Below are 72,089 nucleotides of genomic sequence, written 5' to 3'. Positions count from 1 at the left end.
ATTTATGCACACACTGTCACAATGCATGTGCATACTTCCACCCACTCAGTCATCTAGGGAGTCAGAGGGCACATGAATCAGGATTTATATAAACACAGGCTATTCAGCATGGCTTTTTCTTTCCAAGTAGGCTAAATCTGAGAAGCCACAGAAGGGTAATATAAGATACAAGGTACTTCTTTCTTTGAATTGCCTTACCGTGAGTACAGGCAGTGGGTCTCTTTTGACATTTAATGGTTAGTTTGATGTATATTAAGCAACAAATGGAAGAAATATTCATTCTTACACTTAAAAAATCCACACTTGACCTTTTCCTACATCAACAAGCAGGTTAGGAATTCAAGTCAATATCTATAAATTAGGGAAGATTTTCTTTGTTTACTTTGAAACAAGCAGCTCTGCTCTTCACTGGTTTTGTTGTCCTGCAAAGTATGGTGTCTGTGTGTTCCTGCTCCGGTACTCCTTAAATTGATTGACTATACGCCAAAGGAAAGAAAAGTTAAGATAAAGTAATGAAGACTTCACAGATTATGAAATACCCAAAGGAAATCCAACCTTAACATTTTATTCACACCTTCAATGATTATTTATTTAACAAACTCTGTGCCAAGTATTATGCTAAGTTCTGGTCATACAAGAGTGAATAAAACACACAGAGTCTTTGCTAAAGACAAAAAGGATGAGAGAGGGAGAAAGGAAACATGGTGAAGAATGAGACTAACATCCTTGGACAGAAAAGATGGAAAAGATAGAATCAGAGAGAAACTTGTCTAGTTCCATGAGAAACAAAGGGTCAAGTAGTAAAGGGTGTGTATTGAGTGAAATACAAGTCTGTATTTAGAGAAAGAGGCCTGACATGCTATGGTATTTAGGGTGGGGAAACGTTAATGGCCTTGTACTGTTTTGCTCATCAACACAGACTGTAAGCCAGCTCTGGGCTCTGAAGAGTTAGCTTCACTGATAGTCCATGTAGTATGTGAAACTCTACTTTTCATACATGAAAAAGGAAAACCACAAAGCAGAGGGTTACAATATTACAACCAAACACACCTGCTGATACTTGAAAATTAATAGATGGCTCTCTTCTATTTGATGACATGAGCTTACATGGAGAGTGACTTAAAAAAAGAAGGGAAATGTGGTCCTTGCCATCAAAGCTCTTTTCCATGTCCCCCAGTGTATAAGATACAAATTCAGTGGAATCTCATTTGCTTTAAAATCTGAAATCAGCCCACATTCACAACAACAACAAAAATGTGGAACAGAAACATGAGCACTCTCCTAGATGCAGATGATATCGCCACAAACTGGAGTGCTCTTATTAAACAAATGGCTCAGCTAATTATTGCTACAAAGAAGGCGTACATATTAATTTTCCTAAAAACAAATTTGCCATTTTCAGTAAATGTTCTCAAATTCTTGTTGGTGAATAGTGTGAATGATCCCATAGAGCAAGTACCACAGGCTATATTCTGCAGCTACTTTATCTGTAGAAGACACACAAGTAAATTACATTTCTCAAAGCTTGGTGGTTTGTGGGTGTGTGTGCATGCATGCATGCATGTATTGCTGTTGTTTGTTTGTTTATTTCCAGGTTAAAATTTTCTGAAATGTCATGCTTTATGATATGGCATTTTTCTGGCTTGTCTCAGTGTTAAAGTCCCAAAATAACTATCTGAAAAGAATCTTGGCCCAGTCCACAAGCAGCCCTACCTCCAATAGTAATAGCTATACTTTACTGAGTGCTTCATCAACTACGGTACTTTTGAAATCTTATAAAAAAAATAACAGTCTTATCTCATTTAATCCTAACATCAGTCCTGTGAGGCAGAAGCAACACTCATCCCTAGCTCCAGGCTGGAGCACATGCCATTAGTGGTCACACCAATCTGAATTTGAGGATCAGTTCCATCCCAGTTCAGCTGACTGCTACAGCTGCAGAGGTATGATGCATCCAGGTGTTTGTCAGGCAGCAGAACCTCAGTCATTGCAGCTCAGTCCCCCCAAGAAACTCCACTGAGAGAGGAGTAACTACATGGGTCCTTATGGAGGGTAACCTGAAGGGAGGGTAGTCTATCAATTCCTTGGCTGTCTCCAAACAGTTTTGACTGTGAAACCCTACTGCAAAACGTGTTGGAGCCCACATCCTTCCCCTGACCTACTTTGCTGCTCAAAGTGTGGTTTGAGTTCAAGCAGCATCAGGATCACCCTGGAACTCATCAGAAATGCAGAATCCAGCCCCTGCCCTGGAACTGCTGAATCAGCCACTGCACTTTAAAAAAGCCCCAGAATGATGCGTGTACACATTAAAATTTGAGAACATTATCTCTATTTTCTGTATATAATGATATAAAAATGTATTAAAATATATAATGGACTTAATTAATATTTAATAAATATTTAATACATGCACATAAAGCATGCAAAACAATATTTAAAAGTATGAGAAAATATGAGATATCTTAAAATAAATTTTCTTTTCTTTTATTATATATAAATTTATCTCTCATTTGAAACATCTTATAAATATTGGAGTGAAAACAATGTGATTGAATATGCTCATTAATTTTGAAATGATGGTTTAGCATTTTAGAATACTGTTGCTGGTGAGTTAAGTTTAAACTAATGCTGGGCTCCAATGGATGTCATAGCTGAAAACAATACCCCACAAAGACTCTTAAACCTAAGTGGCTGCAGTATTATATTACCTATGCTCAGAAAATGATGTTACTAACTTTTCAGTCTCATTCTGCAGTTATGCAAACGTTTTCTTAAAATTTGGCTATTAAATTTCCACTCCCTGACATCAATAGCGGCTCACTAAAATGTTTTTACAAATGGGTACAAGTTATTGAAGTATTTTCAGGCAAGTTTAAGATGTTCTGTTGCATTTTTTTTTTTTTTACAACTGGGCAAATAGGTGACATGCATAGTTCTCAGCAACAAAATCACAAGATGGTGAAAACATTTTCAAGTATCTGTTCAAAACACTCTCTCTAAGGAATATTTCTTTGAAAAGCACTTACTTTCTCATTCATTATGAAAAGGCATGTTTCCTTGACAAATAAATGAAGTGATGTTCTTTATATTCGATATTAATAAAACAATTTATTATTTTATGATTAAAAATTAGTATAAATACTAGTTCTAATGGATCATGCTGCAGTTTTATAGGGAACACACACCCCACATTAGAGACCATACTGTGTAGCAGTTTTTCCATTCCATTTTGAGTATGAAAATCTCTTTCTAAAGTAGAAATTTTTTGCAGGCTTCCACCATGAGAGTGGCTGTACTTTTGGCATCCATTTGTTGAATTTACAGTCTACTATTAATTCAGTAACACTTTTAAAAAACTTTCTTATAGAAAATTTCATATATATACACAAAAGTAGAGAATTGGTATAATCAACTCCATGTACTCATCACTCAACTTCAACAATGATCAATATTCAATAACACTTCTAAATGAGTTTGTGTTTTACTGCCATCCTCACACATGAAGACATATTATTCGTTCATTCTACTGACAATCCTTGGTGTTCACATGGATATGGTGACTTCTTACAGAAATGCCTCTATTTTCTACCCCACGTACAAGCTGACAGAGGAGCAAAGTTTTGGGAATTGCTCCACTTCAGAGTCTAAAATCTTTTTGTGATTTAAGCCAGACCAATAGGTGATAACATACTTGAATCACTGCACATTGGTCCCCAGGGAATTATTTTTGGTGAATTACTCTGTTTGTGATGTCAGTGACCTACATTAAGAGGCGTTTTCAAAAAGTAGTCCTACACAACAGTGACAATGTTTACTATGGGCATGTTTTTGTGGGTGTCATTCATTATAGTATATTTACCCCGAAGGCTACAGTGGAGACATTTCTCTGCAGTCTCAGGATCAAAAATAGTTGGGCTTTGATTGAGTGGTGGAGTGAGGCAAGATGTCCTTATGATTATTGATGTTGTTGTGTTTTGTATTTGTTTTCTGGAATACATTGATCACCTTAGTAATTTAATCCCATTTCTGAGTTGTTGAAACCATTCCAAAACAATGTCTTGCTCTGTGGGGTACTTTTTCTTTCCCTCTTTCCTCTCTCATCTCTGTGGAGGTGCACAGGGTGGCCAGGGTTTAAAGATGAAGAAAGAGAACATTTCTGGGTCTGTTTTTCTCCAGCCCTCACTTCAAACTCCAGAATTCAGAAACCTTTCCAACACTGGGCTTAGATATGGTTTGTCAGTGTGTTAATATATGGATTCAAGTACAGTAGGGTGATTTAACATCTCTCAACCACACCTGGACATATTCAATACTTCAACCCTAATAGAACTCCAGGCCTGTCATTTTAATACATCAGCCTGGAACACAACTTCTTGGGCAGATACTTCTAGAAATAGATATAAATTTGAATTAAAATGGCTCCATGCCCCCAATTTTTACTTTCACAGGTAAGGGAGATTTTTATAGTGTCCATTACCTCATTCCCATAATAAAAGCCTAGGGGAGCTAATTCCCAGTGCTGTTTTCCACATCCTGGGGTGTCCCAATACAAAGAGTATTGGCAAAATTATTATGAATACGATGTGAATGAAGTTCAATTTTTAAAAGCATATGCCATACATTTTTAGGCAAAGATAATGAGATAAAGTAAAATAAAAGAAGCAATAGTTTTCAATTCTGAAATATCTAGGGATTAATGCTTTAAAACAGGGTTACCAAAAGAGCAGCTCCTTGTATAGGCTCTGCTTCCTTCCTTCCACCTTTGCCTTCCTGGGCTTACAGCTGGGTACAGTGATGTTCCCAGCACTGGGTTTTACTCTGACCCCTATATTGATACTCATGGCTCCTCTCCTCTAGTGTTGCTGCACCTCATTCTCCTAGCCTGAGTCCTCACCTTGTACACCATTTCTAGTAGGATTGTCCCCAATTCATTTCACTATAGCAGTCACTTACTACTCCAGTACCATCTTAGGAGTGTGGCGCAGACTTGCCCTTACCAGTTGGTTCCACCACCTTCCCTGTGAAATGGTGACCAGCCTTCTAATGGCCATGGCCAACGCTGCCTGAACCTCTCTAGAAGATATGTTTACTGTTGGGACCAGCTTCTGAACTCTGCTCACCCTGCTGGAGTATAAATAAATTACTTGTTTCACCCAAGAACCCTGACTTCTGACTAACAAACTGGAAATATAATAACAGCAAGCACATATAACTTCTACTATATGCCAGCATTATTCTTAGTGCTTTGCAGGTATTAACTCATGTGAGCCTCCTAACAACCCAGAGGTCAGTACTGCTGTTGTCATCATTCTGGTTTTAAAGATGAAGAAACTGAGGCACAGATAGGCTAAATAGATTGCCCAAGTTACAAGCTGATTACATAGTAGAACTAAGACTTTTTGAACCACTTAACTGAGGTCTGATTGACATAAAAAGCAGTAGTCACTTAATATATTACAGCTTGATTGTTTGGAAATAAGTTTGCACCGTAAAACCATCACTGCTATCAGTGCCCTCCATTTAGCCATCACCTGTGAAACTTTCCTCCTGTCCCCTTTGTTTTGCTTTGTTTGGTTTTTCCCTTTGTGGCAAGAACACTTCACATAAGACCTATCTTCTTAGCAAAATTTTAAGTATACAATACAGTATTGTTAATCATAGGCCCTATGTTGTAAACTATGCCTCCAGAACCTATTTATTTTGCAAGTGAAACTTTGAAGCCTTTTGGCAAACACTGCCCATTGCCTCCATCCCCCACTTCCCAACGTCCCATCAAAGCTCCTGGCAAGATTTAAACCCAGGTAGTCAGATGCCAGAGTCTTTGAACTTAACCTGTTCTGTGGTCCTCCCAGCATAGGGACACATCCTGCCATAGGGGAGCAGGACTTTGAAGAAAAACACTTTATATAACAAAACTGTCCTGTTTGTCCTGGGTGGAAAGTACACTGAGGACAAAATGAGATTAATGAGAACAGTGTGCTCAGGGGCCAGAACAGGCTCATTAGCACTTGGAACACCCTGTCGCCACCATGAGGAAGAAGCCCAGCACACACATGCACTGTGAAAATTACATAGCCACAAAGTACTGAACAAGTTTTATCAAAAAACAGACACCTAAAAAATACATTCTACCTAAAACACTAGCACATAATTTACAGGGATACCAACATATTTAACGACTATATTAAATACACCAGAGTGGGTACCTGGGGTGGGAGAGGGGAATGAGAGTGGGATCATGGAAGAAGGAAAAACAGAGACAAGGAGGAAGAGAGGGGCCTTGCTCAGAATGATGATGAGAATTTACCAAGAACCGAGGTGTGTGATCAACTCAATTCTCAGCCACCTGAGGTCCAAGTTAAACAAATCAACAGTTATCTTGCAATAGAGTCCTTTGCTCTTGAGGGTGCTCATAATTTTTCCAGTTGGGTGCATTGAATTTCTGATACAGCTCAAGGGTAAGAAGGTCTAAAATCTAGGAGGTGGCTGTGTAAGAATGGACCTTGATGTAGCTTTTGCTTTACCATGAAATGGCTAGGCTATTCTTTGCCTCTTTTATTTTTTGCAGTTATCCATGAAAATGAACTCATACCCCAGGCTACCAGTGTGTGATAGATAAGTTTTAACAATTTTATGGAGATATAATTGATACACACAAAAAATGACCCATTTAGAGTGTACAGTTCATTGGGTTTTAGTGTGTTCATAGAGCTCTGCAACCATCACCACAATCGATTTTAGAACATTTTCATTGTTCTAAAAGAAACGTGTACCCATTAACAGTCACTCCCCATTTCTTCTGAATCCCTCCTATCCCCCAGATCTAGACAATCACTAATCTGCTTTCTTCCTGTAAAAATTTGTCTCTTATGGACAGTTTATATAAATAGCATCATATAATATGTGGTCTTTTGTGACTGGCTTCTTTCCCTTAGCATATTTTTGAGGTTCATTCATGCTGCAGCATTTTTCTTTTTTATTACCAATAGTATATCTTCTAATTGCTGAATAGTATGTACAGTTACAAAACAGTATATATTCCACTGTAGGGATATACCACATTTCATCTATTTTTTAGTTAATGAGCATTTGGTTTTTTCCCCCATTTCTGAGCCATTATAAATAATGCTGCAATAAACTTTTCTGTACAAGTTTTTTGTGACATTATGTTTTCATTTCTCCTAGGTATATATATACCTAGGAGTAGAACTGCTGAGTTACTTGGTAATTGCATGTTTAACTTTTTGAGGAACTGCCAGACTGTTTTCCACAGTGGCTGCAACATTTTACATACCTAGCAGCAATGTAGAAAGGTTCTAATTTCCCCACATCCTTATTAACACTTGCTATTACCTGACTTTTTGATTATAGTCATCCTAGTGGGTGTGATGTATTATCTCATCTCGGTTTTGATTTGCATTTCCCTAATGATTGGTGATGTGGAGTGTCTTTTTAAGTGCCTATTAGCCGTCTGTATTTCTTTGAAAAAATGTCTATACAGGTCCTCTGCCCATTTTTTAATCAGGTTATTTGTTTTTTTTGGTGTTGAGAAATATGAGTTCTTTATATATTTTGGATGTTAACCCCTTGTTGGATAAATCATTTATGAATATATTCTCCATAGTGTATGTTACCTTTTTGTTCTGTTGATGGTGTCCTTTGCTGCACAGAAGCTTTTTAGTTTGATAAAGTCCCACTTGTTCATTTTTCACTTTGTTTCCCTTGACCAGGGAGATGTGTCTAGAAAAAAATTGCTCACGCTTATGTTCAAGAGATGTTTGCTTATGTTTTCTTCTAAGAATTTAATGATTTCACATCTTTAATCTATTTGGAGTTTAACTCTGTGTATGGTGTTAGGCAGTAATGCAGTGTCATTCTCTTGTATGTAGCTCTCCAGTTTTCCCAACACTGTTTATTGAAGAGATTGTCTTTTCTCCATTGTATATTCATGGCTCCTTTATCATATATTAATGACCAAAGTTGTGTGGGTCTATTTCTGAGCTCTCTATTCTGTTCCATTGATTTATGGGTCTGTTTTTGTGCCAGTACCATACTGTTTTGGTTACTATAGCTCCGTAGTATAGCTTGAAGTCAGGGGGCATAATACCCCCAGCTTTGTCCTTCTTTCTCAAGATTGCTTTAGCTATCCGGGTTCATTCTTGCTTTTGTTATCATCTAAGAAACCATTGCATAGTACAAAATCACAGATTTTTACCTATGTTTTCTCCTATGAGTTTTATAGTTTTAGGTCAATGATCCATTTTGAGATGATTTTTGTATATTGTGTAAGGCAGGCATGAAACTTCATTGTTTTCCGTGTGATTATCTAGTTGTTCCAGTACCATTTGTGGAAAAGACCATTCTTTTCCCATTAAATAATCCTAGCACCATTGTTGCAAATCAATTGACCATAAATGTAAGGATTTATTTCTGGGTTCTTAGTTCTATTCCATTGATCTATACATCTGTTGTCATGTCATTACCACACTGTCTTGGTTACTGCAGCTTTGTCATAAGTTTTGAAATTGAGAAGTATGAATCATAGAACTTTGTCCCTTTTTTTTCAAGATTTTTAAGCTATTTTTTGCAAAGAAGCCAGATAGGAGTTTGCTAGGGATTGTGTTGATTTGGGGAGTATTGCCATGTTAACAATATTCTTCCAATTCCAGAACACAGGATATCTTTCCATTTATTCAGGTCTTTAATTTTTTTTCAGTGAAGTTTTGTAGTTTTCAGGGTACGAGTCTTGGACTTTTTGTTAAATGTGTTTCTAAGTATTTTATTCTTCTTGGTGCTATTAAAAATGGAATTGTCTTTTTAATTTCCTTTTTGAAATGTTTGTTGCTGGTGTATAGAAATATAATTATTTCTGTGTGTTAATCTTATAGCCTGAAACTTTATTGAACTTGTTTATTAGCTTAATAATTTTGGGGTGGTTCCTTAAATTTTTTAATTAATCTGTGTCATTATGAATAGAGATACTCTTAATTGTTCCTTTTTGATGTAGATGTCTTTTATTTCTTGTTCTTGCCAAATTGCACTGGTTAAAACTTCCATTACTTTGATGAATTGAAGTGTATCTCTTGCTTATTCTCAACTCGAGGGAAAGTATTCAGTCTTTCCCCATTATGTATTATGTTAACTGTAGGTTTTCACAGATGTCTTTTATCAGATTGAGGAAGTTCATTTGTATTCCTAGTTTGTTGAGTGTTTTTATCATGAAAGGGTGTTCAATTTTTTCATCTATTATAATGATAAGTTTTTTCCTTTATTCTATTAATAGTTTATTACACTGATTGATTTTCATATATTGAAAATCAATATTCAATTCCTGGAATAAATCCCACTTGGTCATGATGTATAATTCCTTTTATAGAATCTGTAGATTCTATAAAACTGTCTGACTCAGTTAGCTAGTATTTTGCTAAGGATGTTTGCATATATATTTATAAGATTTATTAAATTGTATTTTCTTTTCTCATGACATCTTTATGTGACTTCGGTATCAGGATAATATACTGGCCTCATAGAATTAATAGTAAAGTATTCCCTTCTCCTCTATTTTTGGAAGAATTTGTAATGGACTGATGTTAATCCTTTTATAAAAGTTTGGAGGAATTAGTGAAGCCATCTGGTCTTTTCTTTGTGGTAAGTTTTTTGATTACTAATTCAATCTCTTTACCTATTATAGACCTATAGAATTTTTCTATTTCTTCTTGAGTCAGTTTCAGCTGTATGCCTTTCTAGGAATATGTTAATTTCATCTAAATCATTGACATAAAGTTGTTTATATTTTCCTCTATAATTTTTTTTATTTCTGTAAGATGATCTTTGATTACTGATTTTTAAAAATTGACTATTCTCTCTTTTTTTTCTTGGTTGGTCTATCTTAAGTTTCAAAGAACCAACTTCTGGTTTCACTGACTTTCTTTATTGTTTTCCTATTCTCTATTTCATTTATTTCCACTCTATAGTCTTTGTTATTTCCTCATTTCTGCTTGTTTAAGATTTAGTTTACTCCTTTTTTTGTAGTTTCTTAAGGCAAAAGGTTAAATTCTTTGAGATCTTTCTTCTTCTTTAATATAGGTGTTTACAACTATACATTTCCCTTAAGCAGTGCTTTCACTGCATGTCCTAAGTTTAAGTATGTTGTTTCATTTTCACTCATTTCAAAGTATTTTCTAATTTTCCTGTGATTTTTCCTTTTATGTATTGGTTATGTAGGTGAGTGTTTAATTTACATATATTTGTGAATTTCTCAAATTTCCTTCTGTTGTTGATTTCTAATTTCATTTTACTGTGGTCAGAGACCATTTTTTATATAATTTCAAACCTTTAAATTTCATTGTGAGTTTATGATATGGTATAATGTATCTTGGAGAATGTTCCTTGTGCACTAGAGAAGAATATATATTCTACTGGTTTGGGGTGGAGTTTTCTATAGATGCCCTTGAGGTTTAGGTGATCTATAATGTTCAAATTTTGTATTTCCTCATGGATCATCTGTCTAATTGTTCTATCTATTATTGAAAGTCAGATATTAAAGCCTCCAATGACTTTTGTTGAATTGTTCATTTCTTCCTTCTAGTCTGTCAGTCTCTTGCACCATGTATTTTGGAATTCTTCTGGTAGATGCATACATAGGATAGATTCTTGAAGGTTGCTTAGCTCCCATCTATGCCAAAGTGAAAAGAGAATGTATCCAGACCTCAGGAAGAGATGTAATCAGGTCTCTTCATGATAGTCTCATGGATAAGATGGGAAAAATAGTGATTCTTGGATGATATAGTTAGATGGGCTAGTAATAAGATGAATGACTATACTCTAAAAGTGTTAATTAGTGGATTTATGTCAATCTGAAAGACTCTGTCCTTTAACACATCCTCTTCAAATTTTTAATCAATATCTAAGGGAAAGAAATAAAAGGTGTGTATATTAAATCTGTGGATGATAAGAGTTGGCAGTGACAGCAAATATAGTGGCTACCAGAATTAGGATAAGAAATCATCTTAATAAATTGTGACCTTGGGCTGGCTCTAAAAAGATGCAATTTAGCAGGACAGACGTGTTCACAGAACATTAAATGCCATATATTGAATATAGTAAAAGCTTCCTGTCCCTACCTTCTCCAGTGAATTGTGCTAGTACAAGATAGGGTACAAGGTTGAGCAGTAGCAATAAGATAACCATGTAGAAAGTGAGCTCCTGTGCCTAACCCAGGGCCTGACACATGGTAAGCACTCAATAACTATTTGAGGAAGGGAAAAAGAAAGGAAAGAAAGGAGGAAGAGAAGGAGAAAGGGAAGAAAGCTTTGTGTGACTGCAAAGAAAGCTAATGTAACTTTAGGTTGAGTTAGCAGGAGTTGACTATCTCAAGAAAATCTCACAGCAATGAAGTTCATGGGGTGGGAATAGTTGGAATCGGGGGCTTCCTTGCAGTTCCAACCTTGTCCACCTTCCTTTTATGTGCTAGGATATAAAGCTGTCACTAGCTCCCTCGCTAATGGGAAAGCAGCTAGCTGATGGTTGAAATTTACTCTGTGGTGTTCCAAACACACCTAAAATGACAAATTTTAAGAGGGAAATTAACAAATTAGAATTTGCTCTGAGGTCAGTGCTCAGAAACAAAAAATCATTCTAGATTCTTCCTTCATGACCCACATTTAGCCCTGTGTATTCTAGCCTTCCCTCTCATTACAGTTGAAACCTGGGTGATTGCAATTGTCTCCTTCTTGCTTTTCCTGCTTCTGTTCTAGCCCCAACTCCAATCTACTCTCCTCACTATAGCCAGAGACCCTTTAAAAAGGCAATTCTGATCTACAGTAAGTTTGCTGTTTAAAATTCTTTAATGAAAGCATACACTGTTAGCCTTTCCTCCTCCTCTCCCAGACCTCTGTCACCCCACCCCCACCCGTCCCATGATAAGATGCAGTCCTCTGCCTCTCGCACTGTCCAGGGACTCTTCTCTGATAGAATAACATTTCCTGGGCTTCCTTCACTGAATTACTCATCTCTGCTGCCTGGGCATGATAAAACTCCTCATTAAAAGCCCTGGGTGGGAGTGACCTACGTGCCCCGGCCCCCACAGCTAGCTGGAGAGAAAGAAAGCCAAGGGGAGGAAGGGGGCAGCGGCAGGGGTGAGGGGTCTCCCTAGAGGGCCTGTGAGAGGGAGTCCGGGAGACCAGGGACTCAGGAGGGTGGTGGGGCCTCTTCACTGTGGGGGGACCACAGACACTTGGTGCTGATCTGCTGCGTCGCCCTTCTCGAAAGCTCTGGACAGACACAGAAGGACGGATCCTGCCATGCTTCCAGCCTTAGAACCTCCCAGTGCTGAGCAGTCAAAGAAGATCCAGTCATGGGACTGAAGGCAGGCTGTTGGGACTCTGCTTGGCTGGTAAAGTAGGACAAGTTCGCCCTCCTGTACCTAGAGGACCGGGGCCATGTGGGGCAGAGAACCAGAGTGGGGGGAGGAGACCTAATTTCTGGTCCCAGCTGTGGCATTAGCTGGCTGCGTGACTCCACCTACATCACTTGGCATCTCCGTGTCCGAGTCTTCACTTGTACAAGGGAGACAGCATATATGGTGCTGAGGTTCGGGCATGGGCTCTGGAGCCAGCTGCCCAGGTGCACATCACAACCCTGCCTCTTCTGAGGTAGCCTTATGCCTGTCGTTGGAAATACTCATCTTCCAGAGTTTGATCTGTTGAATAGTGATCTTCCAGGCCTGTCATTGTTCCAGTGCCCAAGTCACTGAGACCTGGCTTTTCATTCCGGAGGGAATACGACATTCTGGACATGAGAAGAGGTGGTTTCCGGGTTGCCCAAGCCACCCGTTCAGACTAGGTGCAGACCCTGGGTCCACATCACTGTGTGAGCTCACGCAAATGTGCGTGTGGTCCCCCTTCATTGTTGAGGCACCCTTGGAAACGTTGCCATGGAGACACAAACACTCCTGGGCTCCCGAGGCCACCTGCTCACGACTCTGCATTATGGCAGGGTAAGGGCTGGGAGGGAGGAAAAAGAATTTTCCCTCTGTCCTTCCAGATTCTTGGCTGAGACCCCCTGTAATGAAGGACAGATTAGCAGGAGGAAAACCAGCTGCTGTTTCATACCATGTATGCCTCCTGTACACGTGGGAGGGGCCAGAAAAACTGAGTAACTCCCCCAAATAGCCCAAGCCACCACCTTATACACCATGTTCAGCTAAAGACAAAAGACGTCAGGGGGAGTGGCAGGGAGCATGGGTTATGGGGTTTCAGGCAGAGCACAGTAAACAAGGGTGAGGCTCTTGTGCAAACGTGAGGTGTCACCTTCTCCATCGGGGGGAGTTTCTGGATTTGGCCATCCTGTTCCTGGTGCACAGAGGGAGACCCCCTTACAAATGGAGATTCCCCTTACAAACATAAACGGCTCTTAGAAAAGGGTAATTTCTACAGAATTTCCAGACCTTCTGCTATGTCTGATGCTTCTGAAAAATAATCAGCCTAAAATGATCCTTATGCTAAAGAGGCTTATCTTGGGGTGGCAAATTCTGCTCCCCTTCAGTGCCCACCCTCGGGGAGCCAGAGGCAGCATAGTCCAGGGCCAGGGCAGAGGGCAGCGAGTCCCAGGGCCCCTCCTCCCCCGGCCTCAGGGAACCCAGCCAAGCAGTTGGACACGTGGCGCTTCCCCTGGCCTCTACCCCCAGATGAGGCTGCTTCAGCTTCTCTGTCTGCCTTACATCTGGGGAGTGACCTAGCGTTCTGCCCAGAGCCCAGACCCTGGGAAGATGGGGCTGAGGCCCTGCTTTCAGGCCTTGTCAACAGAGCAGTGAGACCTGGCCCCACAGATGGCTGCCACACAGCACTGACCTCCCAGCTGGGGCTGCCACCAGTGCTGTCCTATCCATTGTTCCCTCCACTCTTTCATTCATTCATTCATTCATTCATCCATTCATTCCAAAACACTTAACTGACATTTTACCCTCTGCTGCTAGATGCTGTGGGTGCTTGGCAGTGAGAAAAACAGGCACGGGCCTGGGCCTTGTGCAGCTTACAACTAGGCGGGGAGCGTTTATGAAGAACCACATGGATATGAGGTGACAGATTGTGATAAACAGAAGAAAATAAAAAGCAGGATGTTGGGAACACCTATAAAATGGAGCAGGAGCCCAGGAGAGAACTCTGAGGAGGCACTGTTTAGGCCTGACCCTGAAGAAGAGAAGGTGCTAGACTGCTGGGTGCAGGAGGGTGAGGTGTGTCCCTTTGCCTGGGCCACGGCACTTCCCAGCCCTTTGTACCTGGTGCGGTCAGGCTCTCTGAGCTCTGGATGCTTGGTGGCTTTCGCTTGTCAAACAAGCTCTGACTGCTGCCCCTGAGGCTTCTTGATACCTAGCCCTTGGACCACGTGCTGCGGAGCCCCCTAGAAAACTTGGTAAAATGTAGATGCCTGGGCCACACAATGCCCCCAGAGACTTGGAGTGAGCAGGCTGCGGTGGGGCCAGAGAACTCGCATTGTTAACAGGGTTCCTGGGTGGTTCAGCCACAGGTGGTCTGCTGTTCCATGGACGATTCTTGGCAAACATTGACAACAGAAAGTCTAAACGCCTTGCACGCTTGGCATGTGTATTGTTATAGTCATTGGTCACCTGCCTCTAGGCTGCTCACTCCCACCACAATTCCATCCTTCACATCACTGGAGTAATCATTTTATAACACAAACCTGAGCCTCCCACCTTTTTGCTCAAAACCCCTTTTTTATTGCCCATTACTTTCAAAGCACACACACAGTCTTTAGAGTCTTTAGTAGGGAATAAATGGTTCTTTGAGCTTTTGCTTCTGCCTCAACTTCAGCCCCTGCTACTTCCCATTTACCCTCTTCACCCTGTACCTTGAATAGGGCCTGGTGCAGGGTAGTCACTGAACAAATATTTATTTATTACTATGAAAATGAAGAACTTAAATATGTCATATTTCACTGAAGGACCTGGGAGATTTCAAGTCATGAAAATTATATTTATGAGAGATAGAGCTGTATTCCAATACTGGAAGGTCTGTGTCATGTGAAACACAGCCCTAGGACCCACCAGTGGAAGTCATAAGAAGTTAGATTTCGACTGCATCTAAGGAAGTGTGCACCGTCTTTGCAAAGATGCAATCATCTGTATTATAAAATGATAAATTCCCTGTCACCTGTAGTATTTCACCATTGATAATATGACCACTTGGCAGGCATTTGGTGAACGTGCTGCTTTAGAAGAAATAATCTACCATTCTTGAAATACGATTCTGTGGGGAAATAAAGGCCCAGGGGAGGAGAGGAAATGAACTCTCCCTTGGAGTGAGGTAGAGTATTGGGGTTTATCTTACCATACACCATACCTATAGACATCACAGAATACCTATTTTCCATAATACACAATAGACCAAACAGTATTCTTTGATGACATTGCAAGTAATTTAGCTTCTTACAATGTCTATGGGTCGTCATTATAAATATTAACTCTCATTATAATATGGGTGGAAATGCTAGTTTAAAAAATCCCTGTTGTAATGTTGGATAAGAAGTATTCTAGAAAAAATAACAATTAAAAAGTGCATCATGCAGGGAGATAGTAACTCTCCAGCTCAATTTAGTATGCTGTGAAAAAAAATTCATTAGGGGAAAGAACCATGACATCTAAAGAATAACACTACAGATCAGAAAGCTCATTTAGCTGAGCTATAGCTAATAACAAAAGCTAACAACTGCTACATAATTAAACAGTAATTTTCACAATTGATTGTCAATAACTATTCTTCTTTTCTTATTATATCTTCACATAAAAGGAATGAGGAGAATGTGGGTCTGAAGAATAGGATTATTTTTGAACCTGTCAGGAATTTCTTTCCTTGTTCTGTTTAAAAGGGACACTTAGATTTTAGTCATTTGGGTAATTGTAAATCAGACTTTGAAAGGCTTGGAAAGCTAACAAAACCAACAGCTCAGATTTCAACGCAATTTTCAGCAGCTTTTATTTATGCAATAAGGCAAAGGCTATCAGGGAGGCACACCTTCTCAGTAGTCCCTAGGGTTACTTCCTTGGGAGGAATAATAAGGACATGACCCACTCTAAACAAATTTCTCCCTGGCAAGAGCTACTTTGTAGTGTTTGCTTCTTCCCCTTCCACTGTCTGAAGCCTATACCCTACTCTGCTTAGAGCCTTACCCTTCCTTTCTTTGCCCCATGGTGTCATTCCCACCCCATCTCTATCTCTTCTGTTTCTCTCACACTACCTAAGATGAATAAGTTCTGGGGATCTAAGGAGCAGCATGGTGATGAGAGTTAACAATAGTGTGTTGTATACTTGAAAGTTGTGAAGAGGGTAGAGCTGTAATGTTCTCACAATAAAAACAACAAAATGGTAATTATGTGAAGTGAAGGATGTGCTAACTAACCTTACTGTATTAAGTCTTTCACAATGTATATGTGTATCAAATCATCACACTGTACACCTTAAAACTACACAGTATTTCTGTCAATTATATCTCACTAAAGCTGGACAACAAAAGAAAAGAAGATCCTGGCCCCAGCCAGTGAGGTGTACTGAAAACAGCACTAGACTGAGAAGTAGGAGAGGACCTTTCTGAGGCCTGATTCTGTCACTGGAGGCCTTCAGGAATTTGCAAAATGTCTCCATTCGTCAGTTTTATTTTCCATAAAAAGGGGATTGGATCATATTACCTTAGAGTCAGTTCCAAATTTGACCTAAAATGTCATGCACATCACCATGCTTTCTGTACGTCACTGCAGTCATCTATTTTTCAAAATTCCTCTAAGAAACTTTTAAGCAGGCCCTGCATCTATTAAATACTGCAATCCTTTGCCAACTATGTCACAAGAACATATGTTGGGACATTCTTTTTAATAATTGTTAACCTCTGAGCACATTGAATAATTCAATATAAATAATGCAGTAATAGTCATGAGAAGAGAAAAAATCTACTCTGGAATCTACTTTTATGTGAAGTAAATCTCCTAATACACTATGGGGAGTAACTGATTAATAGTTTGAGGGAAAAAATTTATTTCTCACCTACTCTGTGCCAGGCACATTGTTAGGCACTTGTGAATATTATTTCTGGTGATCCTCACAACAGCGTGTAAAGGAAGACATTTTTTCCATACACAAACTGAAGAAACTGAACCTCAGCAAGGTTACATAACTACCTGAAGGTAACACACCTGTTTAGTGGCAGGACTGGGATTTGAATCCAGCAGATTAAAATGTTGTGCTTACAACACTGTGAATATACTTAAGGCCACTGAAGTGTATACTTTAAGATGGTTAATGTTATGTGAATCTTACCTCAAAAGGCAAAAGAAATTAACGGAAAAAAATGTACAGATCTTTGTCTACTTAAATCGGGGTAACATTCTGATAAACTCATATAAATTGAAAATAACCTAAATAAAAAATGCATTTAATACCTCTGACCTACCCAACATCACAGCTTAGCCTGGTCTCTACTTTAAATATGCTCAGAACACTTACATTAGCCTACAGTTGGGCAAAATCATCTGACACAAAGCCTATTCTAGAATAAAGTGCTGAATATCTCATGTAATTTATTGACTACTGCACTGAAAGCGAAGGACAGAGTGGTTGTATGGCGACAGGACGGTTTTAAGTCCATCATGATAACGTGGCTGACTGGGAGCAATGCTCTGCTGCTGCTGCCGCTGCTCAGCATCACGAGAGAGTATGTACTGCTTATCACTGGCCTGGAAAAGGATCCAAATTCAAAAATCGAAGTACAGTTTCTACTGAATGCATATGGCTTTCGCAGCATCATGAAGTTGAAAAATCATTAAGTCAAACCGTTGTTAAGTCAGGACCATATGTATATTTATAGTTTGTGCCTTAATCACAGTACGGTAAACTGGAAAGTCCCTAGGACTCAGCTCTCTGGCTAGGCAATTCTGCAACCTTGAACAAGTCATTTCACCCCTCTAGAAGTCAGTTTTCCTGTATACAAAATAAAGGAGAGGTGAACTAAATGGATGATTTCTAGGGGCCTTTTCAGCTCTTTCAGTCTTCTCTACTTTTAGTCTATGGCAGAACATTAACTGGTCTTTAATGCCCTCTTGTGGGTAAAAACTGAACTGTTACTATTACTGCATTTGTGCAATATTTCAGAATGATTGGTTCATTAAAGTAACAACAATAAACCCAAATCAAACAAGCCATTCGACAGATAGAGAAGCTGGATGAATGACTATTTTGCTTCTACCAATTTTTTTATCATGGTGACACAAGCTTAGACTCATAACCTTTCTAAACAAAAATAACTACATGGTCTCAAATGTGGTCTGGAAAAAAGGATAGATCAAGCAGGCATTGCTCTCTTCCACCCACCTAAGTTTTTTTATTTTATTAGAACATGATTCTTTCAATAATATATTGGTATTTTTTAAAACACCTTAAACAAAATTAAAAAGGAAGAGATATGTGAGAGGATTGCAGAAAACCAGTAATATGGATATGATCAAACGTTAATACCCATGATATTAAAAAAGAGTTTCTAGAAATCAATAAGAAACAAAAACGAAAGTTCCCCACCCAAATGGGCAAAGGATCAGAATGGGTTATTCACTCAAGAAAAAAAATAAAAATGGTCAATAAATATATGAACAGTTATTCATTCTCAAAGAATGAAAGAAATGGAAATCAAAACATGAGATCATTTTTCATCTATTGCATTGGGCAGATGTGGTTAAAAAGGAAGATAATATTCCATGAGTGATTGAGTGCTTAGAAAAATAGACCTCCTCTTACTCCATTACATAATATTGATGTAATTTGGGACAATTTTCTAGAGAACAATTTGCCAATATATATTAAAAGCCATTAAAATATTCATAATCTTTGATCCAGAAATTTTACTTATAGGAAATAACAAAGATATGAATTAATATTAATATTAGGGCCATTTATTGCTGTTTGATTTTATAAAGAGGAGACGGTTGGAAAAAACCTAAATGTCTAGCAATAGTGTTGGATTACATAGATTATGGTAAATCCTTCAGTAAAATATTATACAAGCATTAACTATAGTCCCTAGAAGAATATATACTGATTTAGAGAAAAGTTCAGTATATATTAAGTGAAAAAGACTATAATCAGAGTGTGTGGTATACCGTCAATTTTCTTTATTATATAAATATATTAAAATATACATTAACAAGTGAAAATCTGGTTATCCCATGGCAGTAGGATTACAGATTATTTTTCTTTTCTTATTTTTTCTGTTTCTTTTCTTCTGTAGCTTAGCTGTTTGTTTTATCATGGATGTGTGTAACTTTTGTAATCAGAAAAAAAAAATAAAGACAAAGGTTTAAAGTGTCTACTGGTAACATTATTTTCCTGTTGGGAATAAATGGAAAAAGAGACAATTCAAACGTTATACCAAGACTTGTTGATCTATCACCAGACTTTATACTGAAAAGGCAGCCAGGAACAAGAAGAGAGAAAAGAGAAGAGATAAGCCTGTCTCTTGCATCCTCACAAATGCACCAGAGGAAGGCATGATTTGTATTTTTACTCTAATCACCACAGCTAATGTTGAATTAAGAATTATTTCTTTCATTAAGGCAGTGTTTCTTGATACCTTCTTATCAATCAGTTAAGTAGAAGAAGCACAGCTTGGCATGCCTGGTTAAGATTCAGGAGTGCTATAGTGAGACTCATTATGCATTTACCTTTAGTTCATAGAGCATGAAAGAACTGACAGATTACTCAAAAATACACATACTTTTACTCACAAAATCCATCATTTAAAAAGGCACTTAAATATGGCTGAATCAAAATTTTCTCTGTTGTCTTGGAGAAGACAAAGCAGTTCACAAAGACACACAGATCACCACAGTAGTTCCTAAAGGTGACAGTATCTTCACATCTTGAGCTGTGAAGATATTTATTCTCATTGGGAAAGCACTAAACAGACCCTCCCAACCTCAAAAAACTCTGACACAAACATCGCCCCTCTACCAACAAAATAAAAGGCAGATCCCTGCTCACCAGTGTTTGCAAACATGTCAATAAGGGGACATTTAATAACCTTTCATTCTTGAACTATGCCTAGCTTCTATCATTACCTCTTCCTTCTCTTAAAGAGAAAGGAGGAGAGTGGTAGCTTTATTGGTAATGGTAATTTGAGGAAATTAAAAAGATAAAATGGATATGTTAGTTAGCTTGAGTGTGGTGATTTTTTCAGTGTATACATATATCAAACTGGCAAGCTGAGCACCTTAAATATATAGAATTTTTATTTGTCAATTGTACTTTGATAAAGCTGGGAAAAAAAGACGAGTTTCCAAAAAATCATGCACATAATCAACATTTTATCAAAAGGTGTATCACAATTTACATGCCCTAAAATCAAGTGTAAGAAAAACACTCCACTGTAATGAATCTATATTTCCATAGCAAAGATAGAAAAACATGAAATGCTTATCTTGATCACTGAGGTAAAAAAAAATTGTTGTACCTAGAACTACTTAGGCAATTGAAATTAAAGTAGAGAGGCCCTCCCCAACTCGCTTCCTGAAATTACTCAAATCAATGCCTCGATTTTCTATTGTGTTTTAAAAATTCAGTTATAGAACTGAAGAGAAACCATCTATTCCACACCTTCCACTTCCTGGAAGGGTCATAGCCAAACTGTTTCCAAACAGAGAATGTATACTAGTTCTTAAAATATAAAGAGGAGATTTCCTACTGGAGTGGGAATCAAACAGAAACAGCAAAAGAAAAAAGCTAGCTTTTTCTTTCTAAAATACCAGATTTGTATGAGCATGTCCTTTTTAAGAGGCTTATAAATCTATGACTTTCTATAGCTTGAAAGTTGCATTATTATAGCCTCACTAACAGGATTTCAGGTGCTGTATTTGAAGCATGATCTGATAATTTGTTTAATGATTATCCTTAGGGATGGAAACAGTAAATGAGGTAAAAAAAAATAAAAATAAAAGGTTTTTTTTCCCCTGTGATTTTACTGCCCAAAGATCCCATAGGCAAAGTAGACGGAAGGGAGAAGTGGGCTAAATCTGTGAAGGATGGAACCAGTGTAATGAAATATGTGCTATGGAGAGACCTGTGTCTGTAATTTAAAAGCCACCCTATGTATATTCAAACCATGTGATGCTAATGCAAGTATCTTTCAAGTGTAATATGTGAGAAGCAAGAGAATAGAATATTTAACAAAACTATTTTTTATTTTCTGCTTTGTTATTTTCATGTTCTCCTAAGATAGAGACAGTATGCCGGTCAAGAAAATAAAGGGAATATGTGTATTCTGTTTATATTTTGTGATGGCTTAACATTTGTTTTAAATTATAATGAAGAAATAGAGTGGAGAGTCAAGATTTAATTTGTAGTCCCAATACTCTTCATGCATTAAAAAGTGGCATAAAGTAAAAGGAACCTACCCACCTTAATCTTATGTTTCCCAGTCAGTAGAACAACATCTGTGTCACCACTAGGTAGTGGCTTCCTGAAATGCCATATGAAAAATGATCCAGAGGCCACATGCAGGGCAGACTGAAAGAGTGACTTGATTGATAAGTACTGTTTGTCATGCCCACCAGTTGCTCAAAAGAGAAAGAGAGAGAAGCACAACATTGTACACTGGTTATTCAAAGTGCACTTTTTATTTACTTTAACACAGATGAATTTTTACAGTTGAGATAAAATATAGGATACACAATTTTGAGTTTTTAGCAGCACCTGCAACGAGAGGATTGTGGAATACCTCACGGTAAATTAGACATGGCTGAGGCAGGCACAAATTAACCTGAAATTCATCAAACCATTGAAGACACACAGACTCTGAGGCCCCCTGAATGTTAGTCCAATACATGAAAATAAACCAAATAAATACTCTGTATGATGGTTTAATGGATCATTGGAAACCAGTATAGTTCCAATTAGAAGTATCCCACTCAAAAAAATCTAGTGTTCATTAAAAAAATAATGAACCTAATGAAAATATTGCACTAAAAATTCTAGGGTACACAATTTCTAAGCCCATATTCTTGGTTCTAAGCACAGTTCTTGGTACTCACACATTTCAGCCTTTGGTGTTTTTTAATCTTACTCAAACTAATGTCAGCACCCCGCTGAGTGTTACTCACCAAAGTGCCACTGTTTTTGTCACTTAATGTGAAGTGGTTTCATTAAGATATTGTGTAGTGATTTTGCAAAAAAAAAAATTGGTATGGCTAAGAGGAAAGGGGCTTCAGTTGACCTGCCAATAAAATTAATATTTGTTTTGGATGGACAGGAGGCCTATGAACGTGATACACACATAATTTTTTTACTTAAATGACCACATGCCATTCTGATGTACTTCTGTGAGTAGACAGAGGTATTTATGAAGGCCCGAGATCTACAAATAGAAACTATTATATGCAGAGTGCAAGTAGAAAGAGAAAGCCCCAGATCTCATGCACTTAAAAACAATTAGCATTTAACAGCCTCGACATACGGATTTTTACCTTAACATGATTATAGCAAAATTATCATAGAACTTGGAAACCATGTGGCTGGCTATAAGCATAGGCAAAATAGGGACCAATGCCTAAGAGCTATGGGGTTCCCGTTCTGGCTTTGACTTCTGACATCAAAGTTAGTTGGACAATGGGGTCAGAACTATATTTAAATTGGAAATACTGAGTATGACTGCATTAAAATATCACCTTCCACTTGTCTATGTGGCCAAAAAGTCCCAGACCTCTTAAAGCACATAAGGTCTCACATGTAAGACTGATTCCATATGTGGCTACAATGGCGAGTTCTAGGATATATTCCTGTGAAAGCACCCACTTCCTCCCTGGCCTAGGTCTCTTTGGGTTCGTTTCTAACTGTCCCTCATGACCTTGGGTCACTATTTTGATCTTAGATGTTTTAAAAGTATGTATTAAAAGCAATGCAGAACAAACATCAACCAACAGAAACTAGACTGCATATTCATAATATAATACATAGCTGGCAGTCACAGTAATCAAAATTTGACAAACCATTTTTAATATTTTAATACAATATCTTTAGGGTGCTTTTATCAGGACACATAATGACTCCTCAGAGCTCAAGAATTTTTCCTACCATGGCACAAAAGCAAAAGAAAGAGCCATATAATTGCTATTATATGCTGATAACAGAATAGTTTAAGAATTTTTAAAAAGTCCCTCTCCATAGTCTCAGCTGTTGCCTTAAGATACATCTCTTAACTCTAGCAGAGCACTGAAATACAGTTCGTAGCTTACAAATTCATAGAACTTAGAGTTGGAAGGGAGCTTCAACCAAATATCTAGGCAGTACAGAAATTCTTTTTATGGCATTTTAGCAGATGGTCATCCAGCATCTTCTTGAATACTTTCACTAAAGGGGAGTTCACTATTAAGGCAGTCTATTCCACTGTTTGACAGCTCTAATTATGAGAAATCCATTCTAACACTGGGTTAGAGTCTGCTCTCTTGTTATCTTCAATATCCTAGTTTTCCCAGCTGAACATACAGTTACAATATACAAGAAATCAGTTCCTTCTCCTACAGTAAATATGGGAGTAAAGGAACCTTGTGAGAAAAGCCTGTTATCCCCTAATGTTTTCAGAAGCCTTCTCTGAGAGCACAGCATGGTGGATCAAAGGACCATCCAAGTTGGGAGCAGAGAGCGCTGCATCCAAAGCCATATACTAAGCAGCATTTCTGAATTGGTAAGAGGTTGTCAGACAAGCAACATCCCTATGCAGCAAAAGTAGACTTCTGAAGTAAAAGCAGACCACTCACTTATTTGCAAGGATGGTTGGCATATACTTAAGCATAATCAATTCACAAGGTACTTCAAACACAAGGAGAAAAAAATCAATTCCCAGTGTCATCAGTGCATCTCTTATTGAGATGGTATTTTCTGAAAAGCTCAGATAGGAACAAACCACATATAAGGACTTAAACAAGGCAGGGTACATCATTATATTTTTCATTCCTAATTATCACAACCTCTTCCTAATTCAAGCTTAGGACATCTTTTTTGCATTATTATTCTTCATTGTAATATAGTTCAGAGTCTTATATTTTTTCCTTTGGCAGAAGTGTTGGAAACTGCTTGGCAAGAGTTGATGCTGACATTTCTTACTTGATTAATGGAATGCTTTAAGGGATAGCTTTAGCTCTTTATCTCCTTCATGCGGCTGGGTTCTAAGTTTAAACTGTGATTTGAAAAATATCTAAATCTCTCAGGACTAAAGCTTTCTGAAATGTCCTGATACACACAAGAAGGAAATAGCAAGAAATCACGCAAAATACACTTGGCTTGATAAAGCTTTTTTTAAAATTGCTCTACAACTTCAATTTGAAGGGCTCTGTTTAACAAGCACAACCTTAACTCTCATCCTTTTTGTGCGTGTGTGCACTCTTAGAGGGGCACAGTTATTCTTACACTATGACTGGCCAATTTGGGGCACACTTTAAAAAGGCTTCCTACTTTAACAGCATGAAGATCCTGCTTTGGAGCCACTGTTCAAGTCAATAGTGTGACCTAACATGCAATGCTCCAGCTGTTCCTCTACAGCCAACACCTGTCTGACAGCTTCTTCAAAGGCCACTGTCACATTTGTATCATCTTTGGCACTTGTTTCTAGGTAAGGGTAGTCCCCATTCTCCATGCACCAGGCTTGTGCCTCCTCAGTAGTCACTTGCCTATCCTCTTTGTCTACCTTGTTACCCAGAACTACAAATGGGAAGTGCTCAGGGTCTTTCACATCTGCATAGTAGATGAATTCTTTCTGCCAGTTGCCAAGGTTCTCGAAGCTCTGCCGATCATCCACGCTGAAGGTCAAGAGGCAGCAGTCTGCTCCCCTGTAGAAGGGTGTCCTAAGGCTCTTGAAGCGTTCCTGCCCTGCAGTGTCCCAGATCTGGAGAGTTACAAAACGTCCATCTACCTCCAGATCCCGATTTAAGAACTCTACCCCTATGGTGTGAAAAGCCTGGGAGTCAAATTTATTGGTTACATAACGGTTCATAAGCGAACTTTTCCCAACTCCACCATCACCCAAGAGAATGACTTTTAAGAGCAAGGATTTCCCACTCATTGTTGCAGCACCAGATAGAGAGGAGTTTATAACCAAGAAAACCTGAAAATAAAAGAAAAAGTAGGAGGGAAAACAGTTAAATCTGAAAATGAAATCAACTTCATAGTAAATTTCTCTGAATTTCGAGGTCCTCTATTTAACTTCTCTTGATTCATGCTCATTAACTGATATAGAACAGCAGAAGGAATAAAACTCTTTTTGCACAAGGGGGAAAAAAGGTATTGTTTTCCTGAGGGTGCTTGCCTGTGCCAGGAAAATGGCTGAATGCCATGGGTAAACGGAGTAGCAGATGGTGCTATAATCTGATTCAGTTTTGACCCTACTGTAGGCAAGAGAGCCTAGAAGAGGAATGCCATTCAAATGTGTAACCATATTAGCTACCTATCTGGACAGTTCCAAACAAGATGTAAATATTATGAGATTGATTTGGGGTTTGAAGTCAGTTCACGATGGACCCAAGAATTACTGAGGAGAGAAAGCTGCATCAGCTGGAACCTTGATTCTGTCAGTAGAGGTTTAGGCTAGAATTCGACTGGACTCCAGAACTTGGAAGAGAGAAAAAGGCCACATTTCTGTGGCCACTTGCCCTATTATATTTGCACTGATAGAGATACCCTCACAAGCAAAGGATCTTCCATATTTTCTTCATGGAATAATGGCACTTAATTGACTGTTGATAGTACCATTATAACAGCTATCATTCAGGAAGAAAATCTTGAATAGCTTATTAATTTTAGGATTTAGGTTCTAATTCCATAATGCACCAGTGAAAACATACCGTAATGCGAAAATGCTAATAATTATCCAGTGTCCTTCTCTTTACCTTCACAACATTATATATGGACTATCTAGAATGCATCTCAAAACAAAAAGATCAAATGTTTAATGAACAACTGCTAGATTCTGTTACGTACTTTCACACTAGGTCCATTATGGGAACACAACAATGACGTGTTAATTGGGTGTTATTATGCAAGAGACTCAAAGAGATGAAAACTAATTACTAATCAAAAGAGCACATGCAAAAGAGCTTCTGAAGGCATACACGTTTGAAATGTAATTAAGAAAAGCCTCACTAGTCCTTAAAATTATGCTGGTGTGCATGTGTACTAACTATATATTTTTCTAAATATTCATTTTTTAAAAGATCAAGTGACAAAATGTAAAATATATACCTACCAGGTTGAGTGTAGAATATAAACCTATCCAGTTGGGTCTTTGTCAGTTTTAGTCTTTTAATTTTTCTTGCTGTTGCTTTAGTCTTTCTTCTGAGGGTTCTAAAAAACAGTTTGGGAAACATTATTTTAAAAAATCTATAATAAAATAAAGTTAAGGCTATAGATATAATGAATACTCAAGCCAGGAAAAAATTAACAGACCAACCTTAACTTACTTACAGAGGATGCTTTTCATAAATATATCTAAGAGTTCAAAATGCTACAAATGCATAACATGGACAAAATAATTTTATTGCAAGAACTGTAGCCTATCCTTACTTGAACATGTTTTATATAATTTTTAAAGTTTTATATTGTCTTTCCATTGAACTCTCCATTCAAAGTAAAAGCAAATCAAAGAAAGTGCATTTTATTCACAGTGGATGATATTCAGGAAAGGGAAAGCACAGAGGAGTCTAAGATATGTTGAAATGCTAAGTCAGACACGAAACTTCCCTTTATACCACCAATGTTCCCATCTCCAAGAAATCTTGGTATTTTACTCACCAATCTGCCTCCAGGTTGCCTCTGTAATTGATTCCACAAAATCAAAGAAGAAAAAGTTATGGTTGGGGATTTCGTGTTTACAATGTATTATCTTGGCTAATTATTTTACTCTTGGCTAATAACTTTGATTATCTGTCTTGAATACAGATTTTAGTATTTAGCTGGATTTATTAAATTCAAACACAACTTCACTTAACATTACACTTAGTATGTCAAGAATCTTATATAAGTAGCATCAAGAGTACTGGTCAATCTTTAGCATCTTACTATGCTGATAATGACTACAATGGGCAGGGGGTGAGGACTTGATAATATGGGTGAATGTTGAAACCACAATGTTGTTCATGTGAAACCTTCATAAGATTGGATATCAATGATACTTCAATTAAAAAAAAGAAAAAAAGTCCTAGATTTGCTGAGTGTGCTTTCTTACTGAGGAATAAAGAAGCTTTTAAGAATTCTCTACTGCTTAATAACCCCATGTTATTTTTTTCAAATATAGAAAAGGCATATAAGGTATTCATTAGAGATCTAAATCAGTAATTATGAATTTAAAAATGTCTTCTAAATTGATAGGCTTTATCCTCTTTCTTGGTCCATATCTATTCTAAAAAATTCTCAAGTTTCCTAAAATTCCTGGGTTTTGTCGCCCCCCCCCCTTTTTATCCTGCTTTCAAGTTGCTGTCCTTGGAACAAGCTCATGTAACAAACATTTCTTTAAATGGAGATGAAACAAGTGTTAGCACACTTCTTTATTTTTTATACTGGTCTGCAGGATAATTTTACAGAGCAGAACTCTTGGACTCTCACTTAAAAAAGTAACAGGAAGGAAGTACAAATTTGGGCACAATACTGATAGTATTAAGGTCCCATGCCGAATGAGATTCCTTGAATTCCTAGTAAACAGGTGTTCACATCATTAAACAACTCACTAACTCTACTTTCTCAGCTGTGGGTAAAGTCAAATGATGGCTCAAGGACTGAGTATATATGGGAACCAAATGCTCAGCTCCAGGAACCCTGATGAGTATTAATCACTGTCAAAGATAAAGCTGCAGTTGGTTGTCCATTCCCTATGTGGTCACATGTGCACAGAACTTCTGAGTACATAGGCTCCATCCCAGGGAAAAGGAAGGAAAAGTGATGTGCTTTAGTGGCAAGTGCACTGGGCTGGCAGCAGTCAGGAGACAAGTCTGCATTGCTACTACATCATTCATTTATTTTATGGACATGGGCAAGTTATGTAAACTTTCTGTGTTTCAATATCTTCCTATATAAAAACAGAGCTGAGTATACCTCCCTATATAACTTACAGGATTTGGGGGAAAATGAGAAACTTAGGAAGTTTGCAAAGATTGGAAAGCATTTATTGACATTTTTAGTTTGAGATTTTTGTTTCTCTTGCTCCCTGACCTCCTTTCATTTACTTGTGGGGGCTTTGCAACTCGGCATTAACCCTTCTCAGAAAGGGCCTTACAGTGGGAGGATAACAATTCTTCCTTTTCTCTTTCTTCCATACCTGAGAATGCCTTGTTCCTCAACAATTTTGAGCATTTGCATACACCACAGAATCTCCTCGGCACTGGAGGGACCTTAAGGGTCTTGGTTCAATCTAGCTACCAATGCTTGGGAAAACATTTGAGTACCTACTGTGTGCTGTGTCCTTACTAAGGTGACTCTCCACCCTTTTCTATTATCTCCACCTCCCACTTTTTTGCTGGAGGTAGAAATGAATATAGTTTACACTTGTCTTCTTGCCTTCAGTCACCAAATCCTGCTCATTTTTCCTTAGCATATCCTTTTCCAGTGCTCTGTTACCATTCTCATTTGGGCCCACATCTCCTTGCATCTAGTCTATTGTGAAAGCTTCCTGGTTCTTCTCTCCCCACCTTTCTGGTTTCTCCCTACCTAATCTACTTTGCACAGCTTCATCACTGAGCACCCACTGGGTATAGACACTGTTGGAAATGTACACATTTTTAATACAAGGTCTTACCCTCAAGTTTACAGATTAACATATAAGCTTCAGATCTCATGGTTTACAGTTGAAATGGTATCATTACACTGCTTTATTTTGTTAACAAAATCTTTTTTTCCTCAAGTACATCTTCGCTACAGAATTAAGTTTTAAATTCCTGGATAATAAGGCCCTTGTTTGTATATGTCTTTGAAGTCCCTGCTCACAGCACCAGGGTCCTGCATATGGATAATCAACAAATGTTTGCTTATGAATTAACTGTTCAGGTAGGTGTCTGAACTAATGCCTCTGAATTAATGCCAAAGAAAAGAGATGCACAGTTATGTAAGGTGTCCAAATATTATTATGTATAAGGTGACCAAAAGAGCAGAAGTTATGTACTTTCATGGATCACTTTCTAGATGAGACTTAATGGGAATTTCACCTGTTGATAGTGTGGAAATGCTCCAGTGTCCCTCCCTCTTCCCTCACATTTAAAAAATAAATATATAAATCTCTCCATTCCCATCAAAAACAAGAGCAGAATAATTATCTCCATATCATGTTTTCAGTGGGTGCTGGCATCCCCACCATCACCATCTGACAGTGACACCATCATTCAGTACATACTCAAATTAAAAAGAACTAGCAGAGTATATAAGCAAATCAGGTAATTATTTTCCCTCTCCCAGGAATATGCCCAATTTAAGTCAAACCTTAAAAGCAGATAGCATTAACTAGGCAAAGGAATTCTTTGATAATCCTAAGTACATTTAATAGGCCAGTCAAATCCCTTAGGCATCCGTTAAAGGTCCCATATCAGGTTAGGATCTGGACTAAAATGTTTATTCTGATTTTGGTCTTATTTAGAGAAAGATCTGGTTTTAGCCAATCTCAAATATCCTAGACATGACATTCACCTTTCCTACCTCCAAACAGATTAACAAGCATTAACCCAAGGATAGTTCATTCACTTCTTTCCCCCATTTGGGGTCTAAGTCTCAACAGTAAGGTGAATTAGGAATTCAAGTAACTTTTACTCCCTAGCTTTGTTTTTCAACACACTTGAAATCTTCTGAATCTGCTGTGCCTGCACCCACACAGTCTTATTAAATTATTGTATTTAGTTGGGGGTGTTTGGAGGTAGGGCTGGAGGTGAGGGAGGAGGATGTACAATGATGAGAAAAAGGTTGAACCTTTGAAAATAGTACATACTAGTGTGAAGGAGAGAAGAGAGCTAGAAAAGCGAACTGGCAACGTCAGTTCGGTTGCCATGGGTGGAATCACGCTCAAATCCATAGTTCAGATTGTTCAGGAGCAAGTCTTGAGGGGCATGTGTACTGGGGGTTGGGATGAGGCAAGAGCAGCAGGGGAGGGTTAGGCAGTTGTTGAGAATGGCCCTGGCGGCCATCTGCGCAGGGGAGGACCCATGGCTGAAGCTACAGGGAAAGCCCATCCAGTGGTGACAACACTGAGGCTCTTCAGCTCACCATAGATTCCTGGCATAGTATTTGGCAATACTGCACTGGAGAACTGGGTGGGGATTTCCTTAATCTATGTGAAAATCAATACAAGTAAGAAACGATTGGATCTTTGAGACCCTCTGTCTTAAATGGTATAGGTTGTTTCCACTACGACCTGATGCTTTTGTGTGGGGGAGGGGGGCTGTGGGGGTGGGTTTCTGGTTCCATAGCGGGAAGCCCTCTGACGCACTGGATTCATTTTGTAGAGCTAAGAAGCAATCCGCTTGTTACAAGTTATCAGCGCCAAATGCCACAGCTGTCATGCCACTGAAATGTTATTCCCACATTTATATCCATATTTACATCCTGTATGCAACTAGAAGGGTGCAATGTGGAATTTCACCTTTAACCATTCAATCCTCACAATGACAGCGTTGTGGCTCTGGTCCTGAAGACACACTAGATGGCAATTTGGCACTGTTTTCAGGCCACTTCTTCCCACATAGACTGCCTGAAGGCATATAAGTAGATAAGGTTTGGGTGACTTTAAGTGAGCAGGGTACAGGGAAAAGAAGCTTCCTTAGGAGACCGGGAATGCTGTCATCTCTTTGATACAGGAGCGCTGTTAGCGTTGGGGATTCTAAAACTGAGATGTCACTCATAGTTCAACACCTTGGCCCCAGGTCTTCTCACCTCACCCCCAGGTTTTAGAAAGAGCGGCTGTGGCGCATGCGCACTGAGCCACACCCGCTCCCCACAGAGCCCGGCATCTAACTGCCGGGCTTTGGCAGGGGCTCTGGATTACTCAGCAACGCTCCCACTCCACCTTCACCTACTCCCCAGCTCTAACCCCTGTGGCTCCTAGGCCTCATTACCAAAGGGCAAGCTCTCCCGGAGGTCACCCAGCCCTCCCTTTCTCTCTCTGCCCGCAGGTCCCCCACCTCCCGGCCTCCCGCGTCGGCCGGGCGTTAGCCCTTCTCCCTGCCCACGCGCCGGCACCTTACCCACTACAATGGGAGAGACCGGAGAGGGCCGCGGGTGCCTGGCAGGTCAGCTCTGCGTGCTGCCAGTCCGGCTCCTCGGCTACACCGTCACCGCTCCTGCTGCCTCCTCAACCTCAGTGGGGCAGCAAGTGCAGCCTGGACCTCGGTGGCCTGACAGCTGCCGCTCGCGCCCGCCACTGCCGCCGCGCAGCGTCTCGCGCCCGCGCCCGCCAGGGGAGGGGGCGGGGCCCGCGCCGCCTCCTCGGGCCCCTTTCTTGATGCTGGAGACCCAGTGAGCCGCCTCCGACCCTCGTGCGCTCAGAGCGCTACCTGGCTCGCTCACCCTTCTTTCGTGCTCAGTGTCCAACCCTGGCCTCGCTTGTCCTCCTTCCCTTATCTCACCCATTAATAGGCACAGCGGCCACGGACTGTCAAATATTGCCCTCCCACTGAGCTCTTCTGCAACCTGGGGCACCGGCCCCATTTCTACCTGCCTCATTTACCTTACCTCCAAACCTTCTATTTCTGCTAAGAGGATGGCACAAATATCCTCCTGTTTCAAATCAGTCAGGGAAATAAGTAATCACAACACATTACTTGACCCTCTAGCTGGCTACTGCTCGGAAAATACTCATGGGAATCCAAAAGAAAAGCTTCACAGCTGTAGCTCAGGCACAGAAGGCACACTGCTCTTTACCGTTCTAGAGGACAGTATAGAGGGCGTTACCTGAGGATTCCACTAATGTTGCTGGGGTAGAATGCAAGGTACCATCCAGCTGGTCCTTTGTTGTTGTCTCTTGGGACCCTGTGGTACCTCCAACTAGTCGTGATTTTTTTCCCCTGAAATCAACGAACAATGGAGCTCCTGGAATCAATTAGGCCGCATTCCAACTCTGTCAGGCAGATCCATCTCTGAACCTTCCCCAATGTGTGAGAACCTGTGCCTGTGTGGCACTGTCTTTCACTCACCAGGGCCCTCACACATGCCCTCCCTACATCTAGGCCACTTTTCTCTCTCAAGTCAACCATTCAATCAATCCCACAGGCTCCAGTTTAAATGTCACTTCATCAGAGCAACCTTTCTGAATAACCCCAGAATAGAGAAAGTGCCTTGATTTATTCTCTTGTAGCCTCCTGTAGCCTGCTGTACTTTTCCTTCATAATACTTGTCTGTTTATGATATTATGATCTAGTTAGGATGAGATAAATGTATTATTATCTGATCAACAACTGCCTTCTTCCACTAAGCCATGTTGCACTATAAAGTCAAGGACAGTGATTGTTTAGATTCACCATCATATCCCCAGAGCCTAGGGCAATGCTTGCTACATAGGACATACTCAGAATATATTTGTGGAATATAACTGAATATTATATCATCAACAATTACTGTTATTTTGAAATAAAATGAATGGACCTATCTGAATATGTTGCACTCCTACTTAAACCACTCCCAACACCCGCCCCAACAAAGACATTAAAACACTCTTCTGATGGGGAAAAGATGCACATAGTCCTCTAAAAGAATTTTTTACTTACCCATTCTTATTTTTAATTAAAGAAAACTTTTAAGCATGCACCCCAATATATGTATGTGTATTTATAAACTATATATATGTACTACTGTTACCGGCTGAGAAAGCTGTTTTTCCCAGGATCATGTCTCAGAGGTGACAAATAAGCCAGCAGACAAGAGTATGGAGCAACCAATGAAGTTCTTTTCTTTTTTAATTTTATTTTGGTATCTTTAATCTACAATTATATGGGGAACATTATGTTTACTAGACTCCCCCCTTCACCAAGTTCCCCCACAAACCCCATTACAGTCACTGTCAATCAGCATAGTAAGATGCTGTAGAATCACTACTTGTCTTCTCTGTGTTGCACAGCCCTCCCCGTGCCTCCCCCAACATTATACATGCTAATGGTAATTCCCCCTTTCTTCTCCCCCACCCCACTTATCCCTCCCTTCCCCCCCATCCTCCACAGTCCCTTTCCCTTTGGTAACTGTTAGTACATTCTTGGGCTCTGTGAGTCTGCTGCTGTTTTGTTCCTTCAGTTTTTGCTTTGTTCTTATACACCACATATGAGTGAAATCGTTTGGTACTTGCCTTTCTCCGCCTGGCTTATTTCACTGAGCATAATACCCTCTAGCTCTATCCATGTTGTTGCAAATGGTAGAATTTGTTTTCTTCTTATGGCTGAATAGTATTCCATTGCGTATATGTACCACAACTTCTTTCTCCATTCATCTACTGATGGACACTGAGGTTGCTTCCATTTCTTGGCTATGTAAATAGTGCTGCAATAAACATAGGGGTGCATCTGTCTTTTGCAAACTGGGCTGCTGCATTCTTAGGGTAAATTCCTAGAAGTGGAATTCCGGGTTAAATGGTATTTCTATTTTGAGCTTTTTGAGGAACCTCCGTACTGCTTTCCACAATGGTTAAACTAATTTACACTCCCACCAGCAGTGTAGGAGGGTTCCCCTTTCTCCACAACCTCGCCAACATTTGTTGTTGTTTGTCTTTTGGATGGTGGCGACCCTTACTGGCGTGAGGTGATATCTCATTGTGGTTTTAATTTGCATTTCTCTGATGACTAGCGATGTGGAGCATCTTTTCATGTGCCTGTTGGCAATCTGAATTTCTTCTTTAAAGAAGTGTCTGTTCAGCTCCTCCATTCATTTTTTAATCAAGTTATTTGCCCTTTGTTTGTTGAGGTGCATGAGCCCTTTATACATTTTGGATGTCAACCCTTTATCGGATCTGTCATTTATGAATATATTCTCCCACACTGTAGGATGCCTTTTTGTTCTGTTGGTGGTGTCCTTTGCTGGATAGAAGCTTTTCACCTTGATATAGTCCCACTTGTTCATTTTTGCTTTTGTTTCCCTTGCCCGGGGAGATATGTTCATGAAGAAGTCACTCATGTTTATGTCTTAGAGATTTTTGCCTATGTTTTTTTCTAAGAGTTTTATGGTTTCATGGGTTGCATTCATGTCCCTGATCCATTTCGAATTCACTTTTGTATATGGGGTTAGACAATAATTCAGTTTCATTCTCCCACATGCAGCTGTCCAGTTTTGCCAACACCAGCTGTTGAAGAGGCTGTCATTTCCCCATTGTATGTCCATGGCTCCTTTATTGTATATTAATTGACCATATATGTTTGGGTTAATGTCTGGAGTCTATTCTGTTCCACTGGTCTGTGGTTCTGTTCTTGTGCCAGTACCAAATTGTCTTGATTACTGTGGCTTTGTAGTAGAGCTTGAAGTTGAGGAGCAAGATACCACCCCCCACTTTATTCTTCCTTCTCAGGATTGCTTTGGCTATTCGGGGTCTTGGATGGTTCCATATGAATTTTTGAACTATTTGTTCCAGTTTGTTGAAGAATGCTGTTGGTAATTTGATAGGGATTGCATTGAATCTGTAGATTGCTTTGGGCAGGATGGCCATTTTGAGAATATTAATTCTTCCTAGCCAAGATCATGGGATGAGTTTCCATTTGTTAGTGTCCTCTTGAATTTCTCTTAAGAGTGTCTTGTAATTTTTAGGCTATAGGTCTTTCACTTCCTTGGTTAGTTTATTCCTAGGTATTTTATTCTTTTTAATGCAATTGTGAATGGAATTGTTTTCCTGATTTCTCTTTCTGTTAGTTCATTGTTAGTGTGTAGGAAAGCCTCAGATTTCTGTGTATTAATTTTGTGTCCTATAACTTTGCTGAATTCCAATATTAGTTCTAGTAGTTTTGGAGTGGAGTCTTTAGGGTTTTTTATGCACAATATCATATCATCTGCAAATAGTGACAGTTTGACTTCTTATTTACCGATCTGAATTGCTTGTATTTCTTTGTTTTTTCTAATTGCCATGGCTAGGACCGCCAGTACTATGTTGAATAAAAGTAGGGAAAGTGAGCATCCTTGTCTTGTTCCCAATCTTAAAGGAAAAGCTTTCAGCTTCTCACTGTTAAGTATGATGTTGGCTGTGGGTTTATCATATATGGCCTTTATTATGTTGAGGTACTTGCACTCTATAACCATTTTTTTTAGAGTTTTTACCATGAAAGGATGTTGAATTTTGTCGAATGCTTTTTCAGCATCTATGGAGATGATCATGTGGTTTTTGTTCTTCTTTTTGTTGATGTGGTGGATGATGTTGATGGATTTTCGAATGTTGTACCATCCTTGCATCCTGGGATGAATCCCACTTGGTCATGGTGTATGATCCTCTTGCTGTATTTTTCAATATGGTTTGCTAATATTTTGTTGAGTATTTTTGCATCTATGTTCATCAGGGATATTGGTCTGTAATTTTCTTTTTTGGTGGGGTCTTTGCCTGATTTTGGTATTAGGGTGATGCTGGCTTCATAGAATGAGTTTGGGAGTATTCCCTCCTCTTCTATTTTTTGGAAAACTTTAAGGAGAATGGGTATTATATCTTCTCTGTATGTCTGATAAAATTCTGCAGTAAATCCATCTGGCCCAGGGGTTTGCTCTTGGGTAATTTTTTGATTACCGCTTCAATTTCGTTGCTGATAATTGGTCTGTTCAGATTTTCTGTTTCTTTCTGGGTCAGTCTTGGAAGGTTGTATTTTTCTAGGAAGTTGTCCATTTCTTCTAGGTTTTCCAGCTTGTTAGCATATAGATAGATTTTCATAGTATTCTCTGATAATTCTTTGTATTTCTGTGGGGTCTGTAGTGATTTTTCCTTTCTCCTTTCTGATTCTGTTGATGTATATTGATTCTCTTTTTCTCTTTATACATCTGGCTAGGGGCTTAACTATTCTGTTTATTTTCTCAAAGAACCAGCTCTTGGTTTCCTTGATTTTTTCTATTGCTTTATTTTCCTCAATTTTATTTATGTCTTCTCTGATCTTTATTATGTCCCTCCTTCACTGACTTTAGGCCTCATTTGTTCTTCTTTTTTGAATTTCAATAATTGTGACTTTACATTATTCATTTGGGATTTTTCTTCCTTCTTTAGATATGCCTGGTTTGCTGTATACTTTCCTCTTAGAACTGCTTTCACTGCATCCCACAGAAGTTGGGGCTTTGTGTTGTTGTTGTCATTAGTCTCCTTATATTGCTTGATCTCTGTTTTAATTTGGTCATTGATCCATTCAGTATGTAGGAGCATGTTGTTAAGCCTCCATGTGTTTGTGAGGCTTTTTGCTTTCTTAGTACAATTTATTTCTAGTTTTATACCTTTGTGGTCTGAGAAGTTTGTTGGTAGAATTTCAATCTTTTTCAATTTACTGAGGGTCTTTTTGTGGCCTAGTATGTGGTCTATTCTGGAAAATGTTCCATGTGCACTTGAGAAGAATGTGTATCCTGCTGCTTTTGGGTGTAGAGTTCTGTAGATGTCTGTTAGGTCCATCTGTTATAGTGTGTTGCTCAGTGCCTCTGTGTCCTTACTTATTTTCTGTCTGGTGGATCTGTCCTTTGGAGTGAGTGGTGTGTTGAAGTCCCCCAAAATGAATGCATTACATTCTATTTCCTCCTTTAGTTCTGTTAGTATTTGTTTCACATATGTTGGTGCTCCTGTATTGGGTGCATATATATTTATAACAGTTATGTCCTCTTGTTGGACTGAGGATTTTTTTCATTATGTAATATCCTTCTTTATCTCTTGTTACTTCCTTTGTTTTAAAGTTTGTTTTGTCTGATACTAGTACTGCAACACCTGCTTTTTTCTCCCTGTTGTTTGCATGAAATATCTTTTTCCATCCCTTGGCTTTTAGTCTGTGCATGTCTTTCGGTTTGAGGTGCCTCTCTTGTAAGCAGCATATGAATGGGTCTTGCTTTTTTACCCATTCTATCACTCTATGTCTTTTGATTGGTGCATTCAGTCCATTTACATTTAGGGTATTTATTGAAAGGTATGTACTTATTGCCATTGCAGGCTTTAGATTCATGGTTACCAAAGGTTCAAGGTAAGCTTCTTTATTATCTAACTGTTTAACTTAACTCACTTATTGAGCTATTATGAACACTGTCTGTTGATTCTTTATTTCTCTCCCTCCTTAATCCTCCTCTCCATTTTTTATATTTTAGGTGTTTTATTCTGTGCTCTTTTGTGTTTCCTTTGACTGCTTTTGTAAGTAGGTGATTTTATTTTTTGCCTTTAGTTAGTATTTGGCTGGTCTGCTTTCTTTGGTATAATTTTATTTTCTCTGGTGACATCTGTTTAGTCTTAGGAGTGCTCCCGTCTAGAATAGTCCCTCTAAAATACCCTGTAGAGGTGGTTTGTGGGAGGCAAATTCCCTCAACTTTTGCTTGTCTGGGAATTATTTAATCCCTCCTTCATACTTAAATGATAATCATGCTGGATACAGTATCCTTGGTTCAAGGCCTTCTGTTTCATTGCATTAAATATATCATGCCATTCTCTTCTGGCCTGTAAGATTTCTGTTGAGAAGTCTGATGATAGCCTGATGGATTTTCCTTTGTAGGTGACCTTTTTTTCTCTCTCTTGCTGCCTTTAATACTCTGTCCTTGTCTTTGATCTTTGCCATTTTAATTATTATGTCTCTTGGTGTTGTCCTCCTTGGGTTCCCTTTGTTGGGAGTTCTGTGGGCTTCTGTGGTCTGAGATACTATTTCCTCCCCCAGTTTGGGGAAGTTTTCAGCAATTATTTCTTCAAAGACACGTTCTATCCCTTTTTCTCTCTCTTCTTCTTCTGGTACCCCTATAATGCAGATATTTTTCTGTTTGGATTGATCACACAGTTCTCTTAATATTCTTTCATTCTTGGAGATCCTTTTATATCTCTCTGCATCAGCTTCTCTGTGTTCCTGTTCTCTGATTGCTATTCCATTAATGGCCTCTTGCATCTCATCCAGTCTGCTCTTATGTTTTTTCAGAGGTTGTTTTATTTCTGTGTTCTCCCTCCAAACTTTATCCGTTAGCTCTTGCATTTTTCTCTGCAGCTCCATCGGCATGGTTATGACCTTTATTTTGAATTCTTTTTTCAGGAAGGTTGGTTAAATCTATCTCCCCAGGTTCCTTCTCAGGGGTTGTCTGGACTATTTTGGTCTGTATCAAATTCTTCTGCCTTTTCATGATGATAGAGGTAGACGTGGAGCAGTTGGCATGTGTGTCAGCTGGGAGAACAAAGTTCCTACTTGCTTGTTGGTCACCTTCCTTTCCTGTGAGAATGGCAACCCCTAGTGGCTTGTGCTGGAGAGCTGCATGCTGACGCAGGCCTCTGAGTCTGGCCTGGGTGGGTGGCTGAGGAGGAGGCTCTGTGCGGCTGCTGTGGGCATAGCCAGCCTCAGGCTGCTGCTCCAGTATGGCGGGTTCACACCAGAGCTGCAATGGATGGGAGGCTTTTTATCGCTGTGAGGGGCCTCAGAGCTGTGCTGCACTCTAGGGACTAGAGCACCTAAATTTCCCCGGGATTCCCAGGTGCTTGGCTGAGTGTGCTGGGATGCTTCTGTCCAGCTGTGTGGCCCCTGTCCCTTTAAGACTTTCAAAAAGCCCTCACTTTTCTTTTGTCCCAGGGGCTCTGGCTGTGGGAACCTGCTCACAGGTTTCACTGTTCTGTTTCCCTAATATCCAGCACACCACACACTGTGTATTTGTGCTCCTGGTGCAGATAACTAGGGCTGGGTATTTAGCAGTCTTGGGCTACCACTCCCTCCCCGCTCTGACTCCTCTCCTCCTGCCAGGGAGTTGGGGTGGTGGGTGCACTCAGGTCCTGCTGGGCCACTGCTTGTATCTTATCCACTTTGTGAGGCTCTGGGTTCTCGCAGGTGTAGATGTAGCCTGGCTGTTGTACTGTATCTTCTGGTCTCTCTTTTAGGAATAGTTGTATTTGTTGTATTTACAAAAATATATATGGTTTTGGGAAGAGATTTCTGCTGCCCTACTCACGCTGCCATCTTGGCTCCTCCCTTCTTCTGAAGTTCTTTTAATGGGTGAAAAGAGAAAGCTCCTGCTACTCAGGACGGGTGCCAAGAGAGGATACCCTGAGAGTTGTGGAGTCTGGGGTTTATATTGCCTCCTCACAGGAAGAAGTCCCACCCTCACCTGATCAAACAGAGAACTGAACTGAAGATATCACAACCCACTCTTGATTGGCTGAAAGTACAATGCTTCATTTTCAGAGGGCATAAGTAAGTGGCTGAGTTTGATTGGAGCTTTTTGAAACTTACAAGGGTCTTGAAACCTACAGGGGCCTTGAACTCTATTTGTATGCCTCCCTTTATTACCTGCCTCACTAATGTGCACACATACTTTATACATTATATATATATTCTAATACATAAACTTAAAAATACTCCAACATAGAAATTTGAAAAGAATGAAAAATAAATATGTCGATGTTCCAGTGTTTTCTTTCTGCACTGCAATGAATTGTTTTGTGAACTTCTCAAAATAACAGTCCTTCATATTAGACTCTCCCATCTTTAGTTGAATCTAGACTCTTTTGGTCCTTTTATCATAGATGTTATTTTCCAACAGTTTATTCATCTTGTCTGAGAATTGCCCAAATCTACTTGCAAGTTTTAGGGGACTTTTAATGTCTAAGCTTGGATACCCAGTTCTGTGGTCACATTCTCAAAACTGCTGAAGACATCACATATTTTCAGAATATTGGAACCCCTAGGGTTAGAGAAAATCCTATGTCAGCCCAAAGACTCCTAATAACAAATCTTATATTAAAAGAATCTCAAAAAAAAGAATCTCTAGAAACCACTTGAAGAGTAACTACCATCTGTGTGGAATGGAATCAATAAGACCACCAGTATGTTATGAGGGAACAGCACAAAATGGATAGCTCAAAGTGAAAGGGGAACCCTCCTACACTGTTGGTGGGAATGTTAATTAGTTCCACCATTGTGGAAAACAATATAGAGGTTCCTCAAAAAACAAAAGTAGAAATGCCATTTGACCCAGAAATTCCACTCTTAGGAATTTACCCAAAGAAAACAAGATCCCAGATTCAAAGAGATATGCACCCCTATGTTTATTGCAGCACTATTTACTATAGCTAATAAATGGAAGCAACCTAAGTGCCATGAGTAGATGAATGGATAAAGAAGATGTGGTACATATACACAATGGAATATTATTCAGCCATAAGAAGAAATCAAATCCTACCATTTGCAACAACATGGATGGAGCTAGAGGGTGTTATGCTCAGTGAAATAAGCCAGGTGGAGAAAGACAAGTACCAAATGATTTCACTCATATGTGGAGTATAAGAACAAAGAAAAACTGAAGGAACAAAACAGCAGCAGAATCACAGAATCTAAGAATGGACTAACGGTTACCAAAGGGAAAAGGACTGGGCAGGAGGGGTGGGAAGGGAGGGATAAGGGCAGGGAAAAGAAAGGGGGCCTTACAATTAGCACGTATAATGTTGGGGGGGGGCATAGGTAGAGATGTGCAACACAGAGAAGACAAGTAGTGAGTCTACAGCATCTTACTATGCTGATGAACAGTGACTGTAATTGGGTTTGTGGGGGGGCACTTGGTGAAGGGGGGAGTCTAGTAACCATAATGTTCTTCATGTAATTGTAGATTAGTGATAATAAAATGAATTAAAAATAAAAAAGAAGATGTGGTACATATACACAATGGAATATTATTCAGTCATAAGAAGAAAAGAAATCCTACCATTTGCAACAACATGGATGGAGCTAGAGGGTATTATGCTCAGTGAAATAAGCCCGGTGGAGAAATACAAATACCAAATGATTTTACTCATGTGTGGAGTATAACAACAAAGCAAAAACTGAAGGAACAAAACAGCAGCAGACTCGACTCACAGACTCCAAGAATGGACTAGTGGTTACCACAGGGAAGGGGTTGGGGAGGGTGGGTAGGGAGGGAGGGAGAAGGGGATTAAAGGACATTATAATTAGCACATGTAATATAGGTAAGTCATGGGGAAGGCAGTATAGCACAGAGAAGACAAGTAGTGACTCTATAGCATCTTACTATGCTGATAGACAGTGACTGCAAGGGGGGTTAGGACTTGATAATATGGATGACTGTTGAAACCACAATATTATTCATGTGAAACCTTCATAAGATTGTATGTCAATGATATATTAATAAAAAATGGATAGCTCAAAGTTTTGAAGTAATAGCTGTAAGCAGTTTTGTGGCTCTTGGACTGGACTATCCAAATGATCCATTGCTGAGGTCTGTCAAACCATGCCCTCCATGAATAATGCTGCTATGCATAATGAAATAATATAACACTATCTTTGTAACAGTTACACACACACACACACACACACACACATACACAAAAACACACATGCACACACCACTTTTTAAAAAAATTTTGGTATCATTAATGTACAATCACATGAGCAACATTGTGGTTACTGGATTCCCCCCATTATCAAGTCCCCACCACATACCCCATTACAGTCACTGTCCGTCAGCATAGTAAGATGCTATAGAATCACTACTTGTCTTCTCAGTGCTACTGCCTTCGTTGTGTCCCCGCTACATTATGTGTGCTAATAGTAATGTCCTTTATTCTCCTTCTCCCTCCCTTCCCCCACTCAGTCCCTGTCCCTTATGGCAACTGTTAGTCCAATCTTGGATTCTGTGAATCTGCTGCTGTTTTGTTCCTTCAGTTTTTGCTTTGTTCTTATGCTCCACAGATGAGTGAAATCATTTGGTACTTGTATTTCTCCACCGGGCTTATTTCACTGAGCATAATACCCTCTAGCTCCGTCCATGTTGTTGCAAATGGTAGGATTTCTTTTCTTCTTATGGCTAAATAATATTCCATCGTGTATATGTACCACATCTTCTTTATCCATTCTTTTATTGATGGACACTTAGGCTGCTTCCATAACTTGGCTATTGTAAATAATGCAGCAGTAAACACAGAAGTGCATATATCTTTCCAGGTCAGGGATCTTGTTTTCTTCTGGTAAATTCCTAGAAGTATAATTACTGGGTTGAATGATAAGTCTATTTTTACTCCTTTAAGGAACCTCCATACTGCTTTCCATAGTGGCTGCACCAATTGACATTCCCACCAACAGTGGAGGAGGATTCCCTTTTCTCCACATCCTTGTCAATACTTGTTATTTCTTATCTTTTGGATTGTGGCCATTCTGACTGGTGTGAGGTGATATCTCATTGTGGTTTTTATTTATGTTTCCTTGATGATTTGCAATGTGAAGTGTCTTTTATGTGCCTGTTGGTCATCTGCATTTCTTCTTTGGAGAAATGTCTGTTCAGGTCCTCTGCCCATTTTAAAAAATGGTTATTTGTTTTATTGGTGTTGAGGCATATGAGTTCTTTATATAATTTGGATGTTAACCCCTTATTGGATAAAATATTTACAAATATATTCTCCCATACTGTAAGTTGACTTTTTGTTCTTCTGATGGTATCTTCTGCTGTACAAAGACTTTTAGCTTGATATAGTCCCACTTGTTCATATTTGTTGCCCTTGACTGAGGAGATGTGTCCAGGAAAAATTTGCTCATATTTATGTTCAAGAAATTTTTGTTTGTCTTTTCTTCTAAGAGTTTTACAGTTTCATGTCTTACATTCAGGTCTTTGACCACTTTGATTTTACTTTTGTGTATGGAGTTAGGCAGTACTATCCAGTTTCATTCTCTTGAATGTAGCTGTCCAGTTTTCTGAACACAATTTTTTGAAGAGGCTGTCTTTTCCCCATTGTATATTTATGGCTTTTTTATTGTATATTAATTGACCGTATATGCATGACTTTATATCTGAGCTCTCTATTCTGTTCCATTGATCTATGGGTCTGTTCTTGTGCCAGTATCAAATTGTTTTGATTACTATAGCTTTGTAGTAGAGCTTGAAGTCAGGGACTGTAATCCCTCCAGCTTTGTTCTTCTTTCTCAGGATTGCTTTGGCTATTTGGGGTCTTTTGTGGTTTCATATGAATTTTAGAACTATTTGTTCTAGTTCATTGAAAAATTATGTTGGAATTTTGATAAGTATTGCATTGAATCTGTAAATTGCTTTGGGAAGGATGGCCATTTTGACAACATTAATTCTTCCTACCCATGAGCGTGGGATAGATTTCCATTTGCTGGTGTCTTCTTTAATTTCTCCAATGAGTGTTATATAGTTTTCAGAGTACAGGTCTTTCACCTCCTTGGCTAGGTTTATTCCCACGTATTTTATTCTTTTTGATGCAATTGTAAATAGATTTGTTCTCCTGATTTCTCTTTCTGCTAGTTCATTGTTAGTATATAGGAGTGTAACAAATTTCTGTGTATTAATTTTGTATCCTGCAACTTTGTTGAATTCAGTTATTAGCTCTAGTAGTTTTTTGGTGGAGTCTTTAAGGTTTTCTATGTATAATATCATGTCATCTGAAAATAGTGACAGTTAATTTCTTCCTTACCATTTTGGATGTCTTTTATCTCTTTGCGTTGTCTGATTGCCATGGCTAGGACTTCCAGTATTATGTTGAATTACAGTTGTAAGAATGGGCATCCTTGTCTTGTTCTCAAAGTTAGAGGAAAAACTTTCAGCTTATGTATGATGTTGGCTTTCGGTTTGTCATATATGGCCTTTATTATATTGAAGTACATACCCTCTATACCCATTTTGAGTTTTTATCATGAATGTGTGTTGAATTTTGTCAAATGGTTTTTCACCATCAATTGAGATTATCATGTGATTTTTATCATTCTTTTTGTTAATATGATGTATGATACTGATTGATTTATGGGTTCATCTTATTTCTAGCTCTCTGAGCTTCTTGGATCTGTATGTCTGTTTCTTTCCCCAGATTAGGGAAGTTTTCAGCCATTATTACTTCAAATAAGTTTTCTGGCTCTTTCTCTTTTCTCCTTCTGGGACGCCTATAAATATGGATGTTATTCCACTTGATGTTGTTGCAGAGATTCTTTAAGTTACCTTCATTTTTTTAAAAATTCATTTTCCTTTTTGATGCCCTATCTAGGTGAGTTCTATTTCTTTACCTTCCTGATCACTCATCTAATCTTTAGCTTTATCCAGTCTGTTGCTGAAGTCTTTGAGTGTATTTTTTTCAGTAGAATTATTGTATAGCTCTATAACAACCATTTGGAAGTTTCTCTTATTAATTTTCTTTGTTGGGAATCTCTTTGTGTTCATTCATTCTTCTCCCATGTTCAGTGAGTATCATATGACCTTATTTTGAACTCTTTGTCAGGTAGATTTTCTCCGTTTCATTAATGTCTGTTTCTGATGTTTTGCTTATTCTTTCATTTGGAACATATTCCTCTGTCTCCTCATTTTGCCTGACTTTCTGTGTTTATTTCTATGTATTAGGCAAAACAATTACCTCTCTCAGTGTTGAAGGAGCAACCTGTGTAGGAGATGTCACATAGAGCCCAGAAGCACAATCCCTTCTGACCGCCAGAGCTAGGTGCTCAAGAGTGATCTCCTGTGATACCTGTGTGTACCCATCTGTGGCACAGGGGTAAGTAGGGCTGGTACCCAGCCTGGCTTCAATATGTAGCTATGCTAAGGTGTGGGTGTGGGTAGGGTTTGCACCTGGCCTGGCTGTGATGCATAGCCGAGGTAAGGTGTAAGGGTGGGTGGGGCTGGAGCATGGCCTGGTTGTTATGTGGAGCTGCCCTGCAGTGCAGGGATGGATGATCAGTTTATTTTGATTATGCAGGCATACTTTGTTTATTAAGCTTCATTTTATTCCATTTTGCAGATATTATGTTTTTACAAATTGAAGGCTATGGAAAATCTGCATCAAGATAGTCTATTGGTGACATTTTCAAACAGTATTTGCTCTCTTCATGTCTCTGCATCACATTTTGGTAATTCAATCAATATTTCAAAGTTTTTATTATTATTATATTTGTTAAAGTGAACTGTGACAAGTGATCTTTAATGTTACTATTGTATTTGGGGTGCCACAAACTGCACCCATATAAGACAGCAAACTTAACCTCTAAATATGTGTGTTCTGATGGTTGCACTTGATGGGTCATCCCCCCGATCTCTCTCCTTTTCCTCAGGCCTGCCTATTACCTGAGATATAAGAATACTGAGAATAGGCCAATTAATAACCCTACAATAGGAAGGCACTTCAAAAGGAAAAATAATAGGCTGGAAAACAGGCCCCTTGTGCCAGTTAACCAAGTTGTTAGTGCAAAGGAAAAATTCTTGAAGGAAATCAAAAGCGTGACTCCAGTGAACACATGAATGATAATAGAGGAAAGCAGACTTATTGTTCATGTGGAGAAAGTTTGAGTGATCTGGATATGAGGTCAAACCAACCACATTTCCTTAAGCTAAAGTCTAATCCATAAAGGCCCTAACTCTCTTTAATTCTGTGAAGGCTGAGAGAGATGAGAAAGCTGCAGAAGAAGTTTGAAGCTGGAAGAGATTGATTCATGAAGTTTAAGGAAAGAAGCTACCTGTCTCCATAACACAAAAGTACAAGGTGGGACAGCAAGTACTGATGTAGAAGTTGCAGCAAGTTATGCAGAAGATCTAGCTAAGTTAGTTAATGGAGTTGGCTACACTAAACAATGTATTTTCAATGTAGACAAAACAATCTTCTGTTTGTAAGAAGATACCATCTAGGACTTTCACAGCTAAAGAGGAGAAGACAATGCCAGGCTTCAAAACTTCAAAAGATAGATTGGCTCTCTTGTTAGGGGCTAAAACAGCTGGTGAATTTAAGTGGAAGCCAATGTTCATTGACCATTCCAAAAATCTTGGGTCCCTTAAGAAGTATGCTAAATTTCTTCTGCTTGTGCTCTGTAAATGGAACAACAAAATCTCAATGACAGTATATCTGTTAGTTATTATGTTTTAATTCTGGATAGGATAGGAGGAAGTGAACCCTTCACATAGTTGTGTAATTATTCCACAAGGGATGGTTAGAGCATTGATTACCAGTTTGTGTATTGTTTTAAAGTTTCAGAAGCTATTTTTGAAAAAAATCATGTGCCGTGAAAAAAATCATGCCACCATATGACAAACATGTCAAGGCAAAATACTGGGGAAAAGACAATATTTTCAACAAATAGCGCTGAAACAACTGATTATCCATCTGGGACAAAATGAACCTTGAACTTACATTACATGCAAACAATAAGACAGATCATAAATGTAAATGTAAAGACAGAAAGCCTAAAATGTCTATAATAAAACAAAGGAGAAAATTTTGGGACCTTGAGTTAAACAAAGATTCTCATATCAGTAACACATAAAAAGCATGAGCCATACTGGATGATCAATTGGACTTCACAAAATTAAAAACTTTTTTTTAATGTACAATCTTAAATTGGTTTCAAGTATACAACAGAATGGTTCAACAGTTACCCATATTATTAAATCCATACCCCACCAGTGCAGTTACTATCTGTCAACATAGGAACATGTTACAGAATCATTGACTGTATTCTCCATTCTGCACTTCCATCTCCATGACCCACTTATATTATTAATGAGAATTTTTGAACCCCTTTATGCCCCTCCCCCTCCCCACCTACCCATCCCAACCTCTCCACTATGTTTTTTTTTTTCAATTCAGACCTATATTTAATGCCAATTTTTATAGAACATGGGGGATTTATGCAGTGGGTATATCTGTAGCAACAATGATAATACTAATAACAAGAATTCAATGAAATATATTTTTATTGTATATTTTTTATTGAAGTATAGTTGATGCACAATAATATATTGGCTTCACATATACAACAGAGTGGTTCAACAATTATTATTAAATCCTACCCCCAACTAGTGCAGTTACTACTTGTCAACATAGAAAGATGTTGCAGAGCAATTTGGCTATATTCTCCTTGTCACACTACCATCCTTATGACCAACTTTTGGAATGTTAAGATATTCTATATTTTGATTGTGGTGGTAGTTACATGACTACATATTTGTTAGAACTGAGATTTTTATGCCCCTTTATATTCCCTCCCCCTCCCCACTCACCCACCCCAATCCTTTCCAGCATGGTAACCACCAGTCTCTTCTCAGTGTCTGAGTCTACTGCTGTTTTGTTCATTTTGTTTTGTTTTGTTTTTAGATTCCACAAATAAGTGAAATCATATGGTATTTATCCTTCTCTGCCTGGCTTATTTTACTTAGCATAATACCCTCTAGGTCCATCCATGTTGTCACATATGGCAGGATATCTTTTTTTTATGGCAGAAAAATATTCCATTGTGTATATGTACCACTTCTTCTTTATCCATGCATCTATGGATGGACCCTTTAGTTGCTTACGTATCTTGGCTATTGCAAATAATGTGGCAATAAACATAGGGGTGCATATATTTTTTCAAATCAGAGATTTTGTTTTCTTCAGGTAAATTCCTAGAAGTGCAGTTACTGGGTCATGTGGTGTTTCTATTTTTAGTTTTTTGAAGAACCTCTATACTGCTTTCCATAGTGGTTGCACCAATTTAGATTTCCACCAATAGTGTAGGATGGTTCCCTTTTCTCCACATCCTCAGCAACCCTTGTTATTTCTTGTCTTTTGGATAGTGGCCATTCTAACTGGTGTGAAGTGAAATCTCATTGTGGTTTTGATTTGCATTTCCCTGATGATTAGCAATGCAGAGCATCTTTTCATGTGCCTGTTGGCCATCTGTATTTCTTCTCTGGAAAAATGTCTGTTTGGTCCTCTGCCCATTTTTTAATCAGACTATTTTTTTTTTTTGGTGTTGAGTCACATGAGTTCTTTATATATTTTGGATGTTAACTCCTTATCAGATTAATCATTTATGAATATATACTCCCATACTGTGTTTCCTTTTTGTTCTGCTGATGGTGTCCTTATATGCTCAGAACTTTTTTAGTTTGATATAGTTCCATTTGTTCATTTTTAATTTTGTTTCCCTTGCCCAGAGAGATGTGCCCATAAACAAAGTTGCTCATACTTATGTTCAAGAGATTTTGCTTATGTTTTCTTCTAAGAGTTTTATGGTTTCATGTCTTACATTTAAGTCTTGATCCATTTTGAGTTTACTTTTGTATATGGAGTTAGACAATAATCCAGTTTCATTCTCTTGCATGTGGCTGTCCAATTTCCCCAATACTATTTAGTAAAGAGACTGTCTTTTCTCCAGTGTACATTCATGGCTCCTTTATCATATATTGGCCATATCAGCATGGGTTTATTTCTGGGTTCTCTATTCTGTCCCATTGATCTATGGGTCTGCTGTGCCAGTATCACAATGTTTTGATTACTGTGGCTTTGTAGTATAGCTTGAAGTCAGGAGGCATAATGCCCCCAACTTTGTTCTTCTTTCTCAAGACTGCTCTGGCTATTAGGGATCTTTTGTTGTTCCATATGAATTTTAGGATTATTTTCTTCTGGCTTACTGAAAAATGCAATTGGTATTTTGATAGGGATTGCATTGAATCTGTAAATTGCTTTGTGGAGGATGACCATTTGGACAATACTAATTCTTCCTATCCATGAGCATGGGATAGATTTCCATTTATATGTGTCTTCTTTTCTTTGTCTCATCAGTGTCATTGTTTTCAGAGTACAGGTCTTTCACATACTTGGTTAAGTTTATTCCCAGATATTTTATTGTCTTTGATGCAATTGTCAATGGAATTATTTTCTTGATTTCTCCTTCTGCTAGTTCCTTGTTAGTATATAGAAATACAACAGATTTCTGTATGTTAAATAATGCCACTATGTTTCTCTAGGAGACTCAGGTTATCATTGCATGGACACTATCTTAATCTTTTTCCTCTGTCATCAAACATCCTGTGTCTTCTTCACTTTTACTCTCATTTGTTGACCTTGATCCATATTTTATTGAGAAAATAGAAACCAACACAGAAAATTGCCACTTCCTCCCACCACGAGTTGACAATCCTACCTATACTCTCACCCATATTTTCCTCTGGCTTTCTCTTAACAGCTGAGTAAGCACACATACTCCTAATAAAGGCCAGTTTGTCAACATAGGCCTTGAGGATTATCCCCCTTACCTCTCAAGAAACTTGCTCTTTGAGTTGGTTATTCTCTCTTTCTTTTGTATTAGTATCTCTGTTTTTAGGCAATCATTCCATCAGCATAAAACATCTACTAGCTCATATCTTTTTAAAGAAAAAAATTTTTAAATCTAGATCACCCCTCAGCCACTGTTCTGCTTCTCTGACTCCTTTCATAACAAAACTTCCTAATAGAGTTGTCTGTAGTTGATGTCTCCACATCTTCACTTCTTCATTTCTCTTCAGTGCACTCTTTTCTGGCTTCCATCTGCATCACTGTTCTTGAGAGGTTGTTCCTGTTAAGATCAATAATTACCTCACTATTGCTAAGTTCAATTGTCACTGCTTTGTTTTCATTTTACTTGACTCCCCAAGATCACTCATTTCTTTTTGAAATATTCCTCTCCTGGCTTTTGTATTTGTCAGCTTGGACTGCCATAACAAATATAATAGACCGGGTGGCTTAAAAAACAGAAATTTATTCCTCACAATTCTGGATGCTAGGAAGTCAAAGATCAAGGTCTGACATTGTTTGATTTCTGTTGAGGTCTCTTCCCTGATGGCCACCTTCTCACTGTGTCCTCATAAGGAGAGAGATTGAGAAAGATAACACTGGTTTCTCTTCCTCTTCTTCTTCTCCTCCTCCTCCTCCCCCTCCCCTCCTCCTCCCCCTCCCCTCCCCCTCCCCTCCTCCTCCCCCTCCCCTCCCCCTCCCCCCCTCCTCCCCTCCTCCTCCCCACTCCTCCTCCCCCTCCCCCTCCCCACTCCTCCTCCCCCTCCCCCTCCCCCTCCTCCCCTCCCCTCCCCCTCCCCTCCTCCTCCCCCTCCCCTCCCCCTCCCCCTCCTCCTCCCCCTCCCCCTCCTCCTCCTCCCCCTCCTCCTCCCCCTCCTTCTCCCCCTCCTCCTCCTCCTTTCTTCTTCTTCTTCTTCCTTTCTTCTTCACAAACCTTATCAGACTGGGGCTTAACCCTTATAACCTTATTTAACCTTAATCACTTCCTAAAGACCCTGTTTTCACATGTAGTCATATTTGGAGTTAGAGCTGCAAAATATGAATTTTGGGGGAGCCCAAATCAGTTCATAGCCCCTTCCATGACAGTAGTCTCTCCTGGTTTTTGTTCCTACCTTAGCTGGTTGCTCCACCTTTGGTTCCGTTTTTTGCTCCTCATCCTATAACTGACTGCAGAGGTTGGCATTCCTCCATATTCTTTGGGGACCCTTTTCTCTTGCTACATTCTCTCCCTAGAAAGGCCATCTGATGCTGATGCTGATGTTGACGATCTTATTTCCAGGTGTCCACTTGAAATCACCACGCTGATATTTCACAGTAATATCAAACAACATGTTGAAAATGAAACAACTGATTTTTTTTTTTACCAAAAATTGCTTCCCATCCACAAGCTATCTTCCCCATTCCAGTTAATGGTATCAACATCCAGCCACACAGTTTTTCTACCAGACACCTATGAATTCCTTGATTTGCCTTCCTCTTGCCTTAGTCCTTCTGAAACAGATACACCAGCAAGCCATACCAACTATAGTGCCAAATATATCTGTAATCAACCTCTGCTACTGACACAATCTTAGTCAGGCCACACCCGGAGTACAACAGACTCCAAAATGGTATCTCTGCTTCCATTCTTGCCTCTTCTAATTCATTCTCCACCCAGTAGAGCAATTGTTAAAAATGTTAATTGAATCATGTGACTTTCCTACTTAGAACTATTCAATGGTCCTGTTACACTATGAATAAGATTCAGAGTCAGGTACCAACACCTGTTAAGTTTTTGCATAATCAGACCTCTGCCTCTTTCAACACCCTCATCTTTTGTCATTCTCCCATCATGTAGTCCCCTTCAGGCACACTGGTCTATTTCTACTTTCCCAAACAAGGCAACCTCTTTCTTATTTCAAGGTCAATGTGCATGCTATCCCTTCTATTCAGAATGCCCTTTACTGATTTTCTCAAGACAGACTCCTTAGACCTCAGAATAAGAGTCTCTTCCTCAGAAGGCCTTTTCTCACCATCTTATTGAAAAAAATTTCCTCCATCCTTGCCTCCTATAACTCTTTATCTCAATTTCTTGATTATGTCTTTTGTCAACATGCATGACTTGCAAGACTCCTGTGAATGTATCTGTTTTTGTTTAATGTCAGTATTCCTCACAAGATCACAAGCTCCAATTTTTTTTGCTTTCAATTCCTTTGGTTTATACAAAGAAGGGAATAGCTGTATTATATGGTGATTTTATTTTTAATAGTTTGAGGAGCCACCATATTGTTTTCTATAGTGGCTGCCTTATTTTACATTCCCACAAGCAGTACACAGAAGTTACAATTTCTCCACATCCTTACCAATACTTCTTATTTTTTGTTTTGTTCGGTTGTTTTTAGTTTTGTTTTTCTCTTTTTTTTATTAAGGTATCATTGATATACAATCTTATGAATGTTTTGTTGGGAAGGAAAGGACATATCTCACAGGGAAGTAAGATATAGTGAGACAAGAGACAAAAGTCAAGAAAGCAAAGTAATTTTAATACATTCTGCATACAGTAGCAGAGCAGGCCTGCCTAAGGTGAGACAGGCAGGACTGGATGCTCATTCTGAGGTTTCTTTTATGTGGTTTTGGCAGGGCAGAGAGGTCCTTGATGGACAGCTGTCAGCTCTCTAGGCTTGTTCTGATTGGTGAAATGGGGACAGGGGCTCTGCTGTGCCTGTGCCTCTGATGTTTCTTATCTGGGGGGGGGACCCTGGACATTTCCTGAGTCACTCTTGGAACCTGTGGTTTCATCTGATTAACTCTCTGAGTCATTTCTGGATTTTTGGTTCTATTCGATCAACTACTTGAGTCATCTATTAGGGGGCCCTTTCCCCTTTCCATCCCACTCATTTCTGTCTTTCTTCCTAACATTCCCCCCTCAAGCAGTTGGGACCCAAATCATTGGGATGAGGGGTGACGACCACTCTGGCTGCTTCCTCCTAGTGAAGGACAGTGTGGTCATTTGGGTTCCTCTGCTTGCTGACTGTTGGGATGATGGAGAGTAGGACACTAAGTGTGCCCATCTAGGGGTCCCAGGAAGACAGCAGATTCATCAGTTGGCCAAGGCTTGAATCATTGTGACAATAGGATTTTGCCCTCAATTGACTTTAGTCTAGAAGAAACAAATTTAGTTAAGAGATTTAGTAAGCATGGTCCAAATAGTAGGGCTAGGAGAAGCATCAGCAGGGGTCCTCTTAAGGGAAGTAACCAGGATGCCCAGTTCCATATCTGGGACCAGTTGCTCCAGGATTCTGATAGTTGTTGTCGTATTCTGGAGGCATGTTCAGAAAGCTTTTGGACACCATCTCTAACTAGGCCAGACTGGCTAGCATAAAAAGAACATTCTTCTTCTAGAAAGAGGCATAGGCCTCCCTTTTCAGCAGTCAAGAGGTCTAATCCTCTTCTGTTTTGAAGCATGACTTCTGCTAAGGAGTCTATCTGATTTTGAACAGTTATAATACTTTGGCAAATTTCTTCTAGGCTATCAGAAAAATCTTTGGACAGGCTTTGTTAATAGGACAGCAAGATAGTTAGTCCAGCTATGCCAGAGCTTAGTCCTGTGGTGATTCCTAATCCTATTAAGAGAGGAATGAACTATATAGTTCATTTAGCTCTTATGTGAGAGGACAGAGGAATGATCAATGATTCCTATTTCAAGGTCCTTTGGTGACAGGACTATGTCAATGTCTGGGGCCAGATGGACTAGGGTACAGGTCCCAGTTTAATTAGCTGGGAGGCATAAATAGGTATTTAATCCACATAAGAAAAAGAATGTAGTTTTTAGGCAGAAATTAGTTTTGATGGAAAATAAATGGGTGAATTTGGTCTAATTTTTGAGTTAGAACTCTGAGGGCCACTCTTTGTCTTTCATGGGAGTACAGTTGGAATAGCCTGGCTGGCTTTGGGAGTCCTAGGGCAGGGGCCCTTGTTAACAGGTCCTTAAGCAGATCCACAGCTTTTTGTTGTGATGGTCTCCACTCTGAAGGTTTAGAGTCATTCTTTCCTTTTAGGACTTCATAGAGAGGCTGTGCAATGAGCCCATAATTTAGGATCCATAACCTGCAATATCCTGTTAGTCCTAGGAAACCCCTGAGTTGTTTGCAGGTAGTAGGTTGGGGAAGGGAATAAATGGCCTGAACTCAATCTGGAGAAAGGCCTCTCTTTCCTGGAGTAAGGATTATTCCCAGGTAAGTGACCTTTTGTTGTACTAACTAAGCTTTGGCCCTTGAAACTGTACCCCCACTCAGCTAAGAAATTAAGGGTTTGAATAGCATGATTAATGGAGTCTTGTTTTGTGGGGGAACAGATTAAAAGATCATTTACATATTGTATGAGTGTGCCCCCATTGTTCAGGTGCAGGTGGGACAAGGCTTGTCCAAACAGATGAGGACTGTCTCTAAACCGCTAGGGAAGGACAGTCCAAGTTAGCTGGCCAGAGGTGTTTTCTGGAGTGGTCCATTCAAAAGCAAATAGTGACTGTGAGTGTTTTTCTAAGGGGATGCAGAAGAAAGCACCTTTGAGATCTAGAGTTGTAAACCACAAGGTGTCAGGTGGAATAGCTGCTAATAGAGTATATGGGTTAGGGACCACTGGGTAGAGAGGCACAACTGCCTCATTGATAATTCTTAGATCCTGGACTAGATGATAAGTCTGGTCTTTCTCTTTGATGGCCAGGATTGGAGTATTATAAGGTGAATTAGTTGGAACTATCAGCCCATGTTTAAGGTATTTGGAAATTAGAGGCTGCAGGCCTTTACGAGCCTCAGGCTTTATAGGATATTGTTTTTGACTAGGAAACTTAGTTGGATCTTTGAGCTGGATGACTACTAGGTGGCATACTTAGCCCTTCCTGGGATTCCCTTATCCCAAACTTCAAGATTGATACACTGTTCCCAGTCTTGAAAAGCTGACGAGGGTGTTTTGTGAACAACCAGAAGTTGGAGAGGAGTTTTATTAGCTGGGGGAAAGCTAAAATCATCCTGGTGTGTAATGTCTCTAGTATGTCTCATCCCAGGAGGGAAATAGGGCATTCTTCTACAACTAAAAATGTATGTGAAAAATAATGGCTATGGAGGAGACATCCTAAGGGTGGAGTGAAGGGCCGAGTAGTAGGGCTCCCTGTCACTCTGAGTACTATACAAGTTCGAGAGGATAGAGGTCCAGAATAGGAACTGAGGACAGAGTAGGAGGCCCCAGTGTCAATTAAAAAGAAAACTGTCCTACCTGCCATGTCCATGGTTACCTAGGCTCTAGTCCAGTGATGTCGATGTCATGGATTGGGGCTGACTGGCCAGGGCCTCTTCATTCCTGTGAAAGGAGCTCAAGGACCATGGGTGGCTCCAATGGCCCTGGGGCCCTGCTGCCCATGGGGCAAAGGGCAGTCCAGTGACCTATTTCCTTACATTTGTAGCAGGAATACTGTGGAGGCTTATCTCTATTAGGACAGCTCTTAGCCCAATGCCCAGTCTTACAACAGATGTTACACTTATTATCTTTCTTAGAATTCTGGTCAGGACCTGGTAAGCCTCTGGACATGGACTGAGCCGCAAGGGTGGCTAGTAGCTGAGTATGCTGGGTCTTCTTCCTCCTTTCCTTTTCTTGAGCCCCAGCCTCTTCTTCCTGATCACGGCCATAGAGCACAGTATTGGCCGTGGGCAGGAGCTCATCTACACTGCTATTAGAGTTTGCCTGGATCTGCTTTTGTAATTTTCTTCTGATGTCATATGATGACTGTGAGAGGAATTTTTCTCTCAGAATTACTTGTCCTTCATATGTGTCTAAACCTGGATTAGTATATTTAGTGAGGGTGTCTCTGTGTTTCTAAGAAAGTAACAGGATTTTCCTCTGGTCCCTGACTAATAGCAGCAACTTTTGGATAGTTAATAAGTTTTTGCCTGGTGTTCTTTAGCCCTGTCTTTATGCAAAAGAGGAAGTTGTTTCTTCCCCACATATGGTCTTTATCATTATAATCCCAATTAGGGTCTATAGAGGGGACAGCTGTTTCCCCATTGGGAAATTTAGTGTGTGATAAGTGGAGGCTACTGGCAAATTTATGGACTTCTTTAATAACTCTCTCTTGTTCAGGGTCAGAGAGTGTCTGTCCCAGGATTATCATGACATCTTTCCAAGTGAAGTTATAAGCTAGACTGATGTGCTGGAATTGATCAATATACTTATCTGGATTGGTAGTATAGCTGCTAAGATCAGCTTTAAGCTGTTTTGTTTTAATTCACTTAGTGAAAAAGGTTTGTGGACTAGTATTGTGCTAAATTCTCCACCTGCCATTTCTACTAACAGAAGAACTTTAGCAGGTGCCTTTGGGAACAGATTTGAGTACCCAGGACTCTGTCATTGATGGCCCTGTGGGGCTGGCTGTGACACTTTGCCCTTGGGTGGTCCTGGGTCCTAGGGTGGAGATAAAGCAGGCCATGGAGCAGAGAGAAGGCTGGAGGACTTTTTAACTTACAAGTCCAGCAGAGATCCTCTCGGCTTTTAATATAGAAGAAAGCCTGCACATACCGGATCTCTGCCCATTTACCCAGCTTTTTGCAGAAAAGGTCAAGCTGCATGAGGGTGTTAGGGTTAAGAGTTCCGTTAATTGGCCACTGGCCCCCTAGTTGATATTGGGGCCAGGCTGTTTTGCAAAAGAATATTAGTCTTTTCTTTATAAGTGTCTCTGCACCTATTTTGGACCAATGAGAAAGGATACAGCCCAGTGGCATGGTAGCTGGAATAGATTTCTGGTTGCCCATCTAGGAAGAAATGAATTGGTCTATCCCAGAGGTCTCAGCATCCTAAGGCCTGTAAATCTATTCCTGTTTTGGATGTCTCTGGCAACAGGACAGAGGACTGAAAGACTAATCCTGCAGAATGGGTTAGAGAGCCCAGCATCCCAGGATTGATCCCAGAGGTCCTGGCATAACCGGCTGCCCAGGACTTGAAAGCATCGCGCCTCAGACGTCTCCAAGTGGGATATGGAGGACTAGTCATGTGGCTTCCTAGTGAAGGGTTAAAAGGACTTACTGTGATCTGAGATGATCCCAAGAGCTGCAGACAGTGGAAATCATGGCTGGCAGAAGGTCTTTGTGGGAGCCAGAAGGTGGCTCAACCAAAGGGAAACTGGAAAGGAGATAGTGTCAGGCAGCAAGAAAACCTATTTGGGAGATGGCCAGGGGTTGGGTTTGGGTGTGATTTACTGTGTGCCTGGTTGTTCAGATGTTTTCTTGCAGGTGGTGGGGAGCCTAATGCTTCTCTACCCGATCTGTGACCACCTTATCCTGTCATGGGAGTCTTCTCACAGTGGCCTGCCCTAGTGGCATTTTAGCGTGGTTGACCCATGCCTGCTTTTGGCCAAAATGGCTGCCCAACAGAAAATGAAAGTAAGAGTGACTTACCAGTGCTTTCTCCGAGGCACGGCACCAAAATATGTTGGGAAAGAAAGGACTCAACTCATTGTCGCAGGGAAGCAAGATATAGTGAGACAAGAGACAAAAGTCAAGAAAGCAAAGTAAGTTTTAATACACTCTGCATAGAGTAGCAGAGCAGGCCTGCCTAAGGTGAGACAGGCAGGGCTGGATGCTCATTCTGAGGTTTCTTTTATGTGGTTTTGGCAGGGCAGAGAGGTCCTTGATGGACAGCTGTTAGCTCTCTAGGCTTGTTCTGATTGGTGAAATGGGGACAGGGACTGTGCTGTGTCTGTGCCTCTGATGTTTCTTATCTGGGGGGACCCTGGACATTTTCTGAGTCACTCTTGGACCCTGTGGCTTCATCTGATTAACTCTCTGAGTCATTTCTAGCTTTCTGGTTCTATTTGATCAACTCACTAAGTCATCTTTGGGGGGCCCTTTCTCCTTTCCATCCCGCTCATTTCTGTCTTTCTGCCTAACAGTTTCACATGAGCAACATTGTGGTTACTACATTCACCCATATTATCGAGTCCCCCTCCAGACACCATTGCAGTCACCATCCATCAGCATAGTAAGATGCTATAGAGTCACTACTTGTCTTCTCTGTTCTATACTGTCTTTGCATTGACCCCCCCCTACATAATGTGTGATAATCATAATGCCCCTTAATCCCCTTCTCCCTCCCTCCACACCTAACTCCTCTACCCCTTCCCTTTGGTAACCACTAGTCCCTTCTTGGAGTCTGAGTCTGCCTCTGATTTGTTCCTTCAGTTTTGCACAAGCTCCATTTTTGTCTCTCATTCATTGCTGATTCCTCAGACCCTATCCTTGTACCTGGAATAAAATAACCTTTCAATAAATAATATTTGTTGAACAAAAAACTTAAAAATAGCAGGCATGAGGGCTTCCTTTAAAATATTTTGGCAGTCCAGCTCTAACTCCAGGGGAAAATCCCAGGCAAATACCTTTGAAACCGAAATCAGTCAAAGGGAAAAATAAAGTTTATTTCTTACAAGCAGACATCCACTTCTGCTTGCTCTTGTCTCTTGTGACCAGGGTACAGAAGAAGAGCCCCCCACCCAACCTCTCCAGTCCAGATAAGCCCTCACTTGCCCTTGTAATTGCCTACTCATATGGAGGACTACTGCTCTCCACACCCTGTAAACACCTATTCTATGGAGATGAACTAAAGCCAGGTGAGAGATTCTGGAAATATTGCAATTTTACCCACACCAGCCTACTGAAATCCATAGGTAGAAAAGACAGGGAAGACATAGGAACTGCTAATACTAAATTGCCTTCAGAGCAAGGAGTATTCCTTCCCTGACCCTCTCCACCAAGAAGATTCAGGATTGCTTTATTTAGCCAAGATCCTTTAAGGCCTGTGGCAGAGATTCTTAGCCTAGAGCCTATGAATAGGATTATGTGGTTCGTGAAATCCTGAAATTGTATCTAATATTTTGAGTATGTTAATCTGTATTTTTGTAGGGAAAAGTTCTAAAACTTTGATGAGATTCTCAAGGAAGTTCATGACTGACCCAAAAAAGATTAAGAACCTCTCACTGAAGAGTCCTTCCCTGGGAGTTTAGCCAGCCAGCAGTCTTGAACTACTCTAATTAAAATGTAAATGGACAGCATGGTTGAAGCAACTGCTAACTTAGAGCTTTTCCTAGAGCTATTATCAACCCTGCTTGATTGATTTGGGCACCCTGGATTTGGGGCACCTTCCCAGCATTATATAATGTACTTTAAATCCTACCTAGTTATTCTCTGCCTCTATGACCCACATTGACTTAATTGCTGCTTCTTGCCTAATCCTGCATTCTGACTAGATCTATGCTAGTTATCACAACCATGCTAATGTCATCAATACATCTTTTTATCTGACTTTATTCTTTTAGGGTTCTTCACTGATCCCAGATTGATGGATCAAAATTATCATGCACTGACAAAGAAAATAAGGTAGGGTTGGAGAGAGAACTGTTTCAAAGAAGGTTGATGAATTTCTTTTTAGACATACTAAGTGATGGTGGCATACTCAAGTAGAAACCCTTAACAGAAACTGAATCATTTATGTTTAATGCCTGCTCCCTCTGAGCACCTGAGTTCATGATCATGTGGACTGTGACTGAAACCTTGGGAAAACCCCATTTAGGGGACTGGGAGATTAGAAGTATTGCTTGAAGAAGATCGCTAAGGAAAGGTTGTATAAGTGAGATCCTAAATGGGGACACTGAAATAAATAAAAGAAAAAGGTCCTACAGTGGGCAGAAATAATGAGCAGAACAATTAACTTTGGATAATAGGAAAGATGTTCCCATTATATAATTAGAGACAGGGACTCTCAGAGTTTGAAAGTGGCTTAGGCCACTGTTGTTATTTTTGAGGCTCCTGAAACAGTAAAAGAAAGTAATGAAGACATGCCAAAACAGGGTTTAAACATGAGATGTTTTATATACTTATATTTAACATATTGACATTCTTAACACCAAAAATCCCTCATATAATATAATATATTTAAAAATATTTTAAATATAATCTACAATGCTCCTTATGTCCTATGGTTCAATAATAAAACACTAGTTTAAAGTTGTCTGGTAAATGTAATTTTCTTCAATTTTGTCAGTTTATGTCTGGAACAGTATGTACAGTCTTATCTGAAACTAAAAATAAAGCCCCTTAAGAATGTGAGACCTGATCATAATGGTTCTTCCTTTATTAAGATGTGGGGATTCTAAAACAGTAAGGACAAAAGAGGTGGAGGGAATGAGTATGCTAGTATTCTTCTCAAATATATTTTTTGTGAACATAGTATATAGGTTTTTAGATCATAAAGGGGTCTTAAGAATCTGGTAATCAAAACTAAATTGGATAATTCAGTTTCTCATTATTATATGAGAAGGAATTCAGAGAATTCGTTACTTCTCAAAATTTATGTTACTAGTAGTCACTGAGAACTCAAGATTAGAAATAAAATCTCCTTTAGAGTATCCTGAACCTGCCTAATCATATGAATCACTATAAGGCCTTGTGAAATGTACATAAAGCAGATTCTATCCACCTGACCTACTGAATGATAATCTTGAAGAGGGGTTGCTTGGGAATCTGTATTTTAATAAGCTCTTACCTGAGGTGAATTTTATGATTAGTTGATTTGGGGAAGCATTATGTCTAGATTGCAAGGCCTTTCCGTCTTGACACTTGACCTTCATATCCCCACAATTTATGACATTTTAAAGATTGGAAATGCTCATATTTCATAAAATTAATTGGATAGAAGGTTTTGATGTGTGTATGAGGGCAAAGTTGTGGATTTAGCCTTAATCAGCCAATTTACTGTAATTTATGTTCAAGCTGAAATGTTCCATCTTCTGTCTGTCAAATTGTTTGGTGGCTGATTTTCATCAGGGTTCTTTTTAGTACAACATTGGTTTCCCAAAAATCTATGGGCCTTTGGGCTGTGGTTCACCCAGCTTATTCCTAAGAACTTCCTCCTGAAGAATTTAAACATCCCTTTGTTCAGCCTGTCTTTCACTACTCTTAAGTCATCTTTGTTCAGAGATTACTTTTATAAAAATTGGCCCCACAACTCATATTTTACAGAGGAGGAAATGTGCACTCAGATAAACTATTTGATTCACCCAAGATCACAGCACTGTTCAGTGGCAGGGTGAAAGCATAAACCTGTCTATCCATCTGTGTTGATGGAGCACTGACTCCATCCAGGGCGATGTGCTCACTGATAGGGATACAAAGGTGCAAAAGAGTTGGCCCCTGTCCTCAAGGAAGCCTAGTTCTTCAGCTTCCGGAATAAGGCAGGCAGCCTGAAGATGCTGGGCCATGGCTAATATCACTTGAACTTCATAAGAAAAAAAATTGCTTTTGATTTTGACTCCTTTATTTATCAAAGTAGTCCTTGGAACTGTGGCAGGAGAAAGAGAAGTTGCAAACTATTATCCTAGACACCTGCTTTGTTTGGTCTGCTTACCACTTATATTTTCTTAAATTGTCGCTTAAAAATTGGAGAAGTTCACATTTATATATCTAGATTTCTGGATTCTCTTGAAAAAAAAATCCAAAGATCTGTCATTACAGGACCAATGTTCCCTTGTGGCAATATTCGACTGTTTCTCTGGCAGTGAGGACCTGATGCCTACTTTTGATGGGTTGTTTCTAGTAGTTCACATATAGTTCCTAACCCAGTACCTGTGCAAACTCCCACTGCCTACCCAACCCCTGAAGTATTCTAAATTGGCTAACCCTGTCAGCTAACTTCTGGAGCTACCAATTTTTGTTTCAACTTTGCTTGACAGAAGATGGCTGCAATAAGCCACGTAATTTCCATGTCTCCTACAAGTAGGAAAGATGCACTGCAGCAAAAATGACTTCAGAGGCTTTTCCTTTTTCTTTTAAAAAAAACTCACTAAAATGACTGCTAATGGGTATGGGGTTTCTTTCTGGGGTGATGAAAATATTCTGAAATTAGATAGTAGATATAACAAAATAGTAATATATCCTCCATTTACCCCATGGTCCCAAGCCATATTTTGACAATATAAGTAGTGAGAAAGGGATTTAGTGCCAATAGTGAGAAGCAACCTATTGTGTGCAGTAAGAATCTGTAAGGCACAAATGGAAGAGCTGGCTACCAGCAAAAACATCCTGAAACTTAAAGGTAGGTCAAGCAGGCTTGCAGCCACTATTTACGCGGACCTCTTCCTCACACTATATACAAAAATTAGCTCAAAATGTGTCATAGACCTAAATGTAAGACCTAAATCTTTAACACTATTACAAGGAAATATAGGAATAAATCTTTGTTGACTTTGGATTAGACAATGGGTTTCTTAGATACACCAGAAGGGCAAACAACCACCAGAAAAAAAGTAGCTAAGTAGCTAAATGGGACTTCATCAAAATTTAAAGCTTTTGTGCTTCAAAGTATGCCATCAAGAAAATGAAAACAACCTGCAGAATGGGACAAAATTTTGGAAATATCATATGCTCCTTAAGGATTTGAAGATAAAAACTCTTACAAATGAACAATAAAAAGACAAATGACAGAATTTTATTAAAAAATGTCAAAGGATCTGAATAGATGTTTCTCTAAGGAAGATGTACAAATGGATAATAAACATATTAAAATATGTTCAACCTCAATAGTCATCAGGAATTACAAATGAAAACAGCAATGAGATACCACTTCACTCCCCACAGAATGACTGAAATAAGAAAAACAACAAGTCTTGACAGTGATGTGGAGAAATAAGGATCCTCAGACGTGGCTGATGGGATTGTAAACAGTGAAGCTACTTTGGAAAACAGTTTGGGTGTTCCTCAAAATATGACCCAGCAATGCCATTCCCAGATAAATAGCAAAGAGAAATGAAAACATATGTCCATACAAAAACTTCTACATGAATATTCGTAGCAGCATTATTAGCAATAGGCAAAAGGTAGAAACACCCCCAAATGCCCATTAATTGGTGAATAGACAAGCAAACATAGCATATCCATGCAATGGAATATTATTCAGTTATAAAAAGGAATGAAGTACAGAAGGAGCTACAATATAGATGAACCTTGAAAAAATTATGCTAAGTGAAAGAAGGAAGACACAAAATGATTCCATTTATATGAAATTCCCAGAATAGGTGAATATATAGAGATTGAAAGTAGATTAATGCTTGCCAGGGGCTGGAAGGAGGAAATATCAGGGATGACTGCTAACGGGTATGGAGTTTCTTTCTGGGGTGATGAAAATATTCTGAAATTAGATAGTAGTTATAAGAAAATAGTAATTTATCCTCCATTTACCCCATGGTCCTAAGCACATAAGCCAGTGAGAATTATGCCTGGGCTTCCCCCACCTTATTTCTAAACATTCCTACCCTCTCCCAAGGTAAAATCTGCCACAATAACAGGCACAACTCTCTGCACCACTCTGCTGCTCCCTCTCTCCCTCACTCTCTCTCTTACTCTCTCTCCTTCTGGGGCAGCCACTTTATTTCAGATAATAAAATCTCTTGCATGGGCCCATGTCTCCTGAGTTGTTCTGGGTAAGGAGGGTCATGGTGAGATACCCTTTCATTGGTGCCATGACTCGGATGAGGTTCTCCCATTGACTGTGCTCTTCCTCTGGGAATCTGAGATGCTCTGGGAACCCTCACTCCCTGGTCCTCCTCCACGGGCTCACCGTCCATTTCCCCAGTCACTCGTCTTCTCGCCCAACACCAGCCTTCGATTTGGTGAGTCTCCCCTTCATGGTCAACTTAAATGTCCCTTTGGAACCTGGGAAGTGACTGATGAGTGTCTGGCACCCCCAAGGGCTCCTCCTGGACAGGGGCACCCCCAACCATGACTTTCAGAGTCACGGTTGATCCCCATAGTCAATCCTTCTCTGCCTCCCTGTGGTGAGAATCCTCATTCACTGAGGCCCGGTCTCCCTTTATCTACGTATCTACTCATAAACTCCTGGTACCAGGTACCAAGCCTCCTTGGTGTTTTCACCTCAACCCCTCAGTTAGAGGTGGTGATGACCCCCTAACTGTGTCTGGTCTTCTCCACAACCTTCTCAATTGCTCTGGGATGCCTCAGTGACTTCTGAATGGTCTCATTCTTGCCATGGGATCTGGCCCCTCCATTCCCGCAGATTCACCGCAAGGGTGCTTACTCAATAATTTCAAACCCCTCCACGTCACTCCAGACCTCAAACCTTTTAAGCCTGTTCACTACTATAATGAGATCTGGCCACAATATCCCCTGGACAATCAGTCTAAATGCCCCCCCCCCCATTGGCTCTTTAGATCCTAAAATTCTCCGTGAGTTATACAACTTCTGTGAGCGCATGGGCAAATGGAAAGAGACCCCATATATCCAGGCTTTCTCTTACCTCCAAACCAAGTTCTCTCTCTGTCTCCCCTGCAATCCTAAACACATACTAGTTGCCTTAAAGTCCACACCCATAAGCTTTTTTCACGTTCCCAAATATCCTCAACTGCTTATAAAACCCCTAGACAGCACACCACCACGGGCTCTCTTGTCCCCTCCTGGCTCACGCCAGGAGCTCTGTCTGTCCTCTCACTGTATCATTACGTCTCAGTCTTTATGTTTGTGTGTCTAAGTGTGTAAATGAAAAATATTTTTCTACCTCTGAAGGTATTAATAAAAATTGATTTAAAGTCAAGAGCTTGTGAAAATTGGGCATTCTAAAACCTCCAGAAAATTCTAATAGAAGATATTAAGCATTAATGCTAATTTAAGTTGAACTGAAATAGATATGTCCTTATAGTTATCAGCTGCCTAAGTTTACCTAAAGTCATTTTAGTTAATGTTATCTGTTAAATCTTTCAAAGAAAAATGCTTAAAGTGAAGTGTAGCTTTGTCTAATGTGAGTAAAATATCATAGTTGTTGGGAATGAATAAACTAAGTGTAGCAAGTGAACATCTTAATAATGCTCGTGTGTTGCAGTGTGTATACCTACAAACAGCCTGAGAATCTTTGTGGTAACCTAAAACTAATGTTTTGCTAAGTAGACATATTTTGTGCTTAGAGATTGTGCTGCAAAGCACACAGTTCGAGAAGTTATAAAATGTGTTCATAACTTTATCAATCTAAAGAATGCTAGTGTAATAGTTTACAATAGCCTACTTCTCAGTGTTCACTGAAAATTAAAGTTCCTAATGGTTTTAAGTTCTAATTAAAACTACTGAAAGTAATAAGGAAAACATTTCTACATGCTAAAGAATGTGTCTTTTGATAAAAGAAAATAACTTGTTTTAAAGTACAGCTGTTTAGAGAGAGGACACTGAATGCAAAAAGAAAGTTGGAGAAACTTTGTAGAAAATTGATATAATCATGCTGTGTGGAATTAAAGCAAATAAGTCTCAATATCAAGTACACAACAAAACTAGAACTTTTTGTTAAAAGAACAAAGATTTATTAGTCAACCATTAATGTTGAAAGATTACAAAGGGTTTTCTAAATGTTTTATCAAAGCAGTTTCTCCTCCTTAAAGTCTCAGTGAGTTGTCTGAGTATTTAAGAAAATGAAATCTTAATATTAAAAGGACTAAAAGCTAAGCTTCGATAATAACTGTGTAACCTTCTGTATTTGCCTTTAAAATCTTTTATTGTCATTCTGGTTAAATAGATAAGTATTGTTTCCTAGTGACTTATGACTCTATTTAGGCAAGTGCCTGAAAAACTTTAACAACTTACCAAAATCAAATTCAAAAAGGTGATTTTTACCTCTAGTTCACTCTGATATGGTCCAGAGGGCCCCTGGAACATGTCAGAGGAAATTTTTCTCCTCATTGGGGAAAATATTTGGCTGATTTGGCTTATTTATCTGATACATATTTACCTAGAAAGCACTGTCAAAAGGAATGACACTAAACTTTGTTACTGAATGTTTTATGGTACAGAAATATCCAAATTTCCTTATGCCAACTGTCTTACAGTAAGATCTCATCAGATCTTTAACCATTGTCATTTGTAAGTCTTTTGTCACTTATAGTCACTGTTTTATTACACTTAAACTAGTAAAAAACTAAATTCCAGCAGAACAAATATCCTAAACTAGTAAAAACTAGCTTTCAACAGCTCACGTATTAGTTATATAAGATTAAGTAAACTAAAGAAAATGATTTTGCGGCTTTTTGTTTCAAATGTTGTTGATTAAGTGTTTTAAGCTTTTTCTCTCAAGCTGAGAACAGTTTAATAAATAATAGTACCTTTATAAGCAGAATTGAAACATTTATCTTTCTCCTACCTGACCCCTCCAGAATTTAAAAAGTTTCAGTGAGTATTTTTTATATTTCATGACAGTATGTTTATTTGCATAAGTTCAGTAAGAATCTGCTTTCCTTGTAAGAGGACCAGTTAAAAACACTGGTTATATTACCAAGGCTTTGACTGGAACATCACACCTGAGAGACACGTGTGTAAACTCAGATATGAACAGACGGCTTTAAGGAACAAAGGTTGACTTTATAAAGCCAACAAAGCCCCTTGGAAGAACTGGCCTGGTACCTTGCTTACAGAGTGCCCAGCAGCCTTACCAGGTGAGTAAGGAAGGTTGCTTCCTGGCAGGTGTGGGAACCTGAGGAATGTCTTGGGAACCTCAAAAGGAGAGGAATTCACCCAAATCTACAGGTACTGAAGGCACAACCTGATGGCAAGTCTGGCTTCGCTTTCTGGCCTCAAGAAGCCTTTAAAAGTCCAATCTGAAATTCCTTATAAAAAGTTCCAGCAAAGCACATTTAAAAGATCCTATGTAATCAATTACTCTTCTTGCTGCACTTATGCAAATCATCAAGCCAACTGTTAATTATTTTCTTAATCTGGCTACTTCTAATAAAAATGAGGGTGATTTTAGAGAAAAGTATTGTTTCAATAATGCAGTCTTATGTATACTAAATCCTAATACTAGTCATTGAGATGTAAACTCAATCCAGAATTCTGGTTTCCCCATGATATCTGGCTATGATTTTCAATTCGAATCTTCATATTTCTAGTTCTCATATCCAGCCATGCATTCTTAATCTCGTTAAGCTTGTCCTTCCAGAATGGAAAATCTAACCGCAGGTGTTGCTACTTAACCTAATAACACAATTTGTTCTATCTTCTTTCGAAGCCATAAAGCTGCAAATAGTAATAGTAATAGAAATGGAACCCAGAATAGAAGCGCCAACCTTCCGAGGCCCTCTCAACTGACCAGTAATGGGACCTAACTGCACCCCATACTGCGCCCCCTCTCAGCATGAAGCAGTCAGAGCGGTTGTCGCCCCTTTCCCTAGCAGCAGCTAGAGTATCTCTCTGTAGAGGGGAGAATGAGACAGGGACCAAGGGCTTAGACAGAATAGGGTCAGGGCCTCTGGAAAAAGCAAGGCAAGATATTTGCAGTCAGAGCAATGTAACTACATGCTAGGAAATCTCCCCTACTAAAACTATGTTGAACATTAAGCTCTAGAATCATTCCTCAGTGAGATCAGTTAATGTTCTCCAGATAAAGAAGAGTAGCACATGTTTTATTTTGCTAATCACTTGTAATCATGTATAAGATTAACTTTAGCATACTAAAAGGCCCAGGCCTATATGCTGTCTTTCCTCCTTCATATCTGATGAGGTAATTTTGCAAACTGAGCAACTAATTAAGCATGCAGACCCAGCTGTAGACTGCATACTAAAAAGTAGGAAGAATTCCATCTTAAAGATAAGATTCCATGTTAACACCCAGGAAGTTTAAGAGGCAAAGTTCTTTAGCAAATAGACAATACCTCAGCCCACCTTGGGAGCCTTTTGATATGCTCCAAGACCAAGACGCCGGTATCCCAGAGAGAAATCAATGCTTTAGAGTCCCCACCTTTTTGGACAGGCTCTAATACAAGACCTCAAATCCCTTACTCTCTTGAGCTCCACCTCCTTCAATATGTAGATGATCTCCTCCCATGCAGTCCCTCCCTACAAACCTCTCAAAAGGATACTACTATTCTCCTTTTAAACTTTCTCTCAGAACACAGCTATTGGGTTTCACCCTCCAAAGTTCAGCTGTCTGCCTCTCAGGTCATATACCTGGGAGTTCAGCTCTCCCCGTGCTACAAGGCCATTACCATAGACAGGAAAAAACTTCTCCAAACCATGCCCATTCCAAACACCAAGCAACACCATCCTTAACTCCCAAATGGCAAGGACCATACACACAAGGATCCTTTCCACGCCAACTGCAGTTAAACTCCAGGGTCTTCCCCATTAGATACACAACTCCCTCCTTAAGCCATTTGTCGCAGCTTATTCCCCTCCCACCAAATCTCCCACAGGTTCCTACTCCTTCACCCTGAAGGGACCTCTTACTCTCCGTATTTTGTGCTGCTCATCTCCACTTCCACTCATCACTGAAGAAGTTTCTGCCAGCACGGAGTCACTCCTAAGACCTCCCTTACAACCACCATGCATCATGCTTCAGGATTATTAACCCTGGTCTCAACACTTGCATCCCTGCGATGAATCCCACTTGGTCATGGTGTATGATCCTTTTGATGTATTTCTTAATTCGGTTTGCTAATATTTTATTAAGTATTTTTGCATCTACATTCATCAGGGATATTGGTCTGTAATTTTCTTTTTTGGTGGGGTCTTTGCCTGGTTTTGGTGTTAGGGTGATGTTGGCTTCATAGAATGAGTTTGGGAGTATTCCCTCCTCTTCTATTTTTTGGAAAACTTTGAGGAGATGGGTATTATATCTTCTCTGTATGTCTGATAAAATTCTGAGGTAAATCCATCTGGCCCAGGGGTTTTGTTCTTGGGTAGTTTTTTGATTACCACTTCAATTTCTTTCCTGGTAATTGGTTTGTTTAGATTTTGTGTTTCTTCCTTGGTCAGTCTTGGAAGGTTGTATTTTTCTAGGAAGTTGTCCATTTCTTCTAGGTTTTCCAGCTTGTTAGCATATAGGTTTTCATAGTAGTCTTTAATAATTCTTTGTATTTCTGTGGAGTCTGTCGTGATTTTTGCATTTTCATTTCTGATTCTGTTGATGTGTGTTGATTCTCTTTTTCTCTTAATAAGTTTGGCTAGAGGCTTATCTATTTTGTTTATTTTCTCAAAGAACCAGCTCTTGGTTTCATTGATATTTTCTATTGTTCTATTCTTCTCAATTTTGTTTATTCCTTCTCTGATCTTTATTATGTCCCTCCTTCTGCTGACTTTAGGCCTCATTTGTTCTTCTTTTTCCAATTTCGATAATTGTGATGTTAGACTATTCATTTGGGATTGTTCTTCCTTCTTTAAGTATGCCTGGATTGCTATATACTTTCCTCTTAAGACTGCTTTGCTGTGCCCCACAGAAGTTGGGGCTTTGTGTTATTGTTGTCATTTGTTTCCATATATTCCTTGATCTCTATTTTAATTTGGTCATTGATCCATTGATTATTTAGGAGCATGTTGTTAAGCCTCGATGTGTTTGTGAGCCGTTTTGTTTTCTTTGTAGAATTTATTTCTAGTTTTATACCTTTGTGGTCTGAAAAGTTGGTTGGTAGAATTTCAATCTTTTGGAATTTACTGAGGCTCTTTTTGTGGTCTAGTATGTGGTCTATTCTGGAGAATGTTCCATGTGCATTTGAGAAGAATGTGTATCCTGTTGCTTTTGGATGTAGAGTTCTATAGATATCTATTAGGTCCATCTGTTCTAGTGTGTTGTTCAGTGCCTCCGTGTCCTTACTTATTTTCTGCCTGGTGGATCTATTCTTTGGGGTGAGTGGTGTGTTGAAGTCTCCTAAAATGAATGCATTGCATTCTATTTCCTCCTTTAGTTCTGTTAGTATTTGTTTCACATATGCTGGTGCTCCTGTGTTGTGTGCATATATATATCTAATGGTTATATCCTCTTTTTGTACTGAGCCCTTTATCATTATTTAATGTCTTTCTTTATCTCTTGTTACTTTCTTTTTTTTGAAGTCTATTTTGTCTGATACTAGTACTGCAACCCCTGCTTTCTTCTCTCTGTTGTTTGCATGAAATATGTTTTTCCATCCCTTGACTTTTAGTCTTATGTCTTTGGGTTTGAGGTGAGTTTCTTGTAAGCAGCATATAGATGGGTCTTGCTTTTTTATCCATTCTATTACTCTGTGTCTTTTCATTGGTGCATTCAGTCCATTTACATTTAGGGTGACTATGAAAAGATATGTACTTATTGCCATTGCAGGGTTTAGTTTCGTGGTTACCAAAGGTTCAAGGTTAGCTTCTTTAGTATCTTACTGCCTAACTTAACTCACTTATTGAGCTATTCTATACACTGTCTGGAGATTCTTTTCTTCTCTCCCTTCTTATTCCTCCTCCTCCATTCTTTATATGTTGGTTGTTTTATTCTGTGCTCTTTCGTGTTTCCTTTAACTGCTTTTCTTGGGTAGTTGATTTTATTTTTTTCCTTTAGTTAGTATTTGGTTGGTCTGCTTTCTTTGGTATAATTTTATTTTCTCTGGTGACATCTGTTTAGTCTTTGTAGTGCTCCCGTCTAGAATAGTCCCTCTAAAATACCCTGTAGAGGTGGTTTGTGGGAGGCAAATTCCCTCAAATTTTGCTTGTCTGGGAATTGTTTAATCCCTCCTTCATATTTAAATGATAATCGTGCTGGATACAGTATTCTTGGTTCAAGGCCCTTCTGTTTCATTGCATTAAATATATCATGCCATTCTCTTCTTGCCTGTAAGGTTTCTTTTGAGAAGTCTGATGATAGCCTGATGGGTTTTCCTTTGTAGGTGACCTTTTTCTTCTCTCTAGCTGCCTTTAAAACTCTGTTCTTGTCCTTGATCTTTGCCATTTTAATTATTGTGTGTCTTGGTCTTGTCCTCCTTGGGTCCTTTTTGTTTGGAGTTCTGTGTACTTCCATGGTCTGATCAATTATTTCCTCCCCCAGTTTGGGGAAGTTTTCAGTAATTATTTCTTCAAAGACAATTTCTATTCCTTTTTCTCTCTCTTCTTCTTCTGGTACCCCTATAATGCAGATATTGTTCCTTTTGGATTTATCACACAGTTCTCTTAAGATTGTTTCATTCCTGGAGGTCCTTTTATCTCTCTCTACATCAGCTTCTACTCGTTCCTATTCTCTGGTTTCTATTCCATCAATGGCCTCTTGCATCTTATCCATTCTGCTTATAAATGCTTCCAAAGATTGTTTCACTTCTGTAATCTCCATCTGGACGTCATCCCTTAGCTCTTGTATATTTGTCTGCATATCCTTCAGCATGTTTATGATTTTTATCTTGAATTGTTTTTCAGAAAGACTGGTTAGGTCTATCTCCTTCTCAGGGATTGACTCTGTGATCTTTGTCTGCCTCAAATTCCCCCTTTTCATGGCGATACTTTGTGGAGCTGGCACGAGTGACGGCTGGGGAAATGTCCCTTCTTGTTCGTTTGTGGCCTTCCTCTCCTGGGAGAACAGCAACCTCTAGTGGCTTGTGCTGGGCAGCTACATGCAGATGGGGCTTCTGATTCTTGCCCAGCCACTATGGAGTTTATCTCCGCTGTGGCTGTGGGAGTGACCTGCCTCAGGCTGCTGCTCTGATATGGCCGAGCCACGTCAGAGGGGAAATGGTTGGGAGGCTGTTTATCTAGATGATGGGCCTCTGAGCTGCCCTGCTATCCAGGAGGTTAGGGTGCCCGGAGTTCCCCAGGATTCCCTGCTGCTGGGCTAAGTTTCCCGGGACGCTTCCGTCCAGTTGTGGGGTCCCTGTCCCTTTAAGACTTTCAAAAAGCACTTGCTTTTCTTTGTCCCTGGGGCACCAGCTGCAGGAACCCACTCACAGATCTTACTGTCCTGTTTCCCTAGTTTTCAGCACCCCACGCATGCACTGTGTCTGCGCTCTGGTGCGGATGGCTAGGGCTGGCTATTTAGCAGTCCTGGGCTCCCTCTTCCTCCCCACTCTGACTGCTCTTCTCCCTCCGGGAGCTGGGGTGAGGGGCACTTGGTTCCCGCCAAGCTGCGGCTTGTATCTTACCCCCTTCACAAGGCCCTGGGTTCTCTCAGGTGTGGATGTAGTCTGGCTGTTGTCCTGTGTCTTCTGGTTTCTCTTTTAGGAAGAGTTATCTTTGCTGTATTTTCAAAAATATGTGTGGTTTCGGGAGGAGATTTCCACTGCTCTACTCATGCTGCCATCTTGGCTCTCCCCTGAGTTGTTATTATTTTAAAGGGCACATTAGACATTAGTTCTCCTACAGTGTTTCAGCATCAACTGTACAAAAATCAGGTTTTTAATACTGAAGGACTATGGTTTCATGTGGATGATTTTTGGGTGATTGGACTTGGCTCAGAGCAGCTATGGCTGTGACTCACACCCTCCTCTGGCTTCTAGAGGACAGTAAGCTTGGGGAGAAGACAACTGGCAACAAGGAAAAGTGCAAAGGTTGGGGACCAAAGTGAAAAGCCTAGGCTGGGATAGAAACTGCTTTACCTTCAATGAATGGGAAAGGTGAGGTCATAAAGCTTACATCTGTTGGGCAGAAAGACATAAGCATATGGAGGGAGAATAAAGCCAGTAAAGCCCACTAAAAGGGACTCAAGCAGTTAACCAGATAAAACCAGAGAGCCTGAAAAGACCCACAAAGTTAATTAGTTGAAGTTTCAAGAACCAATGGTTACTTGGAATGTCCAAATATTGCCCAGATGAAAAAACAAGATACTCAGATGAGAAGTCTTCAAGCACAGATACTCCCCAGATAAGAAAAACAACATCAGAAGACAGGCACAGAAATCATCAGAGCACAGCCCATGTTTTCTTTTTGCCAATTAGGCCAGGCCTCCAAAGTCAAAGATCATCAATCAAAGACTTCTCTGCCCTGCCAAAACCCCATAAAAGAAGCCCCAGAGGAAAAAAAATAACCCAAAGCCTAACCTTAGGCAGGCCCACTCTGCTGTACAGGAAGAAATAAAATTTACTTTGCCTTCCTAACTTTGGGTTCATGTATCACTCT

General features: G+C 39.5%; 1 protein-coding gene across 2 annotated transcripts; it reads right to left on the bottom strand.

Annotated features, from left to right (window-relative positions):
* Nucleotides 1–21,653: 21,653 nt before the first annotated feature.
* On the bottom strand, nt 21,654–31,472 carry RAB9B (RAB9B, member RAS oncogene family). 2 transcript variants are annotated; one of them, XM_017676145.3, is made up of 4 exons: nt 31,256–31,472; nt 26,832–26,852; nt 26,287–26,384; nt 21,654–25,149 (listed from the first exon to the last, which is right to left on the bottom strand). In XM_017676145.3, the coding sequence occupies exon 4, from the start codon at nt 25,105–25,107 to the stop codon at nt 24,502–24,504; it is 606 nt and encodes a 201-aa protein (XP_017531634.1). In that variant the 5' UTR covers nt 25,108–25,149; nt 26,287–26,384; nt 26,832–26,852; nt 31,256–31,472; the 3' UTR covers nt 21,654–24,501. The 2 variants fall into 2 exon arrangements, with proteins under 2 accessions (XP_017531634.1, XP_017531633.1); XM_017676144.3 differs by lacking the exon at nt 26,832–26,852.
* Nucleotides 31,473–72,089: the final 40,617 nt, after the last annotated feature.

This window comes from Manis javanica, chromosome X, assembly GCF_040802235.1.
Source record: "Manis javanica isolate MJ-LG chromosome X, MJ_LKY, whole genome shotgun sequence".
NCBI lineage: Eukaryota > Metazoa > Chordata > Mammalia > Pholidota > Manidae > Manis > Manis javanica.
The sequence above is the reverse complement of the archived record's forward strand: the minus strand, read 5'-3'. Positions and strand labels throughout refer to the sequence as shown.

Coding starts and splice junctions, on each gene's coding strand:
- RAB9B (XM_017676145.3), bottom strand. CDS start 25,107: ATGAGTGGGAAATCCTTGCTCTTAAAAGTCATTCTCTTGGGTGATGGT.